The sequence below is a fragment of the Aedes aegypti genome, chromosome 2, assembly GCF_002204515.2.
Source record: "Aedes aegypti strain LVP_AGWG chromosome 2, AaegL5.0 Primary Assembly, whole genome shotgun sequence".
NCBI classification, from domain to species: Eukaryota; Metazoa; Arthropoda; class Insecta; order Diptera; family Culicidae; genus Aedes; species Aedes aegypti.
Genome location: NC_035108.1, coordinates 152,721,229 through 152,793,317, shown reverse-complemented (window position 1 = coordinate 152,793,317; position 72,089 = coordinate 152,721,229). Strand labels below are relative to the sequence as shown.

Below are 72,089 nucleotides of genomic sequence, written 5' to 3'. Positions count from 1 at the left end.
TGCATACAAATTATTCATAAAATTTGAAATATATCAAGGTACGTTCAATGTGAGTACAGTAGGAATGTAGTTTACAATCCTATAAATGATTTTCAGGTGACTTAAGTACATTTAAGTACATTCCTTGCTTAGCGCTTGCACGAGTCGGTTGACAGGTTCCCGGTCTCATCGCACGGCACAAAGTTGCAAAGTTTATTTGGCCTTTTTCTCCCACCGACCGCGTGGGTTTTTGGTCTAGTTTCGACGGTTAATAATAATCTTATTAGTGCATTTAAGTGCTTAGGCGATCGCGCTTTGCGAAGGAAGCGAACTAGTGTAACTAGTATCGTTCCACCGCAAAAAAAAAGTCATCACCACCGGCACAACGGTGATTGACTTTTTTTCCCGCACCGAGAGCAACATCGATGCAGAAGGCGATTCGGTCAGTCTGCTACCTACGGTGCTTGGACGTTCTGCTGCTATACGGATAAGTATCAATTTGTATATCTATTGAATTGCTCTACATTTCCGAACAAACAAGTTCAAGGTTGTTTTTCGCTTCACCTCTGTCTCTCTCCCGGTGCAAGTTTTGCCCGTATAGGGGAGGCTTGTACAAAATAGCCCACTGATCGGTTAAGTTTTTTTTTTTTATATATTTTTTTCTTTCTTCTTTAATTAGTATTATTATTTTTTGCCCGTATAGGGGAGGTGTGTACAAAATAGTCCACTAATTAATTAATATTTTTCAAACGTTTTTTTTTTTTTCTCCACATTTTTTATTTTTTGTTGATTTGGTTGCGGTTGGATTTATTCCCGCATGGACGATTCGGATGGAGGCGATACGCCTCCAAAAGATCTCGTTGCTCGAACGCGGTTTTACCAACCGTCTTCGGCTGGGCCTTGGGTTGTCTATTTCCGGCGCAAAAATAAGATTTTGAACGTGCTCTCGATCTCTCGAGAGCTGACGCGTAAATATCCAGGGACCGTTATTCACCAAGTGAAGCAATCCAAGCTGCGTGTAACTGCACCTAGTTACAAAGCAGCGAATGAGATTGCTCAGCATGAGGCTTTTGCTGTGGAATACTTTACCTACATTCCGGCACGAGAAGTCGAGGTGGAAGGGAAAATCATCGACGCGAGTCTGACATGTGAGGACATTAAGACTGGCAAAGGTGTTTTTGATAACCGGTCAATTCCTGATGTGGCTATACTGGATTGCAAACAATTGCAATCAGTTTCCATGGAAGGAAATAAGAAAGTTTTTTCGCCGTCAGCCTCGTTTCGAGTGACTTTTCCTGGTTCCGTCCTCCCGAAATTTGTTTGCATTGATAGTGTTTTTTACCCAGTGCGTCTTTACGTGCCGAAGGTATTCAATTGTACCAACTGCAAGCAGCTTGGCCACAGTGCTAGCTTTTGCGACAACAAGCCCCGTTGTGGCAAATGCAACCAAGCTCACTTGGAAGATGCTTGCACACAGGAAGCTGAAAAATGCAGCTACTGTAGCAAGGATCTGCATGACTTGCAAAAATGCCCGGCATACAAAAAGCGCATTCGAAATGAGAGTCGCTCAATTGTGAAGCGCTCCAAGAAGACGTATGCGGAAATGGTGAAAGCTTTGAATCCGCCTGCAAAAGAGTCTTCATCAGCCATCCCAGTTGGTAACTCTTTTCAAGAGTTGTCTTCCGATGAAGCGAACGACGACGAAACCGATGGGGGAGATTCTTCGGAGGTACACGCACCCGGTAAAAGAAAGTCTCCATCTTCTCCGGGACTGCGCCGTAAGGTATTGAAATCTTCCCTCAGAAGTTTGCCTAATTCCAAAGGAGGTGGGGCAAATTTGAAAAACCCGAAGAAACAGGTCTTTGATGCTTCCGTTCCGTGTTGCAGTAAAGATCTGCCGCCCCCGCCTCCACAGATAAAATACACTTCGAAAAGAAGCTCTAGACAAGAAAGCAAAAGAAATGCTACTGAAGTCCCTCGCTCTTCCTCGAAAACGCCCCGGGCTAAGCGAGGACTGATAACTTTTAGGGCCCTGGTGGATCGCATATGTAATGCTCTCGGAGTTTCAGACTCATTCAGAGGCATACTCGACCTTTTTCTCCCCGCAATAGAAGAATATCTCCGGGAATTGACTATCTCGTGGCCCCTCCTTGCTTCGATCATATCTTTCGATGGCTAATTCATCAAGTGAGGTACAAGATATGATCACTGTGCACATTTAAGTTTTTGCTTCACAATTCCGATTGTGATATATTTGCACTCTGTGAAACATGGCTTTCTTCTGAAGATGATCTTAACTTCTACGACTTTAACATTATACGCCAGGATCGAGATGATAATTACGGGGGTGTGCTTTTAGGGATCAAAAAGTGCCATTCATTCTACAGAATCCCCATCCCGACTCATCCAGGCATAGAAATCGTTGCTTGCCAAATAAACGTAAAGGGTAAAGATCTTTGCGTAGCTTCTGTTTATATTCCTCCAAGAGTTTCAATAAACCGCCGTCATCTTTGGAATGCAGTCTCTATGCTCTCATTCCCGGTTTTAATACTGGGTGATATGAACTCCCATGGTACTGGATGGGGCGAATCTTATGACGATTATAGAGCGGCTATTTTCTATGACTTATGCGATGATTTCAACTTGAATATTTTAAACACAGGTGAAGTGACACGTATTTCATCCGACGGCAAAGAAAGCCGCCTTGACCTGTCTTTGGGTTCAAGTTCACTATCATTCGATTGCATGTGGAAGGTTATCGATGATCCCCATGGTAGTGATCACTTGCCCATAATAACTTCTATCAGAAATAATTTTGAAAGGTCAGAACAGTCAATCCAGGTTCCTTTTGACCTCACTAGGAATATAGATTGGCAAAAATTTGCATCAGCGGTAACTTTCGGTATCGAATCATTCAACACTCTCCCACCGTTGGATGAGTATCGATTCCTATCAGAATTGATTTATAATAGTGCATTAGAATCCCAAAAGCAACGAGTTCCAAGTGCATCCTTCAAAAGACGACCAGCCACACCTGGTTGGGATGATGAATGCACTCAGTTGTATCGAGAAAAATCTAATGCCTTTAAAGCTTTTCGTAGATACGGTACCTCAGAACTTTATTTAGAGTACTCGAAGCTCGAAAAAAGACTGAAGAATCTTATTAAAGCGAAGAAGCGTAGCTATTGGCGACATTTCATCGATGGCCTCTCACGAGAAACTTCAATGACGACGCTTTGGAGAGTGGCTCGCAACATGCGAAACCGCTCATCCTCAAATGAGAGTGACGAATACTCCAATCGTTGGATATTCAACTTCGCAAAAAAGGTCTGTCCAGACTCAGTTCCAGCTCAACCGCCATTTTGGGAAACCCAGAGAGACGATGCGTTGGACAGGCCATTCACTATGCTGGAATTTTCTATGGCTCTTCTTTCATCAAACAACTCCTCTCCGGGACGCGATATGATTAAGTTCAATCTTCTTAAAAATCTCCCTGATATCGCTAAAAGACGGTTGCTTGACCTGTTCAACTTATTCATGGAGCACAACATTGTTCCATCTGAATGGAGACAGGTCAAAGTAATAGCTATTCAAAAGCCTGGGAAACCAGCGTCTGATCATAATTCGTACCGCCCGATCGCTATGTTATCATGTTTAAGGAAATTGTTAGAAAAAATGATCCTATCCCGACTCGATCACTGGGTCGAATCAAACAACATGCTTTCCAGTACTCAATTTGGCTTTCGCAAGGGCAAAGGAACAAACGATTGTCTAGCGTTGCTTTCATCAGATATTCAACTAGCTTTTGCGGACAAGGAGCAATTGGCTTCGGTTTTCTTGGATATTAAGGGCGCTTTTGATTCAGTTTCCATAGAGATATTGTCAGAAAGCCTGCACAATAGTGGACTACCTGGAATATTGAATAATTTCTTGTACAATCTGTTGTCAGAAAAACACATGAGCTTCACTCTCGGTCAACTGACAACTTCCAGAATTAGCTATATGGGTCTTCCCCAAGGCTCATGTCTAAGTCCCTTGCTTTATAATTTTTATGTTAAAGATATTGACAACTGTTTGGAAGAACCATGCACGCTTAGACAACTTGCAGATGATGCTGTGGTCTCTATGAAGGGCCCACGAGCGGAAATCTTGCAAAGACCATTGCAAAATTCCCTTGATAATCTATCCACTTGGGCTAGAAATTTAGGGATCGAGTTTGCGCCGCAAAAAACTCAACTGGTTGTATTTTCAAGGAAGCGGAATCCTGCCCAACTAAAGCTTAAGCTATTGGGAACAGACATCGACCAGTCTTTGACTTCAAAATACCTTGGGGTCTGGTTTGATTCAAAAGGCACTTGGCGAACCCATACTAGGTATTTAACGGAAAAATGCCAACAAAGGATCAATTTTCTACGAACAATTACCGGAACATGGTGGGGTGCTCACCCGGAAGACCTCATAAAACTCTATAAAACAACAATTCTCTCTGTTCTAGAGTATGGCTCTTTCTGTTTTCTCTCAGCAGCAAACAGCCACCTTATTAAATTGGAACGAATTCAATATCGTTGTTTGCGTATCGCCCTAGGTTGTATGCATTCGACTCACAATGCGAGCCTGGAGGTGCTGGCAGGGGTTTTACCACTACAGAACCGATTCTGGGAGCTCTCGCTAAGAATACTTATTAAGTGTGGGGTGAGCAACACACTCGTTATCGAAAACTTCGAAGAAATGCTCAAACTGAATACTCAGTCAAATTCATGAGAGTTTATCTCTACTACATGTCATCTGACATAAGTCTTCCATGTTATAACCCTCCACGTGTACGCTTCACCAATGACAGTTCCTCTGTTGAATACGATCTGTCCATGAAACAAGCTATTCATGGAATCCCAGATCAACTTCGATGTATAACGATTCCACGTATTTTTAACGCAAAGTACCAGAATGTCGATTTCTACAGGAGATATTTCACTGACGGGTCCCGCATCAATGGATCCACTGGCTTCGGTGTCTTCAATGAAAACTCTTCCGCCTTCCGAAAACTTCAGGAACCTTGCACGGTTTACGTTGCTGAGCTGGCAGCAATCAACTTCGCATTGGGGATGATCTCAAACATGCCCGCAGACCACTTCTTCATCTTTTCGGATAGCCTCAGTTCTATTGAGGCACTTCGATCGATGAAACATGTTAAGCATGCATCTTACTTTCTTACACAAATAAGAGAGCAGATGTGTGCACTGGTCGAAAGATCATATAAGATTACCTTTGTATGGGTCCCCTCACATTGCTTAATTTATGGCAATGAGAAGGCGGACTCTCTCGCAAAGGTGGGCGCTGAGGAAGGTGAGATTTATGATAGACAAATTTCACACGATGATTTTTTTCATTTAGTACGTCAAAGTTCTCTTCACGGTTGGCAAAGCGATTGGCTAAATGACCAATTGGGACGGTGGTTACATTCCATAATTCCTAAAGTTTCCTTGCGAGCGTGGTGGAATGGTTTGGATGTAGGTCGAGATTTCATTCGCGTGATGTCAAGACTCATGTCCAACCATTACTCGCTAGGTACACATTTGCACAGGATTAACCTCGCGCTGAGCAATGTTTGTAATAGGTGTGGTTATGGTTATGATGACATCGATCACGTAGTTTGGAAATGCCCGGATATGGACGCCTCCAGAGCGCAACTTTTGGATACCCTTGCGGCCCGAGGTAGACAACCCTATGTTCCTGTTAGAGATGTGTTGGGCACCCGCGATCTCATTTACATGGTCGCAATTTACGATTTTCTTCGCTTGTCCAGTATAAAAGTTTAATTCTCCTGTGTTCTCTTCTCCAGTTTTTTTTTTTTTTCTCTGTGTTTTGTCCCCTGTATGTTGGATTGAGGATCCTGGCCATCCGGCAGACGAATACCGGCAAGAAATTGGTACCAACGCCACTACACGTTCATCGCGATACCACGATATACCTCCCGGATGTGCTGCAGAAAACCCTAAACCCAATCCTCACCATGTCCTTCCTTCCAAAAATTGTGACCATTAACCTCGAGTTGCCACGAGTACCCTGGCTCCATCCCATACTAATCTTAGTACAAAAAAGTTAATGATTTGTAAACAATACAAAAAATGAATTTCGGCTCCGTAAAGCGTTAAACGCGATTGAGCCTCAAATAAATGAAATAGAAAAAAAAAAAAAGTACATTTAAGTAAGAATTATGCAACGTACTTATATAATTTTGGCTGAAACCTCTATATATGGGTGATTCCTTATATACATACAAATTATTTACAAAATATGAAATATATCGAGGTACGTTCAATGTGAGTACAGTGGGAATGTAGTTTACAACCCTATGAATGATTTTCAGGTGACTTAAGTACATTTAAGTAAGAATTATGCAACGTACTTATATAGTTTTGGCTGAAACCTCTATATATGGGTGATTCTTTATAAACATACAAATTATTTACAAAATATGAAATATATCGAGGTACGTTCAATGTGAGTACAGTGGGAATGTAGTTTACAATCTTATAAATGATTTTCACGTGACTTAAGTACATTTAAGTAAGAATTATGCAACCTACTTAAACAATTTTGGCTGAAACCTCTATATATGGGTGTTTCTTCATATGCATACAAATTATTCATAAAATTTGAAATATATCGAGGTACGTTCAATGTGAGTACAGTGGGAATGTAGTTTACAACCCTATGAATGATTTTCAGGTGACTTAAGTACATTTAAGTAAGAATTATGCAACGTACTTATATAATTTTGGCTGAAACATCTATAAATGGGTGTTTCTTCATATGCATACAAATTATTTACAAAATATGAAATATATCGAGGTACGTTCAATGTGAGTACAGTGGGAATGTAGTTTACAATCCTATAAATGATTTTCAGGTGACTTAAGTACATTTAAGTAAAAATTATGCAACCTACTTAAACAATTTTGGCTGAAACATCTATATATGGGTGTTTCTTCATATGCATACAAATTATTCATAAAATTTGAAATATATCAAGGTACGTTCAATGTGAGTACAGTAGGAATGTAGTTTACAATCCTATAAATGATTTTCAGGTGACTTAAGTACATTTAAGTAAGAATTATGCAACGTACTTATATAATTTTGGCTGAAACCTCTATATATGGGTGTTTTTTCATATGCATACAAATTATTTATAAAATATGAAATATATCGAGGTACGTTCAATGTGAGTACAGTAGGAATGTAGTTTACAATCCTATAAATGATTTTCAGGTGACTTAAGTACATTTAAGTAAGAATTATGCAACGTACTTATATAATTTTGGCTGAAACCTCTATATATGGGTGTTTCTTCATATGCATACAAATTATTCATAAAATTTGAAATATATCGAGGTACGTTCAATGTGAGTACAGTGGGAATGTAGTTTACAACCCTATGAATGATTTTCAGGTGACTTAAGTACATTTAAGTAAGAATTATGCAACGTACTTATATAATTTTGGCTGAAACCTCTATATATGGGTGATTCTTTATATACATACAAATTATTTACAAAAATATGAAATATATCGAGGTACGTTCAATGTGAGTACAGTGGGAATGTAGTTTACAACCCTATGAATGATTTTCAGGTGACTTAAGTACATTTAAGTAAGAATTATGCAACGTACTTATATAATTTTGGCTGAAACCTCTATATATGGGTGATTCTTTATAAACATACAAATTATTTACAAAATATGAAATATATCGAGGTACGTTCAATGTGAGTACAGTGGGAATGTAGTTTACAATCTTATAAATGATTTTCAGGTGACTTAAGTACATTTAAGTAAAATTATGCAACGTACTTATACAATATTGGCTGAAACCTCTATATATGGGTGATTCTTTATAAACATACAAATTATTTACAAAATATGAAATATATCGAGGTACGTTCAATGTGAGTACAGTGGGAATGTAGTTTACAATCTTATAAATGATTTTCAGGTGACTTAAGTACATTTAAGTAAGAATTATGCAACGTACTTATATAATTTTGGCTGAAACCTCTATATATGGGTGTTTCTTCATATGCATACAAATTATTCATAAAATTTGAAATATATCGAGGTACGTTCAATGTGAGTACAGTGGGAATGTAGTTTACAACCCTATGAATGATTTTCAGGTGACTTAAGTACATTTAAGTAAGAATTATGCAACGTACTTATATAATTTTGGCTGAAACCTCTATATATGGGTGATTCTTTATAAACATACAAATTATTTACAAAATATGAAATATATCGAGGTACGTTCAATGTGAGTACAGTGGGAATGTAGTTTACAATCTTATAAATGATTTTCAGGTGACTTAAGTACATTTAAGTAAAAATTATGCAACGTACTTATACAATATTGGCTGAAACCTCTATATATGGGTGATTCTTTATAAACATACAAATTATTTACAAAATATGAAATATATCGAGGTACGTTCAATGTGAGTACAGTGGGAATGTAGTTTACAATCTTATAAATGATTTTCAGGTGACTTAAGTACATTTAAGTAAGAATTATGCAACGTACTTATATAATTTTTGCTGAAACCTCTATATATGGGTGTTTCTTCATATGCATACAAATTATTCATAAAATTTGAAATATATCGAGGTACGTTCAATGTGAGTACAGTGGGAATGTAGTTTACAACCCTATGAATGATTTTCAGGTGACTTAAGTACATTGAAGTAAGAATTATGCAACGTACTTATATAATTTTGGCTGAAACCTCTATATATGGGTGATTCTTTATAAACATACAAATTATTTACAAAATATGAAATATATCGAGGTACGTTCAATGTGAGTACAGTGGGAATGTAGTTTACAATCTTATAAATGATTTTCAGGTGACTTAAGTACATTTAAGTAAAAATTATGCAACGTACTTATACAATATTGGCTGAAACCTCTATATATGGGTGATTCTTTATAAACATACAAATTATTTACAAAATATGAAATATATCGAGGTACGTTCAATGTGAGTACAGTGGGAATGTAGTTTACAATCTTATAAATGATTTTCAGGTGACTTAAGTACATTTAAGTAAGAATTATGCAACGTACTTATATAATTTTGGCTGAAACCTCTATATATGGGTGTTTCTTCATATGCATACAAATTATTCATAAAATTTGAAATATATCGAGGTACGTTCAATGTGAGTACAGTGGGAATGTAGTTTACAACCCTATGAATGATTTTCAGGTGACTTAAGTACATTTAAGTAAGAATTATGCAACGTACTTATATAATTTTGGCTGAAACCTCTATATATGGGTGATTCTTTATAAACATACAAATTATTTACAAAATATGAAATATATCGAGGTACGTTCAATGTGAGTACAGTGGGAATGTAGTTTACAATCTTATAAATGATTTTCAGGTGACTTAAGTACATTTAAGTAAAAATTATGCAACGTACTTATACAATATTGGCTGAAACCTCTATATATGGGTGATTCTTTATAAACATACAAATTATTTACAAAATATGAAATATATCGAGGTACGTTCAATGTGAGTACAGTGGGAATGTAGTTTACAATCTTATAAATGATTTTCAGGTGACTTAAGTACATTTAAGTAAGAATTATGCAACGTACTTATATAATTTTGGCTGAAACCTCTATATATGGGTGTTTCTTCATATGCATACAAATTATTCATAAAATTTGAAATATATCGAGGTACGTTCAATGTGAGTACAGTGGGAATGTAGTTTACAACCCTATGAATGATTTTCAGGTGACTTAAGTACATTTAAGTAAAAATTATGCAACGTACTTATACAATATTGGCTGAAACCTCTATATATGGGTGATTCTTTATAAACATACAAATTATTTACAAAATATGAAATATATCGAGGTACGTTCAATGTGAGTACAGTGGGAATGTAGTTTACAATCTTATAAATGATTTTCAGGTGACTTAAGTACATTTAAGTAAGAATTATGCAACGTACTTATATAATTTTTGCTGAAACCTCTATATATGGGTGTTTCTTCATATGCATACAAATTATTCATAAAATTTGAAATATATCGAGGTACGTTCAATGTGAGTACAGTGGGAATGTAGTTTACAACCCTATGAATGATTTTCAGGTGACTTAAGTACATTGAAGTAAGAATTATGCAACGTACTTATATAATTTTGGCTGAAACCTCTATATATGGGTGATTCTTTATAAACATACAAATTATTTACAAAATATGAAATATATCGAGGTTACGTTCAATGTGAGTACAGTGGGAATGTAGTTTACAATCTTATAAATGATTTTCAGGTGACTTAAGTACATTTAAGTAAAAATTATGCAACGTACTTATACAATATTGGCTGAAACCTCTATATATGGGTGATTCTTTATAAACATACAAATTATTTACAAAATATGAAATATATCGAGGTACGTTCAATGTGAGTACAGTGGGAATGTAGTTTACAATCTTATAAATGATTTTCAGGTGACTTAAGTACATTTAAGTAAGAATTATGCAACGTACTTATATAATTTTGGCTGAAACCTCTATATATGGGTGTTTCTTCATATGCATACAAATTATTCATAAAATTTGAAATATATCGAGGTACGTTCAATGTGAGTACAGTGGGAATGTAGTTTACAACCCTATGAATGATTTTCAGGTGACTTAAGTACATTTAAGTAAGAATTATGCAACGTACTTATATAATTTTGGCTGAAACCTCTATATATGGGTGATTCTTTATAAACATACAAATTATTTACAAAATATGAAATATATCGAGGTACGTTCAATGTGAGTACAGTGGGAATGTAGTTTACAATCTTATAAATGATTTTCAGGTGACTTAAGTACATTTAAGTAAAAATTATGCAACGTACTTATACAATATTGGCTGAAACCTCTATATATGGGTGATTCTTTATAAACATACAAATTATTTACAAAATATGAAATATATCGAGGTACGTTCAATGTGAGTACAGTGGGAATGTAGTTTACAATCTTATAAATGATTTTCAGGTGACTTAAGTACATTTAAGTAAGAATTATGCAACGTACTTATATAATTTTGGCTGAAACCTCTATATATGGGTGTTTCTTCATATGCATACAAATTATTCATAAAATTTGAAATATATCGAGGTACGTTCAATGTGAGTACAGTGGGAATGTAGTTTACAACCCTATGAATGATTTTCAGGTGACTTAAGTACATTTAAGTAAAATTATGCAACGTACTTATACAATATTGGCTGAAACCTCTATATATGGGTGATTCTTTATAAACATACAAATTATTTACAAAATATGAAATATATCGAGGTACGTTCAATGTGAGTACAGTGGGAATGTAGTTTACAATCTTATAAATGATTTTCAGGTGACTTAAGTACATTTAAGTAAGAATTATGCAACGTACTTATATAATTTTGGCTGAAACCTCTATATATGGGTGTTTCTTCATATGCATACAAATTATTCATAAAATTTGAAATATATCGAGGTACGTTCAATGTGAGTACAGTGGGAATGTAGTTTACAATCTTATAAATGATTTTCAGGTGACTTAAGTACATTTAAGTAAGAATTATGCAACGTACTTATATAATTTTGGCTGAAACCTCTATATATGGGTGATTCTTTATAAACATACAAATTATTTACAAAATATGAAATATATCGAGGTACGTTCAATGTGAGTACAGTGGGAATGTAGTTTACAATCTTATAAATGATTTTCAGGTGACTTAAGTACATTTAAGTAAAAATTATGCAACGTACTTATGCAATATTGGCTGAAACCTCTATATATGGGTGATTCTTTATATACATACAAATTATTTACAAAATATGAAATATATCGAGGTACGTTGAATGTGAGTACAGTGGGAATGTAGTTTTTTAACCTAGGAATGAGTTTCAGTTGTCTTTATTACATTTAAGTAAGAATTATGCAACGTACTTAAACAATTTTGGCTGAAACCTCTGTATATAGGTGTTTCTTCATATGCATACCAATTATTCATTAAATATGAAATATATCGAGGTACGTTCAATGTGAGTACAGTGGGAATGTAGTTTACAAACCTTGGAATGATTTTCAGATGATTTTAGTAAACTTTACTGCATTACATTAAGGCTAAGTAGCCCGTCATTCGTTTTGGCAACAATGATAACTTTTTAACTTGCATTTCAAAGTGATATGACTCAGTCTTGATAGTTTATATTGACTTGAAAATGTATCAGTGTACGCGCTAACATGCATATAGTATGCTGATACTTTTCCAGGTGTGTCAGTGCAAAACCAACTGATTTTCTTTAATTCGAAAGTATGAGCTGAATTAGCAACAATCATCAACGACGCGTACAAATTTCAATGACGGCCTACTTCGCCTTAAACTTTCCTATTATATCATAGTTGCTACTTATGTATCCCTAAGTATCATTTATTTTCTATATGTTACATATTAAACCCGTTCACATCACGGCTAATATTTGATATGTGCTTCTATGTTTAATGTTTGAGTGTTGCATACATCCAGGCAATTATATGAACACATCTTGTAGTATACATTAAGGGGTTTATTCGAAATCTCTTATATAGCGTAATAAGATAATGTTTTTTGCCATAAAGTTGTCAAATTTCAACTTAAGTATAAAGTTTTTTACATGTTTTCGGGCTAAAATTTTACAAGAAATCCGATTCTGCGCAATTATTAAACATATAAAGCGATTTGAAAAAGTTTATATAAGGAAGTATGGAAAATTTTGAGGTACGTTTAAAACCGAGGTTAGATCCGGAAGGTACGTCGTTGGTACATGCATTTTCCGAAAAAATCGGAACGGTTTGCCTAGATTTTCAAAAAATCGACCATCTATTCAGCAGGATCACCGTTTTTGATGAAAACGTGAGGTACGTTCAAAATCCCGCGAGGTACGCTATGGTACGCAGTTGGTACACGCACGATACGGTATTAGTTTTCATTTTTGTGAAAAGTATCCTGCTGGATAGATTGACATTAACTTTGATAGTTTTTTCGAAGAAAACTTGAATATTTATGAATCTTGTTTCAAAGAATTATAATTCATATTTTTTAAACAAGTACTGGCATCCTAACTATCGATTGCAGTTGATAGATTGCCAAAAGATTTATCATGAATGGATATGTAATTTTTCATATAATCGAAAGACGGTTTTCTGTTTTGGGGCAACATTTATAGAGCATTGCATACCTCTAGGCGTTTAACACTATATGGAAATTTCTGACTTAGATTACAAAAATGGTCACAGTTTGTTCAAATGGTTTTCACTAAGAGATTTGAGATTGAATTCATGTTTTACTATAACAAGGCTGTCAAGGATAAGTGACGAACTTATTATGATTTCATAAAATAAAAGTGATCGTAGAACAGATTGTTAGTGAGCGTTTTAAAAATGCTAAAATCTTATAAATTTCCAATATTTGTATATAAATCCTCAAATGTACTTGATTCCAACGAAAATAGCTTTAACATGAAGTGCCATACAAATATTCCTTATTTTTGCATTTGTTTTTCTTAACTGATCAACAGAAACTTTGTTGTTTCGTTAGTATGTTTTGGGTCTCGCACTATATATCAAAGTTACCCCGTTTTACGGTAGCAGAATGAGTTTTTCACCTTATTAGCACTCAACATGTTGAATTTCGAGGCTACCACTGAAACAGATTACGCATATTTTTATTCTTCTTATTCCTGGCGTTACGTCCCTACTGGAGTCCAGCCCGTAAATCAGCTCAATTACCAATAGAAATAGGCTATTGTATAGGAATTTTCTTTTCTAATGTGTTTTTTTGTATAACAGAATGATTTGTCGACATACATTTGAATCCAGGAGTAATGAATACATGAATTCAATGAACGTAAACCGTCTATAACTATTGATTAAAATAAACAAACATTTTTTTAATTATATTCATTTTTGTTCTTGAATGAAGTTAATAGATTGCGTGTTGGGGCAGTAGGAAGTCTTGTGGTGATATCTGTAGTTTTGAACTAAAACATTGACAAAAGTGCATTTATTTATAGAAGAAATCTCAAGTTGTTTGGCTAAAAAATTCCTTGATTTTTTGTGTTGTATCGTTTTAACTGACGCCCAACACACATGTGAAAACATAGCGAAATTAAACAGCTGAGAGGCAGGTTTTGTTTCAATTTGGACGTAATGCTAATACTCAGGAGTATCATTTTGAGATTCAAAAATTTGGCGGCTATCTTGGAATTCGACGCCATCTTGTTTTGAAGCGGTTGAATGATTTTTGTCATCTTAGCGATCATCATGTTGAATTAGAATTGAAAACATAGAATCCATTAAAAAAACAATCATACTTTTACATTCTTATCCTATCTCAGCTGTTCAATTGATTGTTCATGTCAAACAATGGTTTTTTACCAAATGAATGGAAGAATGAATGCTATTCCTGAACTTGAAGATATGCCGAAGAATCATTCTGGTACAAAATATGCATTATATAAGAAAATTCCTATTAAATTATCTCTTTTTATAACGAATTAAGCTGTGAAGCAGGCTCTGTTCTAGCAAGGACGTAACGCCAGAAAAATAAGAACAAGGAGCGTAAGCGAAAAGGTAGCCTTAAAATCCAACAAGTGCTAATCAGGTAAAAAACTCATTCTACACACTCAATCACGATTCGCTTGTTCGGTAATGTTTAATACTGGGTACGAATTGTAAATCATAAAAAATACCGAACTTTCAGCTTTTTGATTGAAAACTTCTGACGTTCAGTAATAATTTTTACTTTTTATTGAACTACAGTAGCTATCAGACCCAATTTTTCAACATTTCCGAACAGATCGATCAGTCAGTTAAAATATTTACCGACTATTCAGTATTTGATGTTTTTTACTGACTTGTCGTCAAAATCAAATCAAAACAAACTGATGCGCATGCGGGAAAGTGGGGAAAGTGTCAAATGAGAATCTCCTGCTGTAAAATCTTCCGGCGCTGGGAGACGTGGCTTTGGCAACCAAGCTTTTCCTGCACCTATTTTGCGCTTTCTCGTGGTAAGTAGTCGAAATTTAGTGAGAAACTCGAGAAACTCAACCATTTTAAGCAACCAAAAAGGCTCAGCAACTGCTTACGTTGGTAAATTCGGTTGATTTCCATACAAGAGGTAAATTCATCTGCATCTTTGAGTTTGCCTCTTGTATGTAAACCAACCAAATAATGAGTTTGTGACACTTTTTTCGATTACTTCCACTGAGATATGAGCATACCGTAGATGTTTATTCTCACGAAGAAGGCATGTCGATGTCCATGTCCATGTCGATTAGGGTTTAATTTGTATTGATTTCTAAAAAAAAAAACAGTATCCGGAGAAGCAAAGCATGAAGCAAGGGAAACTGGAAAGCCAGTAAAAACGCTCTAAAATTTTACTGACTAAGTCAGTAATTTCCATCAATCAAAACATATTTTGGTTTACTGGGTTTTTTCGGTAATCGTAAAAAATACCGAAAAAACCGTATTTCCAAAACCCAGTAAAATTTTACTGGGGTCGGAAATCTGAATTGGCTGTGTACTACTTAAAATCAAGATAATGACAAAATCCAAGATGGCCGCCAGATTCTTTCACCTAAATTTATGCTCTTATCCTTCACTCTACTCGAAGCAAACACCAACGATTGAAAACTTGTTTCTTGGTTGTACAAAAAATGATATTTGACCAAATTCAAAATAGCCACCCATTTTTTTTAAAGACTAATCAAAATATGGGCTTTTTTGCAAACTATTTAGCTGGCTGGCGTACGAGGGGTCCACCAATTTGAGAAAACCGAAAGCCCACCCTTTAGTTTTAGCATATACTAGTAGACTGGCCCTTAAACAAAAAAGTTGTAAAACTCAACGGGGCACCCCCTAGATATGAGCCTTGGGTAAGAAAAACGCTCTCTCAAAATTTCAACTCAATTGGTTGCTCCACCAGCTGGCGCATTCGATTTGAAGTTTGTATGGGATATTCGTCTCAAATACATTGAAAATTGATCCTATGTCACTGTTTCGTTCCGTATACTAATTGTTCGCGTTCAAATAAGCCCAGAATGACAAATACACTAGTTGATACCCTAATGAACATAATTGCAGAAGGTTGTATCTGGATTTAATCTCATTTTCATTACTTTTTCAGTTGTTGAAAGTTAGTCTTAGATCAGCACTCCCGTACAGACACTTATATGCATGCGACATGTGCCTCAGCTCGCCCAGCGTCGTAGGTGGCTATGATGCGTTTAGTGGCTACCTCCAAGCTATGTTGAAGAAATACAAGCAGTATTGCATGATATACTTCAGGTGGTTAAAACACCAACTTTATCAATTTTGATCATGGTACAATCTTCTACAATATTCTTCGCTATTACATCAAGTAGTGTTTTTGACATTCTGGGTCCAATTGAACGCGATCATCAATTTTTCTGAACCAAACAGTAGATGATGTGCTGTTGCTCATATGTTTGAGCTGAAAATCCCATATTAACTTCAATTCAAATGCGCCAGCTCATGGAACGACCCAAATGAGCTGAATTTTTCAGAAAGGCTTCCTCTTACCCCAAGAAATAATCCTGGGGGGTGCCCCGTGGAATCATACAACTTTATTTTTCTCCCATACTGAGCTGGGCCAGTCTAATATACTAGAGATCAGTGACACAAAATGGGAATTCTAACTATGGCAGCCTGGTTTCAGCGAGAATTGCTCCAGACTCAAACCATCCAGTGTTTTTAAAATACACATTCCAATGTCTGCAATTGGATAACTAGATGGCACATCTGGAACCCTTGAGTGCAAATCTGTTGTACCTTAGAGGAATTCCTGTGGAATTCACAAAAAATACATGGAGGTCAATCTTGATTATTTAATAGAAATTCTTGAAGAAATATCCGTTGTTTTGAAATGCTTGATAATATTTCTAGAGTATGTGTTCAGGAAAATTAATGTAATTCCTGGAAAAATTCTTGAAAAGTATCGTAAAGTAAAGTAGAAAACGAAAAAGATTACACCACGCAGTTATAGCACGTAAGTAATAAAAATGTTTTGGTTATCTGAACTGGAACGCGTGTAGCTCTAACTGGAGTACATACAGCTTGAGTGACAATTACAAAAGATATACAAGATTTATCTTGTATTATTTCGTATTATGATAATCCACATCTTTTCCATGATTACTGTTTACAAGTCTTCTCTATTTTTTTTTTTGTGAAAACAATCACATTCACAAGTTACAATCAGGCTTTTCAAATGATGTCCGGATTTAAAACCACTGACTCGTAACCCCGGACAGTCTCTTAACACATCGTAAAATACATATATCCATTATAATCTTCAATACAGTCAACTCTCCTTTACAGTTTAAAAGCGTGAATTTCACCGAGTAGCCCCTGACGGGTGCAGGAGTTTTCATAATGAGTATTGTCATCAAAGACTGGAAATGCGGGAAACAGAACATTTTTTACAGTAGTTTTAGTTTGCCCTTAGCAACGTGTATCTTATTCCAACATGGACTTTAAGGAACTAAAATTTTCCACACGCATTGAATATTTTCTATTCTAAAATTTGAGTTTATAAAACTGCTGATTGTTTAAGTCAGAACGATGTAGCCGCGACTCGACTCTAGAACACACTTGGCCAGAGTTGGGAAATGTTATGAAATTCATACTGCACTAGGCAAGCGTAGCAAATCACAGTCAACGAAGCCAATAAATCTCACGCCTATCGCTGCTGTAGGAAAAATGCCTTGAAAATAACATTACAGTAGTTTTGTCTCAAATTCCGAACAGACTCATATTTCGAACAATCGGTTTTTTTTATTTGGTTGAAATGTTTCGCTGAAATATGTCACTAAATAACATGGAAATGGTAGTCAATTTCAATTCAATTTTAACGTTTCCAATATAATTTAAACCGCGGGAGTAGTGATGATTCTTTAGTTTGAGACCAGTAGAACAAGCTCAGATAAATTTATTTATGAAATTATTTATTTGAATGCGATTTATTCGTGCTGTTCGGAATTTGAATCAAGGTGTTTGGAATATGAGACAGAATGAACACAGTGTTCGGCATTTGAATCAACATGTTGTTCCATGCTTTCACGTAAAAACAATAATAAAACTAATTAAATCAACATTATTATTGGTATATCTAACAGCTGACAGCTAGAATTTGCGAAGAAATAACAATTTTCGCAAATATTAGCCAATTTATGCCAATCAGATGCATTTGAAGTCACTGTTGGCCTTAAGTGTTCGGAATATGAGTCAAAACGGTATTTCCCTTTGCATTTCCAGCTTTCACAGCCTTCAATGACACTAGTTATTTATAAAATTCATGTACCTATCATAGGCTACTTGATGAGATTCACGATTTTAAACTACTTTAGTGATTTATGAGAAATTCAAGGCTACTACTATTACCATTTACAGCCCTGCGCTGGACCTCCTTGGCCTCCCCCAGAACAAAACCCTAGCTACAACGATGCTGGCGATTTGTCAGTTAATCACTGTGTTTAACTTACATTAGAGACGGTGCAAGGCTCGACCAATTTTTCAAACTATTTAATCTAGTGTTGAACTGTTAAGGGGAATTTCCTCATAAAGAAGAAGCATTGCCAGGAGAATATGGATATAACGTTAAGCCTCAGAGACAAAATAAACCAGAATGGAGAATTTCTCTATATTAATTGGATTAGTCAACAATAAATTTACTAAATATTCATTTTCATACAAATAATCAAGTACATTGATTGATTAGCCACAAACATACAAGGTAGTCGCACAGTCTAGAAGTTATTCATCCATAGTATCTGCAACGATTCATAAGTACAATGAGGTCACACTGATTAGTCATTGATCGTTAATAAATGTTAACAGAATCTCACGGTAACAAACCGCCACCTCCGTACGAATTCGCCGAAGCATGTGCACTGGCCGAAGAGCCTCCAAATCCTCCGAAACCTCCTCCGTAAGATTCGGATTCTGCCACGGCACTGGCGGAAGCTTCAGCTCCTCCAAATCCACCGCCGCCATACGAATTCGAGTTAGCTGCCGATTTGCTGAAGGACCCGCTAATGCCTCCGGGCCCAATGCTGAACGAAGCCGTTTGGGCTTGGGCGTTACTGCCACCGCCTCCGGCAAAACCTGCAATTTGGAAATTCCACCGAATTAATAATAAGTTGGGGCGGATTGCCAGTTGCGTAACATTTCGATACGGTTCGTGAAACAAGATACACTATGAGCAATCTGATATATGAATTTAAAGTGAACAGTTCATCATTAATAAAATATTTCAGTTTACCTGCTGCTCTTCCAAGGCCAAATGGCGCCACTGGTATGGCTGGTGCAATTGGTGCAACTGGAGCAATTCCTACAGGTACTACTGGTGCCACTGGTACATGCACAACTGGAGTGATTGGAGCTACTGGCACAGGAACCACCAACGGGAAGAATCCTGCTAATAAGTAAATTGGTTCAGTCATCAATCAACGATAATGTTGTCATAATTAACTTGTGAGTCGATCAAATCAATTATCTGGGGAATTTGATCATTGTTTAGACTTTATTTCATAATTCCCATTGTAGATAGTTGTCCCACTTCTCCATTTTCATCAGTTCGATATTTAAGTAAGTCTTTAAGCGGCCGTGAATCTCAAAAGCTTATTCTTAAGACAAACTTTTGATTTTATAATAATAAGGGAATAAAGATATTTTACATATTTGTTACACTTAGCTTGAATGCCCTCAATGTGATTTTTAGAGTTAAAATTTTGTCTAGCATGAGCCGTAGATACCAAACTTCATCTGACCAATTTATTAGAACCCCTCTCATCGGAATAACATGTTTACTTGAAGGTTTAAAATAAAGATCCTTTGGTTTATTTGGGAATATTATTAGTTGAGTTTTGGAAGTATTTGGAGAAATCTTCCATTTTTGCAAGTATGAAGAAAAAATGTCCAAACTCTTTCGCAATCTACTACAAATGACACGCAGGCTTCGTCCTTTGGCGGAGAGGCTAGTGATCCTTTATTTATTATAAAATCCACCTGAAATTATGTCGGTAAAAGTAATTTTGCATGAAGCAAAAATAAGAAATATTTTTCATATTTAATTTTTTGTCAATGCGATTTTAAGTTGTTGATTTTTTCAACTGTTTATTAGTTTGGATATGTAGCTCAAAGATCTATAACAAAACAAAATATACTTTTTAGCAATGAGGAAGTCATGTCCGTGTTACAATATTATTTTCGATGCCGAGCAAAATCAGCACTGCTGGTCTGTTGCCAAATCATTCCATTTTACTTCATTTTACTTACGCGCTCAATATTAACGAAGCGCCTTATCGTTGAATCTGATTTTAGAATCAGTATATTATAAACATAAATGAAGCAGCTTTAACATTGCTTTAATAGCTTTGATAAAGCCTAATTAATTCTGGAGAGACTCTTATTCAAGAAATTGTTTGAACTATTCATGAAAAACGGTTCTGAACTTGTTAGTTTTATAACAGTTCTACCACATGTAAAAAAATCTACTCCGACAAAACCGACAAACACTCCCCAACTAACATTCACTCATTTAACAATCACCATTATAGCAGTTTTATTCAGCATCAAGTTTAAAAACATTTCAATAATTTTCATGGCCAACCTTTGTTCAGGCGTTGTTCACACAAATTTAGAGAAACTATAAGACATGTCGTTGAATTCCAACTTTATTTTTCAGCTTTTAAAACGTTTTACAAGCATTTAGTTCAGCTTTTATACGCTGGTCCAAAAATAATTAAAAACAAATAAAAACACAAAAAATATTTTTCTAGGCGCTTCAAATGTAGTGTACACAATTATCATGATATAACAACCATATTTAAAAATCCGCTGGTTTCAAAATCGAGACCTTCCAATCGTCTGCGGTATACCTTGCCATCTGCGCCATCCTAGAAATGATGAATAAATCGTCCAATGCAAATTATAAACCTCTCATAGCTGAATATTGATCATGTTTGAGCTTCTATTCGAAATCGTCTAATTCACACATGGTACGCTAATCAACAACTGAATAAGCATATTATTCAGTTGCTGTTTAGTGCTGATCTAAGGTGAGTTCAGTTGGCTATTTTTAGCGCACAGTGAGAAAATTTATGTCAATGATGGTCAAAAATAATTTGTATTTCTTCTTCTTCCTGGCATTACGTCCCAACTGGGACAGAGCCGGCTTCTCAGCTTAGTGTTCTTATGAGCACTTCCACAGTTATTAACTGAGAGCTTTCTTTGCCAAATGATCATTTTTGCATGCGTATATCGTGTGGCAGGCACGAAGATACTCTATGCCCTGGGAATCGAGAAAATTTCCTTTTACGAAAAGATCCTCGACCGGTGGGATTCGAACCCTCGACCCTCAGCATGGTCATGCTGAATAGCTGCGCGTTTACCGCTATGGCTATCTGGGCCCCTAATTTGTATTTACACAAAGTGAAATCAGTCTGAAATGATTAAGGTGTATATGCATCGAAGCCAAATCTCAAATTTTCAAGAGCACAAATCTAGAGAACCAGACAGCGCAGCGGTTCGAGCTGAAAACCTAATTGAATGGTCACACGCTGGTGGTTACCAATCGATTAAGTTTTGAGCTTGAACGGATGTTTAGTTCTCTAGATTTGTGTTCTTGAAAATTTGAGGTTTGGCTTCGATGCATCTTCACCTTAGTCTAATGTCATAATAAATTTTAGTTTGTTCAAAACTTCAATTTGAATGATTCATAATTTAAATTGAAATTCATTTATTTTATTAATTTAATTTGTATTAATTGATTATACTATTAATTTGTATTTTTCATACACATATTATGCATTAATGATATAGTCCTCTGTATGAATATATTTAAATAATTTGAAGTTTTCTGAGGACTATGCGCCTGGATAGAAAAATGTTCGAATATCTTGACGCGTGGGATTTTTTTTTCAGAAATGGCCAAGTAAATCATTTTTCTTAGATCGCACTATTCAGTCGTGAAGAAATGCCATTTCAAATGTAGCTCGCTATAGAAATTTATTTAATCAATTCTGTCGAAAAAAATTCCACTTTTCTTGTACGGAGCAACATTCCGAGCAGGCGAAAAAAGCTTAGCAATAGCAAGTTATAATATGGATAGCTAAAAGTGATATAAATTTGATAGATATAATATATAAAAGATCTGGAAATGATATCTAAAATTAACTACACACATAGAACAAACAAAATTTTGATGTTGTTTTCAGATCTGTTATGTCAATCAAGTCCTACTAGGAACACTTAGCTCAAATGTTTGTTTTTGTTTTTCAAAATAATTCTACATTTCTGGAGGCTGACCATGTTTATTTTATGAACAGCTATTTAAAAAGTTTTGAGAGAGCTTAAGTTAAAAGCTTTCAAATGCATTCGGAACTCAACACGAATATCGTATATTTTGTGTGAAATTTAGCTATAGTGTGATCGCTTTTACAAGGCTTATTTATTGCTGAACAATGGGTTTTTGTTAGTCGTCATTTTTGCCTCTGTTCTTATAATATACTGAAGCTGATTAGGATTTTATAAGATATTTATTCAACTCTTATCCATGCTTGTGTTAAACATGTGGAAATAGCTGAAGCGCGACGCAAATAAAACGTTAGTTCGTCTTCTTAATATCCTTTTACACATATACATTTGTTTAGTGGAATATTGGCTGTTTAATTGGGGGAAACATGTCTTGTTCAGCTCATCTGTAAGACAATCTTGACTAGTCGAATGAGAATCTTTTGAAACCTTTAATAAGTGGTGATTCAACTTTTGTTCATTCAAATGCATAACGTTGAACATTCATTGACCTAAGTTTGTATTAAAAAAATCACCTTCTCAGCTCTTTATAGAGCAACATTTTTATTCAGCTGTCATTACCATTATTGAACAATAATTAAACATGCATGCTTGTTTGTGGCTCTGAATTGTTAGTTGGGTCATGCTCATGTGGATACGAGTAACAGACACTGAAGAAGGTTACAAGTGGTAGTCGAAATACGCGTATCTGTCAAAGATAAGCAATTGAGATTGAGATTCTGCTCAGGGAATTCGAACACATTAAAAAGAGTTATCTGACCTACTTAACTTATCTTTATAAACATTCATACCAGTCCTTCTTTTTCATCCATTTTGATTCCATAAGGCTTCAAAGTTGAAACATTTTGCAAGTTACTCCGTATGATGGTTATATTCATATTGTACGTTTTTATTGTTTCAGTCGAACATATATCAATTTTACAAATTTCAACATTTATTGAGAAATTGAAACTTTAATGCTGCCTTGTCACTAGATAATGTTTACGTTTCACGAATTATTTGTGAAACAAATTTAGATATCAGCTAATTATTGTGTTAATGTCGAGAACAATCATCAATGTTCAATTCCAAGCCCCGTTGATTGCCAAATTGGCAAGTCTTTATATTGCTATGTGTAAAGACGCTAATGTGTTCAACTTATTTTTTATGTATTCTTAGTTTTTGTCAGGATGAAACTTTCTTGGATGCCTGATCTCTGTCTCGTTTAATTGATTGTGCATACCTTTTCTCAAAGCTGTTAATTGTAGTTCCCGACGTCCAACATTGAGGGTTGAGTATTTCCAATCATGAAGCACAATTCACCGATGAATGAATAAAATTAGCAATGATTATTATTTGAATGTTTATCACTATTTCAATACGAATTATCACCTTTTCGGAAAGCTTCTCATCCATCAGCAGTTTTGTATGGTTCACATGGAAAGAAATTCACAAGATTAAAACACATGTTCGATATTCTTCCGTTTAACTCAGTGCTCTTCAAAATACCTTTGGGTCGTAGACCTATCGCCGGATATAAAATTTGAGGGTCGGCCAAAGCACCCACCAGCAATGTCATCAGGACCACTAATATCTTCATGATCACCTCTTTATACTAAATTCCTCAAATATTCGCAATACCACTTAGCGCTCTTCACGTTCTCCTAGGTCAAGTATCACACAATGCAAACAATAGCTCACAAAACTTCTCCAACTCACATTGACGACGCAACGAACGACACTACGGCACTCGGTGGACTATTTCAAAACGCTAATCAAATGATGGTTTTATCGTCAAGACCCAGCATCCGTGCTGAAAACACAAGGACCACAACGATCCATCGCGACGAGAAAAAGGTTCGTCGTCCAAGAAAACGATCGTCGCGACGATCTTCGTCAATGAGAAATTATGTTCACGGTTGACTGCCGCCGCGAGTATGATGCAGTGACAGGTTTCTCAATCAATTCCACTCAAGGATCTTTTCAATCTTTTAATATTGCTTTAGTGTCCATGTTAAATGCACTTAAAATTGTTAAAAAATGAACTTTTAATGGAATATAGTAAACACACATTGCTTAAAACTTAAATCTTGAATTTTTGATCGCCTTCGGTAAGTTTTCATATAGGGTAGAAGCACCGGTTTTGGCCATATACCAGTTGTAGCCATAGTGGCTTCAGGATTCCCTGAATGTATTATTTATTTACAAGCAGGCTCCAAAAGGCAAAACATCATTCTACGAACCAAACTCCTTTGTTCTACGATCAGATTTAATTTACGAACCCCTGATTAAGATCGTAAATTAACAGTGTGTTTAGCTGAATCAATTGAATGTAATTTTAAAACAAAAAAATCGGCATGCCTCAAATTTCGACAGATGGAAGCCAAAAAAAAACTTTCTATCTGCTGCTTTTTTCAAAATAATCTGCATCTGTTTTTAATTTTCTTGTCTGTGGTTCTATTTCAAATGCCTTGTATATAAAAAAATAGGCAATAATTTTTATAGGAAACGTTGAGAATCACTGATTCCGATTGACCAAAAGTGAACGAACGACATCTTATTGGTGCTGGTTCGACGGTGATGAATTTTGGCTGTTTTCTGGTGAAACGATGTGTACGACACTTTTCACACGTTTCGATCGAGCAAGTTCGGAACCTTGAAATTTACTAATCGAGGGTACACATAGGGCGAAGCCGAGAGCGTGTGTTCTTATGTGCTTTCATGTTCATATGTTGTGATGGTGAGTCAACTCTTAGGCTTCGGGTTGATTTTACCCCAAGCTCAACCGGCGGTGACATAGGTTAGCAAATATCTATACATGGGAAATACCGGAGATCTTGACAATGAGGATAGAATCTAATGATTTCATTTTTTCATGATAGTAAAGAAGTAGAGATAGTGAACATAAGATTTTGAAACATTTAGAGGATAGGCGAGGTGAAAAAAAGTTGATGTCCTTGTAGTCGATAATATGTTTTAAGAAGTATAGTCAAACGGGGTAACTTTGGACAAAATTTCTGCAGAGCGTCTTGAAGTTTCTTATATTGTATGTTTTATATAATTATCGGTAGGTATGTGAGTTAACATTTGTTGGGGTAACATTAATATTCAATTAAGTAGGTGACTTGTGATTTTCCATGCAGGGTTGGTGAACCCTGTTAGTTCCCTATGGTTGCGCTAGTGGCTTTTAAGGCCGTTCGCTAGAAATCGTTGAAGTAAACATATACTTGACTTGAAGATCAGGAGCTATTGATCTAAGTACCATTGAATCAAAGCTCCATTTTGTCCAAAATTCGAATGAAATAGGGGGAGATTTCCCAGTACCGGACACCTAAACCGCTAATTCTTATTTAAAAACTATTGATTCCATGTCATCATGGTGTCCTTTTCTGATAAATATTATCATTTTCATAGCGGTCACAAATAAATTTTAAAATATAAATATACTTTATAGACCGATAGGTCTTAGTCAGATGGCAGCTAAGAAAAAAAATATGAATATGAATTTTGCCATCGCATTTTGAAGATACGTTTTAGTACCAAAGTGACCAATCATATAAGGAGGTCCCCATAACCGGGCACAATCTGGAAATGCCTCGAATTATATTAATTTGTACATCACTGAATGTATTTAATCCAGGATTATCCATTACTAATCCAATGCATTTGCAACACTTACTAGAGTAATTGGAGTTTTATTTAGTCTGCAAGACGTCCTACAAGAACCTCTTCTATTAGAGTGGTTCAAAAAAATCATTTTTGTTCCACACCACTCATTCGATTCTAGATCAGATTCTGAATGTCCTCCCAAAATTTGAGCTTTTTTGGATGAAAACTGAGACTGCACAAGCCCTTCAAAGTTTATATGGGAATTACTATGAGAAAAGCAACCAATTCATTCAATCGCTCATAGTATTTGCCCATGTGCTCTTGGGGCTTAGAACTACGTTGATACTGTGAGATACATTCATCAGCTACAACTTTGTCGAAGACCGTTTTCAAATCGCACGGCTCAGTAATTAGTTATTGATTTATATCCAGTCACAAATTATTCAGCAGTGCTCATTTAACTTCTGAACAGGCAACATTGCTGCACCTGGCGCGAAAGATAGCACGCAAACATCATGGCTACTATGTTTTACTGCATGTATCCAGTGATGCCTGCAGAACAGCCCAATAATTATAGCCAAATTTTTACAACTCATTCAAAAATCAATAACTAATTACTGGGGCATCCGATTTAAAAACGGTCTTCGGCAAAGTTGTAGCTGATTATTGTATCTCACACTATCAACATAGTTCTAATTCCCAAGAGCATGTGGGCAAACACTTTGAGCGATTGGATGAACTGGTTGCTTTTCCCATAGTAATTCCCATATAAACTTTAAAGGGCTTGTGCAGTCTCAGTTTTCATCCAAATGTGCTCAACTTTTGGGAGGACATTCAGAATTTGATCTAGAATCGAATGAGCGGTGTGGAGCAAAAACGATTTTTTGAACCACTCTACTCTTCTATATATGTATTATGAAAAATAACACATTTTGCGTGTTGTTCTGAATTTTCATTCTTCCAATTTTCATTGATTTGAGACTAGTAGCACGGGTACCCACTTTCCCGGACATGTACTACGTACAAAAACTTTTGGGTAGGCCAGTCAAAGGATTGTGCTGCTCACGATTCTACAAAAAAAAAACAATATCAGCATCAGCAATCGGGTTACGCGTGAGCGTTCTTTTTACCGGGCAGTGCGTGGCGAAAGCCCGAGCAATCATAGTTTTTTTTTCTCGGGTCGCGCGTGCATTTATATAACCGAGTGCTTTTATATAGCCGAGCAAACGAGTGAAGCTGAACGTGGATTGTAGCAGTTCAGTCAAGGATGACGTATCAATTGGTGAGCTCGTTTCGTGCTTTCATTTCTTATCTATAAAATATGGAGGACTGCACATTTAATTGTTACATCGGTGTAACGTAAATATTATTTTTCAGCAAACTATGAATGGTTCGTCACTGTGAGTATTGGCATAGACTCTTATTCATAAATTATTTATGTTTTACTTTTTTTAAAACCCCTATCTTTTAATTTTTATTTTTGTAATTAAAAACAAACTTGTTTTGTTAATTTGCTTACCGGCATATCGGTCTATTTTGCTCGAAGTAAGAGAGAGCATGGAGAAGAAAACAATGAATACTAGATGAATAGGTACCGTAAGGGAACGGTGAGAGAATTTGGATTAGATGTTGAAGAGGGCATACCATATAAAACAGTATTACTTGAAACGTCCTTCCTTGTGGCTAACGTCCCCTTTGGAAACAGCTTGGCAAGTTGTTAGAATAACACTACCAGGACAGCCTGGTCTGGCCTTGTATTTTTTTCGAGTTATGGAGAAAAAGACAAATAATTGTTTTGGTAGAATTTGACTCTTCCATAGTATCTATCTTCTGAGTGTATTTTTTCTAGCGAGTGTAACATTGGAATGCCGCTTACAAATACTAGTCCGTCGAACTGTTTGGCAAATTGTTGAAAATAAGTTAGTCTTAGTTCCATTGAGGCACTCCCGGGTGATGAAACCTGTTAAGCATGCACCTTATTTCTTTTAAAAATAAGAGAGCAGATGTGTGCCGAATACCGACAATAAAATGCTACCAATTTCGGCTCCGCAGAGTTTTAAACGCATTTGAGCCTCAAATTAACAAAGTAGTAAAAAAAGTCTCTATTTTGAATGAAAGGTACTTTAGGGACCTATTTTAACCACCTAGTTTGTTTTTATTTGTTTCAATTTACTCTTTCAATAAACCTCAATATTCAAATTAAGGCGAAGTAGTCCGTCATTCTCTTTAGCAGCAATGATGACTTTGCTGCGTGCAATTTCAAAGTGATAAAACTCATTCTTGATAGTTTATATTGACTTGAAAAAGTATCACAGTATGTGCCAACATACATAAAGTATGCTGATACTTTTTCAGCTGTGTCAGTGCAAAACCAACTGATTTTCTTTGATTCGAAATCGTGAGATGAATTAGCATCAATCATCAACGGTGCATACAAATTTCAATGACGGCCTTCTTTGCCTTGAGCAATTATTTTATTCATTTCTCGATCTCATAAACACTATTAGGCATTTCACGGCGAAATTCTCTCTCTTTCGCTCTTCAACAAAACTTGAAAACAATGGTGCCAGTACCTGTCAACTTTGACAGGTACTGGCACCGTTGTTTTTAGATTTCCCTAAGGAGGGAAAGAGAGCGATTTTCTGGCGGCCAAAAATATGTTTTCCATCTCCTGTCGTATTTATAAGTTTTGTGATACAAATTAGATGTTTTATTTTCAAAAACAAGTTTTTGAGACTCATTTTTGAATAGGGCCTAAGGCGAAATAATAAGTTTTGTCACTAATGATGCATGTAAGCCATTTATGCGATTTACGTTGGGCAAACCATTATAAATATTAGAACTGACATAGAAATGATGATATGAATGATTTACCGATATTCAGTTATCCTCTGAATTATTTTTCAGCTGATTTAGTTGTTGAAAATATTGGAAAAAATCAAAAAGCTCTAAATTAAAAAAGTGCAAATTTGTGCAGCTAAATTCTTCACGATCCTTTAGTTTACATCTCAAAGTACCCTTGGTAATAAATTTTAGCCTGGGACAACTTGGGACAAAAAAGTATGGGATGTGTAATGTTTCGATAAAAAATCTTTTTTTTTTCAGTGCACTGCCCACATTTTTCCGACCTAAAGTACAATTTTTTATTTCATTTTATTTTTTTCTAAGAAAGCTTTTTGAATAGGCTTTCAGACAGTGTATAAAGATCTGTATAAAATATTACGATTATGCAGTATATTGTATTCAACGTGTACCTTGTGTTTGCACTGAGTTTTTATTTTTCCCAAAAAAATCTAACTTTGACATACTGTATCAATCAATCAACTTTGACATACTGTATCAATCAATCTTGCCCTGATATTTAAGGAATATCTTAAAAGAAGTGTTTACTATGGAATCATGTACAAGAAAAACTTATCAGAACAAGTCATTTATTGGCCACCTGATCGCCCATAGTGAAATGATGGTGTTCATGGGTGCATATTTTTAATAAATACTGAAATGAACCCTGATTATTTGTACCACACATATGTATCATTAAAAAGTTTATCAAACAACTCCCATGCAATCTTCAAAAGTCTATATATAATTTCACAAAAGTTTATGCAACAGCATTTTTTTTCCAGATTCTGTCCAATGTACTTCAAGAAATTTTGTGAGAAAATCCAGCGGAATACCATCCCGAGTTTCGATTTTTTTCGATTATCTTAGCAAATTAGCTAGGGAATCTTTTACAACTTCCTCACGAGTCCAGGAGCTTTTGCAGATATCCTTGTTCATAAGGGTGTTCAAAAAAGCATGGTGTTGCTTTGTAGCCGCGGACGCTAACCACTCAGATATGGAAGGCCCCTTATGTAAATGCTGAAAAACAATTTCAAAGAAAATCCCTAGAAATTTATGGGAAGTTATTAATTGAATTTTAGAAGACGTTTTGATCGGGAAGCTTGGAGGATGTCCTAGAAAAATCGGTTGATGAAACACTGGATAAAATTTTGAAGGAGTTAGGACTTTCTTGAAAACTTTGTTGAAGAATTTTTGGAGGAATTATGATGGCTTCAGAAATAATCTTTGGAGAAATTCCATTTCGGTAGTTTGCTTTGAAAAAAATCCAGGTAGAATTCTTGAAGTACATATTCTAAACAAAATTCTTGGTCAAATTTCTTGGAAAAAAAGTAACTAAATGAAGTACGTTAGAAATTTTCGGAGTAATATCTGAACATTTAAGCAATTACCTAAATACATTTCTTATGATATTCTCAGAGAAAATCATGGAAAAACACACACAGTAATACTTGTCATAAGTCACGAACTATTCTCAAAAAAAGTCTAAGGTCTTTGAGAAATGTCCGACACTTATAACCGTCACTTATACCTCTTTGCGTTTGGACTTTTAGAATATAGTTACATTCATTTTCCAGTTCAGGGATAAAATTTTTCTTATAAGCTAATTTCACTGTGTAAAAAAATTGCCAACGTTCGTCCTACCCATAGTTTCGAACGTGGACACGCCTACTGGTGCATAAATCAAAAAGATATCATACAATAAATATAGCTGTCCAAAACTGGGGGACAGGAGGTCCTAGACCAAAGTTGTAGTTTGACCATATTTAGTTTAAACACAGGCAAACAGACGCAACACTTAGAACAAATTTCTTCAAAATCCATCGCCCAGTTTACACCATCATCATCTGGTGAGCATGTTGCACGAAACAGTGTTTCGTGCAACAAGACCGGCAGATGGCGGTAGTGAGAAACGTCAAACGTGAAAAAAACGATGCGTGCGCCTCTGGTTGTGAGATTTGTAACATAGCGAATTTGGAATGATCGGTAAATGAGTGGTCGATGTAAATTTCGTCAGTGTTACGTCTGTTTGTCTGTGGTTTAAACATGGAACAAAATTCATACGTTCAAATTGTGATTGTTTTTCACTACGCTTGCGCTTTCCATACTAAAAAAAAAGAAAACAGTACGTTAAACTTTAAGGTAATATGTTAACTTTTCATCGGTTTTCAACAAGGGACTGACACGGCTGTCATCTTGCATACATTTCGGCTCCTCCTCACATCTTTTTGGTTCAGTCAACTTTCCCTAACTCGATATTTAAGGGACCATCGAGTTAGGGAGGTATCGAGTTGTAGAACACAAAACCAGTGCAACTGCGATCCAAGGGACCATCGAGTTAGCCATGAAAACCAACTTTTACTATGGTTCTCTAACTTGATTTCGAGATACGGAATCTCGAGTAAGGGAGAGTTAACTGTACTTCGCGTTTTGGTACCCACTTTCTGGTCGGTTTGCCCTTCCCTTGCTCCTGATTTTCGAGTATATGGCTCATACGGTGCTAGTGCTAGATTCTGGCAATTAAACATACCGCATTGAATCGTCGTATCCAGCTTTTTACGAGCGCTTATGGCCGCCACAGAGAAGCTCGCTTTCTTGTAGGGACTAGGTGATCTGACATTTGGCTTGGGTCGTTTGATAGCACATCGATAAGATCGATCATAAACTTAGTCAATTAGCTGTCAATTAGCTGTCAAACGACCCAACCCAAATGTCAGATCGTTTGATCCCTGCCAGAAAGCGAGCCTGATTGCGGCGGCCACTTTTAATACTTTACTACGCAAATATTCCTCTCCATAATAGATTTTTATAATACACCATCTTCATAGGACCATGATTTCTAGATTTTTCGATGCTGGAGACGGAGATGGGACAGCTGTGCCGGTCTCAGGAAACGCGTAGGTTCTATCAGAAGCTCAACGCATCCCGCAACGGCTTCGTGCCGCGAGCTGAGATGTGCAGGGATAAGGATGGGAGCATTCTGACGGACGAGCGTGAGGTGATCAAAAGGTGGAAGCAGCACTTCGACGAGCACCTGAATGGTGCTGAGAGAACAGGCAATGAAGGACGGAACAACGGAGGAAATGCCTTCGTCAGTACTGCGGAAGATGGAAACCAACCAGCTCCCACTTTGAGGGAGGTTAAGGATGCCATTCACCAGCTGAAGAACAATAAAGCTGCTGGTAAGGATGGTATCGGAGATGAACTCATAAAGATGGATCCGGAAAGGCTGGCCATTTGTCTGCACCGACTTATACGCACAATCTGAGAAACAGAAAAGCTACCGGAGGAGTGGAAGGAAGGGGTAATCTGCCCCATCTACAAGAAAGGCGACAAGTTAGATTGTGAGAACTTTCGAGCGATCACCATTCTGAATGCGGCCCACAAAGTATTATCCCAGATCATCTTCCGTCGTCTGTCACCTGTAGTAAACGAGTTCGTGGGAAGTTATCAACCCGGCTTCGTTGACGGCCGATCGACAACGGACCAGATCTTTACTGTACGGCAAATCCTCCAAAAATGTCGCAAATACCAGGTCTCAACGCATCACCTTTTCATCGATTTCAAGGCGGCATACGACAGTATCGACCGCGTAGAGCTATAGAAAATCATGGACGAGAACAGCTTTCCCGGGAAGCTCACGAGACTGATAGGAGCGACGATGGAAGGTGTGCAAAATTGTGTGAAGGTTTCAGGCGAACAATCCAGATCGTTTGGATCCCACTGGGGACTACGACAAGGTGATGGACTTTCGTGCCTGTTGTTCAATATTGCGCTAGAAGGTGTTATGCGGAGAGCCGGGCTTAACAGCCGGGGTACGATTTTTACGAGATCCAGTCAATTTGTTTGCTTCGCGGATGATATGGACATCGTCGGCCAAACATTTGAAAAGGTGGCAGACCTGTACACCCGCCTGAAACGCGAGGCAGCAAAAGTTGGACTGGTGGTGAATGCGGCCAAGACATCCTTGCTGACGGCTGACAATAACGTTAGCCGTGAAATACGGAGGCGCATCATCAGTGGAAGTCGGGTCTACTATGGCCTCCAGAAGAAGCTGCGGTCAAAAAAGATTCACGCCCGCACCAAATGGGCTTATTCACAAATTTCATAACGCTGAAGGGGGTGGGTGGGTGTTCTCACGATGTTACGGCTCATACAAAATTTGTAGAATATTCATACAAAAAGCGTTACGAAGGGGTGGGTGGGTGTCAAAAATGGTCAATTTCAGCGTTATGAAATAAATGAATGAGCCCAATGTACCATGTACAAAACGCTCATAGGGCCGGTAGTCCTCTACGGGCATGAAACGTGGACGATGCTCGAGGAGGACCTGCAAGCACTTGGAGTCTTCGAACGATCTTCGGCGGTGTGCAGGAGAACGGTGTGTGGCGGCGAAGGATGAACCACGAGCTCGCCCAACTCTACGGCGAACCCAGTATCCAGAAGGAGGCCAAAGCTGGAAGGATACGATGGGCAGGACATGTTGCAAGAATGCCGGACAGCAACCCTGCAAAGATGGTATTCGCTTCGGATCCGGTTGGTACAAGAAGGCGTGGAGCGCATCGAGCTAGGTGGGCGGAACAAGTGCGTATCGATTTGGCGAGCGTGGGGCAGAACCGAGGATGGAGAGATGCGGCCACGAACCGAGTATTGTGGCGTGAAATTGTTGATTCAGTGTTATCTGTGTAGATGTTAACTAAATAAATAAATACCTAAATAATAATTTGTCGATGCTGTCCGGTATTGGGTGCTGTCCGGTACTGGGGGATCTTCCCATAAAATTGATTAAAATTTAAGCTCCCTTGCAAATTTGCTATGTTACAAATCTCACAACAAGAGGCGCGTGCATAGTTTTTCTTCGTGGTTGTCGTTTCTCACTACCGCCATCTGCAGATCTTGCTGCACGAAACAGTGTTTTGTGGAACAAGCTCACCAAATGATGATGGTGTAAACTGGGCGATGGATTTTGATGAAATTTGTTCTAAGTGTTACGTCTGTTTGTCTGTGATAGCACTACTGAGATAAGCTAAAGTGACCGGACGTTCCGGATTATCCGAGACAGAACAATTTTCAACTTTAAGCTAAGTATGTTGTTTCGCTCAAGAAAAGTGAAAATTTTTGCCGAAGAAATGGTCAAGAAATTTTTTACAGTGAGCTCCATTTGAAATGACATTTCTTTTCAACTGCATACTGCGATCAAAGAAAAATGCTTTTCTTGATCATTTCTTGCAAGAAATTTCCCACGCATCGAGATAAGCGATTTTCTGTTGAAGTGCATACTTCCCGGATAAAAACGTATCATTCAGTGAATGGAATAAACCATTAATATACAATATAACGTATTGGATACAATATAGCATATTGTAATTGAATGTCGAAGCAACATCATTCTTGTTTGAATATAAAATTCAAATACAATATAATATATTGTAACAGAACACTGTATTGTTTTTTTTATTGGTTTTATACCTTATAATTTTTGTCAAATTCCTATTTTCGCGTATAACAACCGTTGTTTTTTTCTGTGTAGCTTGGCTTAAAGAAGTAATCAAAACAAGTTCGAAAAGCAAGAAATGTTGGTGAAAAATATTCAAAAAGTAAAAATAAGTAGTTTTGTAGAAGTCACTTGACATTAGCTGTAACGACGAATGCAACCATGGTAAATATCTTTACTTCTATGGGAGTTAACATTATTTTGCTACTGTCGGCACCAATATCCGCTAAGTTGGGGGACAATCCATACAAAATACAAATTCTATACTTTTCACCACTAATAAATACAGTTCTTTGAATTGTTTTTCTATTGTACAACAATACACGAATTGCTAATCAAGACAATACATGAACAATATATCGCATTGTATTTTCGAAATGTATGTATGAGAAAATATCTATATTTGTATTGTTACGATACTTAACCACCCATACATTATATTGCAAAAATCTCATATACCATACAGTGAACCGTTCAAAACAATATATTGTAGTGTAATTGTATTGTCATTTTACAATATACTGTATTGTATTTCCAATATATTGAGTAGTACTGTTACAATACGTTATATTGTGTTTGTGTTGTATTTTTTATCCGGGTTCCCATTACTGTGCACTGTCAATACTTTTTATTTCAATTAACTTACACACTCAGTTTTGATTACCGAAGTCGGTAATTTTTTACTGGGTTTTTGAACAGCAGAGTTAACTCGGTAATCTCTTTTAATACCGAAAACTCCGCAAATTCAAAAGCTCCTGTCAATTTCAATATGCCGATTTAGTCAGTAATCCTTTTTTTTATTTTACTGATTTACTCGGTAATTTAAGTTTTTGTTTACTTTCGATTTACTGATCTTTACAGTACTATAGTAAAGATTCGGTTACTCCTTTATTATTGTTTCATAACCCCTACATATTCATGCATATCTATCATTTTCCTTCATTCTCTTTCCCATCTCCATCATTTTAGATAATTGCATTTTGGATGAGTTGTTGTCTTTAAAAGAAAGTTGAATATTTTTGACGCATTTTCTGTTCTCAGCCTTTTCAACTTGCACAGTAGGATCGGTCACCAATGTTGTTGAACTTGCTGTAGCTCCCCGAAAATCCGCAACATCAAGTGCATTTCCAACCTCCATCTGCTGTAGAAACCGCATATCAACACAAAACAGCAGTTCGATCAAATTCCACAATGTCTAAACCAGGAATTGTTCGTTGGAGGAAATACTTACTTATCAGCAACCGAAACGCAATTATTGAAAATGAAAAATGGATATTTTCTACCAATTAGGAGACAAATCACCATCGTCATGAAGGTCGAATGAAGCATATTTTCGTTTGACAGTTGACTCAATGCTTCTATCATGTTTTCTGGAAATCTCAGTAAAAATATTTATTACTGAAGATTCGGTACTTACTCTTTACTGACTTTTAATTATTACTGAACTTTTACCGTAAATTTCAAATTTTGCAGTAATTCAGTACTTTCAATTACCGACTTCAGTTCAAACAAGACAACCATAACTGAACGTCAGTAGTTTCGAATAAGTTAACGAAATATCGGTATTTTTTGTTAGTTTGCGGTGTGAACTCCGTAATATAAATTACCGAACAGAGAAACCGCGATTAAGTGTGTAGTATATAGTACATGTCTTAGATTGAATATGAAAGTAAGTTGCACAACAAATATAGGCAGCGCTTCATTGGGGATGAGATCTAACAAGCGTCCTGGATTTTTTCCGGGACACATCTGGTCACATTAAGATGAGCTGCTCTTTTTATTGAACTAAATAATAAAGGGGCCTTCCTAGCCGAGTGGTTAGCGTCCGCGGCTACAAAGCAAAGCCGTGCTGAAGGTGTCTGGGTTCGATTCCCGGTCGGTCCAGGATCTTTTCGTAATGGAAGTATCCTTGACTTTTCTGGGCATAGAGCATCATCGTACCTGCCACACGATATACGAATGCAAAAATGGCAACTAAGGCAAAGAAAGCTCTCAGTTAATAACTGTGGAAGTGCTCATAAGACTAAGCTGAGTCCGGCTCTGGTTCGGTCCCAGTGGGGACGTTAATGCCAAAAAGGAGAAGAATGGAAGAACAAAGAATATTATTATTGCGAATCTTTACTTTAATCCGCAGACTGTCCAACAAGTTGCGCGCCGGTGGCCCATGCGCCGAGTTGTGCGCCAGCCAACTTATAATCCATTCCTTAGGGAAAAATATGAAAGTTTTGTAAAAATACGATTTTGAATTGTGTTTTGCCTACGCTGTTAAGCTTGTGCTGTTATAAGAACAAACATTAGAAAAAAATGCTACTTCTGGGACAAGCGATCTTAAATACAAAAATATAATTTTTAGGTCTTATTTATTTTCATTTGGTCTCTAAACCGTAGACCAAACCAATACTTTTTTTTCACGAGACGCGGTATCTGAGAAAAGTGAAAATGGATTTGTTCACGTTGCTTGACTTAAAAAGATTGGATTGGATTTTTTTTTTCAGTGCAATGCTCTTACTTTTCACCGCAGCTCTCGGTTCGTGATGGACTGTCAACAAAACTGACAGTTCTCTTCAGTTATGTCATCGACGTGCAGTTTTGTTTACATGTGCGTGCTAAGAAGTCCATTTAGCGATCTGTGATCGAACTAAAGAAATTTAATCAAGTTTTAGCTAAAATGAACTCATTTAATAAACTAAAACCCCTTGCCAGTAGTGTCGGCTTGATTTCCCGTAATTATGCATTCAAATCGGACTTGAAAATTAAGTGGGTTCGGCCGGAGAAAATTCCATGCTACAAGCCGCAAAAGAGTGGCGATTTGCTGCCGATGCGACCGATTGCCGGTTCGGAACTGCTGAAGGATTTCCGGATGTCCAAGGAGCTGGAAAGGTGAGCAGTGATTTGGGATTTCTTACTTTGATATTGAAGATAATTTGGTTTTTAACATAACAGTGCGGATGACACGGTTAAGGCAATGTTCTCCCTGGATCATAACCGCAGACGGGAAATGCTGGAAAACTTTAAGGAGGAAATGGTGAAACGAGTTCAGCGGCATGAACTGGATTACGGCTCGATTGAAGCCAAGTGTAAGTACACATGTAGAGTAATGAAGCCTATTTTTATATTATAAGAAAACACAGCAAATATCTTAAGTTACAAACCCAAATTTGTTCATTTGGACCCCCAGATGCTACTGTAAAAGTTTGAGCGGAGTCCCAAAGAATTTATTCCAAAAAAATTGAAGCGAAAGATTTTTACAGGACGAATAATGACGCAAGTTGTAAAACTCATCTATGGTTTATTTCAGGATTTATTCTAAATTTGTTTCTGGGATTTTTCCTGGAAATCTAACAATTGATTCATCAATAAGTTTCTCCAGAAAGAAGTTAGTGATGTTAGTTATGGGATTCGAACCCAGGTCCTCGGCGTGAGAGGCGTTTTGTTCTAACCACTACACCAGGTCCGTCCCCAATATCCCATATTCTGACAATCAGGCGGTGCAGAGAGGCGGCCAACCTCTCCGGGCTCATTTTGATGAGTTCAGCTCCAATACCATCCTTACCAGCTGCCTTGTTGTTCTTGAGCTGGTTGATGGCATCCTTAACTTCCCTAAATGTGGGAACAGGTTGGTTTCCTTCATCCGCCGTGCTGACGAAATCACTTCCTCCGCAGTCGTGACCCTCTGCGCCTGTGTTCTCCGTGCCATTCAGGTGTTCATCGTAGTGCTGCTTCCACCTTTCAATCACCTCACGTCCGTCCGTCAAGATGCTTCCGTCCTTATCCCTACACATTTCGGCTCGCGGCACGAAGCCTTTTCGGGATGCGTTAGTCTTCTCGTAGAACTTTCGCGTTTCTTGTGAACGATGCAGCTACTGCATTTCTTCACATTCCGTTTCTTCCAGGCGGCGCTTTTAGTCCCAGAATAGGCGGGTTTGCTGCTTTCGTTTCCTTTTATATCGCTCCACGTTTTGTCGCGTTCCTTGCTGCAGCATAGCAACCCGCGCTGCATCCTTCTCCTCCAAAACCTGCCTGCATTCTTCGTCGAACCAATCTTTACATGTCCTCCTTTCCGTACCCGACCTTACATGTCCCCTTCACGTACCCGACGATGTTCTCGACTGCGTTTTTGATGGCTGCTTTTATGTTGCTCCAGCAGTCCTCAAGAGGGTCTTCGTCTAGCTCGCCCTCTTCCGGCAACGTTACCTCGAGATGCTGCGCGTCAAAATTCATCCGAATTCCTCAACAAATAGGTACACCTTGTCGTTAGCGAACTATTCAGAACGTTTAACAATGCATTGCAACATACAGTCATCCCTCCAGGAGTCGATGTTCCATTACTCGATATCTACTCACACCATACTACCGTTTTGATTCATATTACGGACAGCTTCAAATTCCGGACACTCTCGTTTGTATGGGAAACATTTCACACGAAATGTTTCAATTTTCGCCGTCCTAAAGTTCTCATTTTCGAGGCTCGTTTTATTAGGTTTTTTCCATAAATATCATTGCAAATTTAAAATGCCCAACTACCTTAGACGTCTCTCAAGTGGTTGAACGATTTCAATTGATGATTCGACTGTTCCATTAATGATTATCATGAGCTGTCCGTAATCCGAATCAAAGCGTCCGGAATATGAGGCAAAAGTGAGGGAGCGTCCGGAATAAGAATCATGAAAAGACCACACGTTTTGATTTATTTAAAATTATTCAAGTTGCGGACGCGTATTCTTTACCCACCATCCGAAAGTTAAGGGCTTCCGACGCTCGATAACGCTAAAAAATCATACAGAATGATTTATTTTGTATGGTCCAAGCTGGGTTATACTTCACTGAGGCCTTAAGTGTCCGTAATATGAATCAAAACGGTACTTAAAAACATAAAATCATGGTTACTATGATGGTCCCTTCAAACAGCTTTCCAAAGAATAGCTGTTCCATGACTCGATATTTCCATGAGTTGATGGTCACTTCAATATCGACTCATGGAGGTTTGACTGTATTTTAAACAAAATACATTTTCAAAAAAATCTTTTAAAATATGTTTATTTTGCTAAAAAATCTACTTCAATCATCTACTTTAATTATTATATCAGAAAATCAGCCATAAATTAAGCAATATAGTTTAGGAACATTGTCTGTAATTCAAACAGAACAATTGTATTGGAGTATTTCTAGAATAATTCGAGGGGGAATGCTACTGAGAAAATTCCAATTATCTGTAAAATTTTGTAAACTTCCTCGAACAAGTTCATTCAGCATTCCTGTAGAATTTGGTAGAATAATGTCTTGAAAATACTCAATTTAAATTACTCGAGAAACCTTTAGAGAAATCTTGCTAAGACAATGCTTGAAGATGTTCTCAATGGAATGCCTGGTTTGGTGTAAATTCCGCATTGCTTTTCTGGAAGAATTTCTAAATTTGTCACATCCCGATAAGGTTATCAGGAATCCTTATTCAGGATTAATTTTCAAAAGAATATATTGAGGGATTACTGAAGATATCCGAATGAAAAAAAACTGGACAAATTGTTTGAGATACAAACAACTAAAACATTGAGATGATTCTTTAAAAAATATAATTCCTAAAGTGTATGTATGGGTGGAATATGCGATCAAGTGCGAGAGGGAATGCATGAAGAAATTTCCTTACAATTATGTAGAAGAGTTCTTGAAGATGGGATCTCTGGTATAGTAATTCTATCAGGAAACTCTACAAACTTCCCAATATGTGCCTTACTTAAATTTCTGAAACAATAAATTTTTCCTCGTATTGAAAACGAAAGTTTTGTCAAGATTCCAGAGATGAATTCTTGGAGGGAAATTCTTTGTGAAACATGTGTAGAGATTTCATAGGCATTCTCCGATGGAATCAAGCATGAATTTCTGAAAAAAAAAATGATAGAAAAAAAACTTAAGATATTTCTGAGGACTCCATGGAAAAATTCGAGCTACTGCTATGAACGATTTCTGGGATACATTACTGCAAAAAAAAAAAAAAATACAAAAGATGCAAAATAAACATAAATTTCAGAAGATTTTCCAGGCTAAAATGTGGAGTTATCTTCAATCGGATTCCTTGACAAATTTTTCGAGGAATCCTTGGATGAATTCACTTCAATATAAGTATCCTAAGCCTAACCTATAAGCTTGGCTAAAACCTTTTAAGTTTTATATCAGGTTTTTGACAAATCCCTTGCAAGATCCATTACATCCATTACTATCAAATGATGTTTGGAAGAAGTCTGAAATTATAGTCGAACTCTAAGAGTTATTAAACGTAATTTTACATAAACATTAATTCTGTAGTCCATCTAGAAGTTCAAACAAATCACTTATGTAACAAACAAGCTGATTTTGATTTTTTTCTCAGTCGCAATGAAGAAATTTGGGAGTTGTAACTTAAGATTTTTGTAGTTTGATCATTATGGGTAACTCTAATGTAGGCTAATCATTAAAGTTTTTTTTATATCTATTCAATCAACTTTCATTTTAGTGGGTCTGATGACTGCGCAAATTAGAAGCCTCCAGGAAGTGATGGAAAAATTCCCTCGACAATCGGCTGCTAAGGTCCATCTGAAGGAACTAATCGATAAGAGGAAGCGTTTTCTGAGATATTTGAGACGTTGGGACTACAGGAGATTTGAGTACATACTTGAAAAATTAGACCTGGTGTACAAGCCGTATCCTACGTAAGTTTTTCTCTGACGTGCTGTGACAAAGCATCAAATCTAAAACTTCTGAATCTTTATTTTTAGGCACTTTCATTGGATTACCCGAAAGGATTCTCTTCGTAAGCTGACCGACATTCACTGCGACGACATAAAGAACACTCGTCTGCAAAACTATCGCCAGCTGCTGGAATCTCAACAGTTGGACTTCCTCGCGAAGAAGCTAGAAAACTTGGAATTCATTCGGAAGGAGCAGATCGAGTGCAAAGTTCCCGTCACGGTCAGTGTGGAACAAATTCAGGCGGTGAAAAAGCAATACGAAGAGCTGAAGGAAAAGCGAAAACTGATGGAAGAAAAAACGCAAGAGGAAGAATGAATATGATTGTTATAAAAACTGGTTTATTTCTTGTATAAAATAAAATAAAATTAGTTTCTAGTAGAGTATTAAATTGTATAATTGTTTTTTGATTAAGTACTTTTGCATTTTCAACCTACAGTTTAAAAATGTCTTTTGCGATTGCGGATGTATGTAGATTGACAAAATTTTCAAGAGCGAATTGCCAGATGCATTCTATATGAACAAATATTTTAATATATAAAAATATTCGAAAGCTTAAAACATAATTTACTTAACAAAGTCCAGATATTAGCATTACAAACTGGTCATGGCCGGTGGACGAGCATACGCCTTGGGAATGAATCCGTACTTCCTCGTTTTGGGAGCATACGCCCATAGCCAGCCGTCAACAGTTTGGTTGTTCAGGTCGGCGTAGATCCAGTCGCCTCGTCGAACCGAAAGATCGTCTGGTGCTTGTGCCTGTTGAATATATGGGTGTTATGTATTACAGTATTTCTAATATTCACTTATCGCATTTGTGGCTAGCTAGCCTTGAACAACTAGGTATCGAAAATATAGACATTTAATTTCGGGTCAAGGATCTCTTCGGATTGATAGTTTTCTTGGCTTGGATATAAAGTGCTTACCAACATTAAATGTCATTGTCCTTCCCATGGTACAGTGGGCAAAATCCGTCCCATTATCACGCTTATTTCGTGTCACTGGATTCAAAAGCTGTGAAGTTGCCATTTTAATGCGTTGAACTCCAGCGAATCAAATGGCGGTTATTTTAATCACCGCACGCCACTACTATTAAATTTTTTTACTAGGTTTCGCACGCCCACGCCTAATCGGATTCGCGATAAGGGAATCTGGAGTAATATGCACCCTTGAGGCAAAACGACCCATCGTACTCTTTAAGGCTATTTGCGAAGTAATTAGGAACAACTTTTCATCAAGTACTGATGATAAGTATCCCCAAAATATGATTTCACATGGAAAATTCCACGGAAAATGTCTCAATTTTTCCAAAATATTCATAGAAACCTCAAAAAGTCGTTTTGCCCCGGGGGTGCATATTACTCCAGACACCCTTATAATTCGATAATCGTATTGTACACCGAACAAGTGTCCATCATCCGCCCACGCAAGAGCAAGCGACGCGATCAATAGATCAAACACTACTAACGATCCGCGGCGCTTTTTCATTTCACTACTCGACCGACGCGCAACATGTTTGATCCTGCCCTCATCGCCCGCCCCCGCAGGAGCAAGCGTCAAGGTTGAAGGATCAAACAGAACTCTATAAGTCTTAACGATAATTTTGAGTACAAAAACATTTATATATGGTGAAAAAACGGATGCGATATTCGACGGTCAAATCCGGGTCAATATGACCCGAACACCTTGAACGTAACTTTTTTTGAACACCTTATGAAGGTTAATCTATATTGCGAGGTAATTTTTGTTGAACATGAAAAACCAAGGGTGTTGTACAAAGCAGCTAGTGCGCAATAAAGTTTTGTTTGGCAAATATCTCAGGACCCTGACCACTTAAACAAATTGGCGTCTTCGACAAAGTTGTTCAGTAGCTCAAGGTTTATTTGAGCCAAGAAATTCTAGGTTTTGCCACCAGGCAGCGCTAGTGAGCTTGGAACTTTTGTTTTGCGTATATCTTAAGATCCTGGCAACTTAGAAGGATGTCACCTTTAGCAAAGTTGTTCAGTACCTCAAAGCTATCATTATTTGAGTCAAGAAATTCGAAAAAAAAAAACTAAACCGGGCAGCCTACGCACGAACCTTCGTGGATATCTCAGAAACCTGACCACTTAAAAAGATGGCGTCTTAGACAGATTTGTTCAGTAGCTCAAATGATACCTTGATTTAGGCTTGCAGATTGACTAAAATAATTATAGGCCTTAAGGTGATTATGAAAGGAAGCCGAATTTCGAATTTTCAAGTGCACAAGACTGGATAATCTAACAACAGTTGGCGTTGAAAATCAATCACATTACTTGCTTGCCGGGATAAATTTTCTACGCGAAGCGCTGTTTGGTTCTCAAGTGTTCAAGTGTTCTTGAAATTTTGAAGTGTGGCTTCGTTCTATAATCATCTTAAGCAGCTAAACAACTTTGCCGAAGGCGCCATCTTTCCAAGTGGTAAGGATCTTGAGATATCTGCGAAACGAAAGTTTCATGCTTACTACACACTTAAGGGACGAATGACCTTCGGGTTAATGTCCCTCTCAAACAACAACAACTACATACTTAATCACGATTTGCTTGTTCGGTGATTTTTATACTGGGTATGAATTTTAAATCATAAAAAATACCGAACTTTCAGCTTTTTGATTGAAAACTTCTGAAGTTCAGTAAAAATTTTTACTTTTTACTGAACTAGGGTAGCTGTCAGACCCAATTTTGCAACATTACCGAACAGACTGAAAAGTCAGTAAAAACAATTACTTCTTCTTCTTCTTAACTCTGGTCGCGACTGACAAACTGTCTGTCGCGCTGTGAAGGGCTAGTGTCATTGACTATATGCCCTGCTCCTGGGTTGTTGTCCGTTAGTGGTGTCAGATATTCAATCTACACTCATTTACAAATCGACAAATCTCCTTCAGTAGATCTTCGTTTTTTGTTTTGAACATCTCTATTAAATTTCGGTATCGGCCGTCAAACGAGTAAGTTGCGCGGATGTGTCCATATCGAACACAGTGTAGAATGCAGTGTTCTGCAGTTTCTTGTTCGTCACATATTTCACAGAGGTTGTTCTCAGCAATCTTCATCTTTGCAAGCCAATAGCGAGAATAATCGTGCCCTGCCATCAGCCTGTTTAGTAAACGGATCTCTCGGTTGTCGAAACATCTTCCATAGAACCAAGGTTTACTTTCGATTTGTTCTTGCAGCTGGTAAAATTTCTGTCCTTTTTCTTCGGCGTACGATTGGTACCAGGTATTAGCAGCATTTCTCGCCTCATGTTTCATCTTCCAGGAAGCATCTTTATCGAACAGCTTATTGGTCATATTGATCGCCGTCTCTTCAGTACCGTGCTTGGCTAGGAGGTCAGCCACATCGTTTCCTTCCAAGTTAATATGACTTGGTACCCATTGTATGCTGGCGTTCCACCGAGTGGCCTTCTCTAGAATATCCTGCATGACGTCAATCCTGCTGTCTTCCGCCTGCGCTTCCAGCAGCATCAGGCATGCCGATTTGGAATCGGTGAGTACAACGTAATCATGAGCCTCGTTTTGATCGATGATTGTGAGTGCTGTTTGAATGGCTATCACCTCTGCAGATGTAACGCTGGTTTCGTTTTGTAGTTTATAGCAGTACCTCGTTTTCATTTTTTCATCGAAGATTCCTATACCACAGACGTTCCTGTCTTTGGAAGCATCTGTATATATTTTAGGACGATTTCTGTATTTCCCATTAATGGTATACAAAGCTAACTGTTTCATTTGTATTGAGCTACAGTTTCTTTTGGCCATGGTCATGCCTTCCAGTTCGACACCGATGTCTACATTGGTCTGTTGCCCTTCCGTTCTAATCATGAGTGCATCGAAAGTATCTCGATGCTTCAGATAGACATTTTCCATGTATGAAAGCCGATCTTGTTCTTCACTTCCTTCCAAATTCTGTAGCTGTTTGGCGACGACATTGTTGTCCACCATGCACCTGATTATCTCCCTCGAAGTTAAGTACTCTTGACGATACTGGATCGGTTGTTGAGCTGACAGTGCCAGTAGTGTGTTTATCGGAGTTGTCCTCGTACAACCCGTGACTTTCCGAAGACATTGATTATTTGCAATAATGATTTTGTTCTTATTTGTTTTTGCTGCGTTGTGTGTAACAGTTCCACCATATTCAAACACGCTTCTTATCAGTGCTTGATAAACTGATATCAGCGATTGTGGGTGTCCTCCATATCGAATTCCACTTATCACCTTAAGCATGTTAAGCCTATCGTGTATTTTCACTGTAATTTCTCGAAGATGTGGACCAAAACTAAGGGATCTGTCGAACTGTACTCCAAGGTATCGATGTACACGAACTGTTTCTATAGTTGTTCCATCGATTTTGATGTCGACTTTTTTATCGCTGCAGATGAATATCATCGCTTTCGTCTTGTTAGGGTTGATCTTAAGACTCAGTTCCTTGGCATTAATCGAGAAAGCATCCAAGTATCTCTGTCCACGTTGATTCACTTCCTGTAGATTCTTTCCTTTGATAATGATCCCAAAATCGTCCGCATATTGAACCAAAATCACTCCTTCTTCCTTGATATCGTGTAGCTGACTTGTGTAGACGTTGAACAAGGTTGGGGACATGACGTCACCCTGGGGAAGCCCATCGCTAATCTGTCTCGTAATCACTTTTTCATTTACCCTCATGTTTATTTGTCGATTGCGGAGGAATTCAGTAACCCAACTGCTGATTTCTTGCGGAATGCCTTTAGCAACCATTGTTTCTTCGAGTTTTTCAGTTTTAACCGTATTAAAGGCATTCGACAGATCGACAAATATTGCGGCAACGACCAAGTTTTCACGCTTAGCTCCTTTAATCGCATTGACCACAAAGGATAGACATGTTGTAGTTGACACACCTTTTTTAAAGCCAAATGACTTGTCTGGTATCAGCTTATGTTTCGTCAAGTATTTTTGCATTTCGTCTAATACAGCTGTGTTTATCACCTTTGTCACCGTTGGTACGAGCGATATCGGTCTTTTCCCCTGAATGGTGTGCTGTGGTTTCCCTGGCTTTGGAATTGCCACCACCGTGATTATCTTCATTGGATTTGGTAGATACAAATTCCTCCACATACTATTGAGGTCCTTTATTATGTTCCGGACTACTCCTGGCTGTAGTCTTCGTAACATTTCATAGGTTACCTTGTCGTGTCCTGGTGCTGTATTCTTCTTTCGGTTCAAAATATCGTTCCATTTTTCCTGGTTGATGATATCGTATGCAGGTATTATTCCGTACCCCCTGGGTACCTCACTTCATGTGGACCAAAGTGTTGATCCAGGAATTCATTTGCTAGCCCTTCGTCTTCATGTACGATATTGTTCTCCCTTTTGCGTCCGTTTTTCCCAGTCAGCCGGTTTATTCTATTCCACAGTTCCTTGGATGACATAAATGGTGATATTTGTTGCGGGAGTTCCTCTATCTTCTTCTTCATTTCCTCTCGTTTACGTTTCTGGAACCATGCCGCCTTCTTTTTTAGAATCAGCAAATTTTCCAACGTTGACATCCTGTTAAAGTTTCTTCTTGCGTCTCTTTTCTCCAACCACGCCTGTTCTACCGTTTCGCACCACCAGAACTTAGGTGTGTGTGTATTTTTAGTTCTGCTGCTTTTTTGTATTTTATTTACCGCATTTTGTAGATCGTTTATTGTTGTTATTGATTCTTCATTCAGCTTTGCTATTCCTTCATTGATTTTTTTGTTATTGTAAATGTATTCCTCTTTGTGCTCTACATTCTCCAAGCGGATTTCTATGGCAATATGGTGTCCTCCTCCAATACCATGACCCATTGTTTGCCACGTAAGCTCCGTCAGAAGGGGGGGTGAACATAATGTCAGGTCTATTGCTGATGGTTGCTTGTTCAGTTCTATCGGTATAAATGTACTTGATCCATCATTCATTAGGACGACGTCACTAGTAGCTATTAGGTCGGACATTATAGTTCCTTTTCTATCGTTCGTTTTGTTTCCCCATATTTGGTGATGTGCGTTCCAGTCTCCACCGACTAGAACCCTTCGTTCATTCCTCAAACTGTCGAATATCTTCGTGACGTCTTCTTCGAATGCTTCACCAGTCAGGGCAGGACTGAAATAGACCGACACTATGACTAAATTTAGTTTTAACACTTTAACTGCTACTGCCTGGGTGTGTTTGTTTAGCGCTGGGAGTGATATTGGTTGGTATCCATAATCATTCCGGATATAGACGGCCGCGCCTCCATAGCCATCTTCTCTTGAGCACAAAATTCGATGATATTTTGATATGCTGTATTTGTTGGTATCTTCTAGATCTAACGCGGTCCAGGTTTCAGATAACATCGCTACAACGAAGTTTCCTTCTCTAAGCACTCGGGAAATTTCTTCTTTATTTTTATACACTGATTGTATGTTGCATTGTAAAATTTTTAGACACTTCTCCATTTTCTGTTTAATTTGTATTTCTCTCTTTCTTCGTTTCAAAAAATTTCCCCCCTTTTTTCACTTATCTTACTCTTTTTCTTCTTATCTTCTTTTCTCACTTATTCTCTTCTTTTTCTCACTTATTTCCTTTTTTCTCACTTATTTTCTTCTTTTCTTCTACCTTTCATCAAACTTTTCCTTTTCTTACTTCTTTTTTTTTAATATTATTTTTCACTTTTCACTTCTAGTTCTTAAATAATTACTGATTCCAAATCGATATGTTCTTTCGACCAGTTTTTAAGCCTATCTGCCATTGGGCTATCTTTTCCTTCACGGACAATGAACTCCGTGTAGAACTTCATAAGCACACTGTTGATATGCTGTTTGGCTTCTTGCTGGGCATTTTCCTTTTCTTTTTGGACTATTTGGTTCCACTTTTCCGTTTCGGTGGTTTTCTGTGTGTTGTTGAGCCCCACTCCTGGTGTGGTGGGAAGTTGATACTGCTGCACTATTTGTTTACGTATGGCTCCAGTTTTTGTGCCGAACCCCTCGTTTTGTCGCGCTCGTTTAACTAGTCTACTGTAATCTTCCTCGTCCTTCTCGTTGGTTGTTGTATTCTTTGACTGTTGGTGTCCTGCGTTTGACGTCATCCGTTTATCGTCCTCATTTGATCTGGATCGCTGTCTCGACCGCTGCGGTTTTTGACTTCTCGTGACTGTGTTAGCAAAGGAGTTACTAATCGATGGAAACTCATCCTGTCTGCTGAGTGGTTCATAGTAATTGGAAATTTTCGCGGGTAGCAACCGCCGTGCTTCCAGCTGAGTTAGATTTTTCTTTGCCATGATAGATTTTAGTGCTTTCTGTCGCTGTGTTTCGTCACAAATCGTTGCACCGGATCGGTGGTCTGTCGACTTGCAGTAAATGCACTTTTGTTGTTCTTGGCAGTTGGCATACTCTTCATTTAGTTCGTGTGTTTGTCCGCAGTTCCTACACCTCTCTCTTCCTCGGCAGTTTTCGGTTCGATGTCCGTATCGCAGGCACTTCGTACAGAAAATAAGCTTTTGTGCAAACGGGTAAACTCTTGTTGGACAGCAAAATACCTTAACACTATCAGGCAGTTCTTTTGCTCGGAAGGTCACACTCACCCTGAGGCTCAGTACTTTGTTTCCGTCCGCGTACCGGTGTATCAGAAGGCCGGCTCCAAAGGCACGTTCCCCACCAGTTGGGAGATTTGTGCCATCGCCATATTTGAGCCTATTTCATCATCTACCCGATGGGAGAGGAAAGGGAAGGGAAAGATGGGAGGAAATAGGAGTGGGTCCCTTGAAGAGGGAAGATCGCATAAGCGAAATGAGAGCATGTAGCTCCATACCACAATGGGTTCGAACAGCGCCCTAAAAAGGGCACTGCAAAACGCATGAGCGTAAAGAGAGCCTATAGCTCATTACCACAGCGGGTTAAGAATAACAGGATGTCCTGAAGATTCAGGCTTCTGTATTCAGTTTCACTTAATAAGTGTTTACCAAGTAATTGGAATCGCATTTGCGCAAAAACTGGACAGTTACATATCAGGTGATACGAAGTTCCATAATCGGAGTCACAACTATCACACACAAATGAGTCAGCACGCTGAATATTTGCCATGTGATAGTTGAGTCGGCAGTGGCCTGTCAACGCTCTGACCAAGAGACTGCAATTCTGCTTTGACAGATTTGTTAAATACTTCGCCACCTTTGGAGATGGCTCAGTAATATACAATTTTGTTTGACGACACGACTCCAAACTATTCCAATATTGCTTGTGCTGAGTTGCCGCCCAAGAGTTTATCTGAAGCCTCACCCAGCACTTCGAAATTGGAATAGCCGGCTCAGGGCCAATGAAGTCATGCGATGCTCCATCGCGAGCTAGCTCATCAGCCAATTCATTTCCAGCGATGGAAGAATGGCCAGGTACCCATACAAGGTTTACAGAGTTGACTGAATTCAGTTCCTCAATTTGAGTTCGACATGCGATAACAAGCTTCGACCTTGAGTTGGCCGAAGCGAGAGCTTTTATAGCAGCCTGACTATCTGAACAGAAGTATATGACTTTACCCATTACGCGCTGTTGAAGTGCTGATTGCACTCCACACATAAGAGCAAATATTTCCGCCTGAAAAACGGTGCAGTTTCTACCAAGTGAGTAAAACTGATTCAGCCTTAGCTCACGAGAATATACTCCTGCACCAGCTCTACCTTCAAGAAGGGAGCCATCAGTGTAACATACTATATTGTTTGATATACTTCTTTCCAAATAGCCAGACGTCCACTCTTCCCGTGAAGGGAATTGTGTGGTAAATGTCCTGTAAGGAAAGTTACAAGCAATTGTGAGATCACTTGGAGCAAGGACAATTTTGTCCCAATTCACCAAAAGTGGAAACAACGAAGTGTGTGTAGATCTACGATTCACTGGATTTTTCTCCAGTAGATCCAGTACCCATAAACGGTAAGAGCAAGAAAGTGCTTCTTGTTTAAGATATATGTGTAGTGGCGCAACGTCGAAAAGGGCCTCGAGCGCTGCTGTGGGAGTTGTAGAGAACGCACCAGACATCGCCATCAAGCACATCCTTTGGAGATGGCCCAATTTTGATTGGATTGTTCTCACTTCGCCCTTTTGCCACCACACAAGACATCCATATGCCAATATTGGTCGAACAACTGTTGTGTAAATCCATTTGATATATTTGGGTTTGAGGCCCCAAGTTTTACCAAAGGTTCGCCGGCATTGACCGAAGGCCATACAAGCTTTTTTGACTCTGAAATCAATGTGAGCTGTCCATAAAAGTTTGGAATCTAGAATGACTCCGACATACTTTACTTGATCAGTCACATTAATCTCAGTGCCAAAAAGACGTAAAGGTCGAATTCCATCGCGGTTTCGTCTTTCCGAAAAAAGAACAATAGATGTTTTATTCGGGTTAACCGAAAGGCCATATTGGCGACACCAACTCTCGACTACCTGAAGAGCACTTTGCATCAGGTCGAATAGGGTGCTTATGCACATACCAACTATCAGAGCTAGATAGTCGTCGGCAAATCCATAAGTTGGAAAACCGCAATTATTGAGTTGCCTCAATAGCGTATCTGCTACGAGATTCCACAAAAGTGGTGACAAGACTCCCCCTTGGGGGCATCCGCAAACACTCAATTTTCGAATCGCTGCTTGACGCAATGTCGAGAAGAGATGTCGGTTTTTGAGCATTTGATGAATCCAATTGGTAATCATTGTAGGTAGCCCATGGTTTCGTGCGGCTTCCAATATGGCTTCGAAAGACACGTTATCAAAGGCACCCTCAATATCCAAGAAAACACCCAAGCACGATTGCTTCTGAGCGAATGCTTTCTCGATATCGTATACAACTTTGTGTAAAAGAGTCACAGTGGACTTTCCAGATTGGTAAGCATGTTGATTCACATGAAGAGGCATGTTTGCCAAATAAACATCACGGATGTGATGATCGATAATGCGTTCCAGACATTTCAGAAGAAAAGAGGTCAGACTGATTGGTCTAAAACTCTTCGCTTCCTCATACGACGCACGTCCTCCTTTTGGGATAAACTTTACAGTAATATCACGCCAGGATTTGGGAATGTACCCGGTAGCAAAACTGCTTACAAGTAGCTTTTTCAAAACATGTTTGATAGACTCAAATCCCTTTTGGAGCAGAACAGGATAAATCCCATCCGCTCCTGGAGATTTGAAAGGAGCAAAACTGTTAAGTGCCCATTGAATCGATTCAGTAGTTACGATACTGCGAGCCGAGGCCAGAGACTCGTAACTACATGAAAAGACATTTGGTTCATCCGTAGATGCTATGTCCACACATCCGGGGAAGTGTGTATTGAATAAACATTCTAAAACTTCTTCATCGGAAGAAGTAAAGTCACCATTAGGTAAGCGAATTTCGTTCACTTGGAAATCCTTAGATTTTGCAAGAATTTTGTTCAACCGACTGACTTCACTCAAACTGGAAACATTTGTACAAAGGTTGTTCCAGCCGGATCGTTCAGCAGAACGAAGAGCCTTCTTGTAAGCCTTGCGAGCTGACTTGAACGACTCTGATCCAGCTGAACGGCGTCTGTTCCAACTCCTTCTACATTGTTTCCTGAGTCTAGTCAGATCGGAATTCCACCATGGGGTCCCTCTTGTAGTCTTTACAGACCGCAGAGGACATGCTTCTTCAAAAGCTTCCATAATGTAGGATGTTGTAGTATCAACGGCATCATCCAGATCACTTGGATTTTCAATGGACGGAGAATATCCATGAAATTTGGTCGCAACCAATTCAATGTAGAGTTCCCAGTTTGTTGACCGGGGATTCCTAAAACGCAAAGTCTGCGCAGTTACATTTGAATGTTCAAAGAAGATGTAGCGATGATCAGATAATGATTCCTCATCGGATACATGCCAATTCGTCAACTCGTGACTGATTCTATTCGAGCAGAGCGTTATGTCTAACACTTCTTCTCTATTAGAAACCATGAAGGTTGGGCGATTGCCTATGTTAAGTAATCCAAGGTCTGTACTACTTAAGTATTCCATCAGACTGGAGCCTCTCAAATTGATATCCGAGCTGCCCCAGATGATGTGATGAGCATTGGCATCACTGCCCACAATCAGCGGAAGGCCTTTTGTTACGCAGTGTACGACAACTCGTTTGAAGTCATCCGTTGGGGATGGTTCATCATGTGGTAAATATACCGAACAATAGACGTATTTCCTGTTGAGGTCACCAACAGAAACAACGATTGTGACAGCACATACATCTCTGGTAGTTAACTCAGAAATGAGTGTAGCAACGATTGCTTTATTAACGAGCACGCATGCGCGGGGCATGGAGCGCGAGTTTGCCATTTCAAGCTTGCTAAAAGTAGCAAAAACTGGGTCCACAAGGTTACCTAGATAGAAGTTCCCTCTACGAAAGTAGGGTTCTTGAACTAGCGCCACTTGGGCTGCACCATTTTGCATGAGTCTGCAAAGATTGATCGTTGCTGTTCTTTTATGCTGAAGATTGATCTGAGCTAACCTAACCGTAGCCACTACCCAAACTAGGCAGGATTAAGCTTTTTGCAATCTCAGCACGAAAAAGACCAGCAACGAAAAAACCAGATCGGTATCTATTTAAAGTCGCCAAAGGCGAAAGAGCACAGAATACACTGTGTAAAACGCATAATGCGAATCCATATAGGTGATAATTTAAATTAAATGTCAACATATTCATAATCCCACCCTTATTAAGCCTCAAGATAGAGACTGAAGAAGGGCAGCCGATTATCTCGGAGAAACACAAGGTCACCTGCACCATTGCTCCGGGTAGCACAGGAAGGACTCAATACTGTGGAGGGCGCCCTGGTACCCCACAGGCTCCGTTTGCGGTTAGGTTTTATTTAGACCCCCCTAACCATTCATTCTTAGGCACGGTACGCATCACACCATAAATTAGGGGTCACCTGTGAGGTGGACTTTTACCACCGGAACAGGCAATCCGTAGTGTAAATTCTTAGCCAGTTGAAACAACCACTACCGACACTACACGGCTATCTAGGCTGCTCGGGAAAAGGAGGTTAATATTGATGATTAACTCCTGAAGTGCCCAAGCAGCCATCGAGACCGCTGCGGTTTTTGACTTCTCGTGACTGTGTTAGCAAAGGAGTTACTAATCGATGGAAACTCATCCTGTCTGCTGAGTGGTTCATAGTAATTGGAAATTTTCGCGGGTAGCAACCGCCGTGCTTCCAGCTGAGTTAGATTTTTCTTTGCCATGATAGATTTTAGTGCTTTCTGTCGCTGTGTTTCGTCACAAATCGTTGCACCGGATCGGTGGTCTGTCGACTTGCAGTAAATGCACTTTTGTTGTTCTTGGCAGTTGGCATACTCTTCATTTAGTTCGTGTGTTTGTCCGCAGTTCCTACACCTCTCTCTTCCTCGGCAGTTTTCGGTTCGATGTCCGTATCGCAGGCACTTCGTACAGAAAATAAGCTTTTGTGCAAACGGGTAAACTCTTGTTGGACAGCAAAATACCTTAACACTATCAGGCAGTTCTTTTGCTCGGAAGGTCACACTCACCCTGAGGCTCAGTACTTTGTTTCCGTCCGCGTACCGGTGTAGTCGCTTAACACTCATCACTGGAACCTTTGACTGGATGTCATCTTGAATTTCTTGCTCCGTTAGATCGATCGGGATACCAGTAATGACACCCGTGATACTGACGACGTGACGGGGTACATATGCTCGGTATGCACTGGTGCTGTTGTTGATTTCGGTCACTAGTTGGTTTGCTTTTTCGGGATTCGTTAGTATGGCGATCACTTTGTGTTTTCCTGCGTACTGCAATTCCTGGATGTATGTGTGTATTCCTTGTATTTTCCTCAGGTATGAGCCGAGGGTGTACTTGTTGATAGATGCCTTTCCATTGGTGTTGTTTTTGAGTTCGATGAATACTCTGTATGGGCCAACGTCACTTCTGACATATGTGTAGCTGATTTTCGCGTTGTTATTTTCATCTTGTTGCCCCTTAAGTTCTGCAGTTTTCCCATTTTGAGGTTGGGTTTGTTCGTTTTGCATTTCCATATTCCAATCCTTGCTCCCACCACCTTTGTCCGGTGGCTCGCCGCCGGAGGCCATCTTGTATTCTACCGCACTTTTCTTTTTCTCTTCTTCTTCTCTTTTTCTGATTCTTGCTTCTTTTAAAATGGCGAACTCCTTTCGGCAATTCGCCTTGGCGTCCTCTCGCCTTTTAACTTTCACTGTTTCCCCTTAATAAATCACAATTTTGGCTCAATATTCACTAATTAAATGCTATTATTGCACCGCAGATGTAATTGCTTTCTCAATGCACGATAACTTTTTACAAAATTTTCGAGAAACTTCCACCAATTGCACGGTACACGTGTCTACCGACCGACGCTTTAGACTCGAAAGCGAAAAACAATTACCGACTATTCAGTAGTTGATGTTTTTAATGACTTTTCGTCAAAATAAAATCAAACCAAACTGATGCGCATGCAGGAATGTGTCAAATGAGAATCTCCTGCTGTAGAATCATCCGGCGCCAGGAGACACAATTTTAGATGAATGACCACTCTGGCTAATTGTGACCGAAAATAAAACCTGAAGTTTTAAGACACGAATGTCAATTTGGACATATTGAGATGTAAAATTTGTGAAAAATAATGGAATCGTTCTGGTGAGCTTCGATCCCACGACCCCCAATACGCTAGACTGGGCGCGTTAATCAACTACGCCACAGAACGGGTTACGATTCTACAGCGTCGTCGGACAACCTGAAACCTGAGGACCTGAGTGGACATTAACTTATGAGATGGATCACGTGCTCAGAAAACTAGGAAAATTGAGCCGTCACATGTCTTGTTTCAAAATCTGAAATGTCTCACAATAGAGATAACACCAATGGTCATTCCTGGGGTTTTTTGGTGGTAACAATTATCCAGAGTGGTCGTTCACTTATAATTGAAGTAGAAGAGTCACAGGTATTATAAATCATGAAGAATGAGCCATCAGCATGCCTAGTTTCGGTACAACAACTTAAATATCAGTACGGGTATCTAAGGTGTAATTCTTGGGTTATTTTGGTAGTAAAGAAGAACCAAAGAGGTAATGTATCTAAAATTGAACTAGAAAAGTCACAGGTATTCAAAATCATGAAGGATGAGCCGTCGCATGCCTAGTGTTGGTACAAAAACTGAAATGTCTCACATTACGGGTGGTTTTGGGGTTCAAATCTGGTAATTTCATCGAATTGTCAACATTGGCCACCTCTCGGGACATCAAGTGCTCCGGTGGGAATCGAACCCACGACTCCCTATTTGCTATATGGGTTTCTTTTCGCAGTCGTGTACATGTAAACTTCAAAACGTCAAAACCTTTAATTCTTTGTTTTTTTTTTGTTTAAATTTGTGTCCGTTTTTTTCTAGAAATATGTCAACGAAGATGAGCTTCTCTAAAGATGCTTTGCATGTTGTTTGAAAATCTTGGAGAGTTTCATACGTAATTCTAAATATAATTTAGCACAAGATTTTTGAAAAATTCATGGTGAGATCTTTTCGCATTTTTTATAACATTGTTCGTCGATTTGTTTTGTGAGTTGTGTTTGATCCTACGACCTTGACGCTTGCTCCTGCGGGGCGGAGATGAGGGCAGGATCAAACATGTCGGGCGTCGGTAGCGTGGAAAAAGTGAAAAAAGTGCCACTATCCGTGAGTAGTGTTTGATCTATTGATTGCGTCGCTTGCTCTCGCGTGGGCGAGTGTAAGCACTAGTTCAGCGCGTGATGCGATTATCGAATTATATCGCGAATCCAGTTAGGCGTGATTATATCATGGATCGCATCACCAAACACTGGTGACTCCAAAATCCCTACCTTGTCCCACTAACCCTATATCTTTTCCATGACAACTGTGGAGATGCAGAGATATACTCGGTCTCTAGTGAAGTAGCTGGTAAAATGGGAGGAATTCGATTTCAAGGGTTAAAGAGTTTTTATAAGAAACACGTCTAGTTCGGTTGGTTGTCACTAAACTTCTGATCATTGTATATTTCTCCTATTTGGTACAGATCTGAATATCACCTTTATTCTCTTTTCTCTCTTCCTACTTTCTCGCTTTCTCAGAGCGAGTTCTCAAGCGTTTGTTAGCGTTACCACATCTAGTAACAACGGTTGTCTAACTAACATTCCTTCCCTTCCCCCGATGACGTGGCCGGCGCCGTTATTGACTTTTAAATTTGAGCTCTTGATTTGTGCACATTAAAGAATGGTAAGCTAATCCCAAGCCCCATTAATTCCCTGTGCAACTTCGATGGTTCTGGTCAATCACGGAGTAGCAACTACGAATTGTACGGTCATCTATGCTCATGCTCATGCTCATGCTCATTGTTCATCGATTTGTTTTGTAGAAAACCTTTTTCATATTCGTGGAAACTTTATTACTTCTTCTTCTTCTTTCTGGCGTTACGTCCCAACTGGGACAAAGCCGGCTTCTCAGATTAATGTTCTTATTAGTTCTCTTTTTTATTTTCGACTTTTGCAGTCAGCTATTTTTACTGTTAGGGGAAAGGTATTCAATATCGGCAGATAAAGATATGTTTGCCAAATTAAGTGTAATTGTGGTAACATTGTGCTAAAAGATTATGTAGCCAGCGGGACTTGAACCCACAATTTCCATTCTGTACACGGACGCATTACCAATTATACTACAGCTACGCTACGGTAAACTGAAGTATTTGGCTAATGACCTTTGTAGCATCCCCAAGCCCCACAATCTTGCTAGTCCAATATACCACACTTATCCCTCACCATATCTCTATCTGCCGGCATTGAATACAGTCGGTGTGAGAAAACGCAACACTATTGTACCTACATCCCCATATGATCGCACGGGTTGTCGATTCGGCTGAGGAATAGGTACGTGGTTGCTGCCGTACACACTGACCAACGACGGCTGTGATACATCCGTATCAAAGGGGTTTACTCTTCTCTTTTTTATTTTCGACTTTTGCAGTCAGCTATTTTTACTGTTCTTATTAGTGTGGTAACCGACATTACGCACATACTATACACCACAATTAGCACTTACACAGTTATTAACTGAGAGCTTTCTTTGCCGATTGACCATTTTTGCATGTGTATATCGTGTGGCAGATACGAAGATACTTCTATGCCCTGGGAATCGAGAAAATTTCTTTTACAAAAAGATCCTCGACCAGCGGGATTCGAACCCACGACCCTCAGCATGGTCATGCTGAATAGCTGCGCGTTTACCGCTGGGCCAAATTTATTACCGGGTAGAGTAAGGTGGGGCAAAAGTTCGACCTTAGTGGTATAATCAATGTTTCCAGGAAAACAATAGCAGTTAAAACAAAACAAATACCATACATTGAACCTTCAATACATTGGCTATAATTTTGCTGAACAAACTTGTGTCAAAATATTTACCCATTTTTAGTTATAACAGTTTCAAAATTGATTGTCTTATTCGAACTTTTGCCTCACCAGTGGGGCAAGAGTTCGAATCTAGTATGGGGCAAAAGTTCGCTGGCTAAAACACAAAATATCGATCCTTTTATGACTGGCATACTTTACACCAGCCGTAAACTTAAGTTTGACGAAAAATTCGAATCTAAATTCGAACACTAAATTTTCATCAAAAAATTGCCCAAAACCGGGTTAATTGTAATATACTCAAGAATAGCAGTTTTTCGCAAAACTAAGTGGAAATGTAAAATTTTTGGTGGCAATTTTCACACGATCAGACAAATTTAACTAAATTTGAAGATAATATGTGGATTTTAGGCAACTTGCAATTTTTTCCGTGATTTTATACATGGGTCGAACTTTTACCCCGCTGATTCGAACTTTTGCCCCACTATGGGCCAAAAATTGTTTTCAAGCATTTATGCAAATACTAATACACCTCAAAGCAACCTTATAATAGGCCTAGAAACGCCCCTACATAAAATATTGAAGAAGATTTTATCTTAAATTGGTTCCATGCATCGAAAGTTTGACCAAAAATTACAATATTCACGTCGAAAAACAACAAATAGCCATATCTTTTCCAAATCTCAATCGATTTTTATGATATTTGGATTGAAAGTCTCTTACTTGAATACCATTCGAACCACCATGACATTTATAAGATTTGTTTTGAATTGAGCTAGAAATCTTAAAAAGAAACTTTTACCCGGAACGGAGCGCAGAATCAAAACAAAACAGTGAAAGAGGTAATCAGAAACACGTTCCTAGGGTGACTAGATATTCAAATTAAAAATGAACCCCGATGGTTTGCATGAGGTACCGTTCAAATTAGCGGGGGTGCACGGTACTGTTTGATTACATTGAGTATGTCGAAGATCTTCAACGGAAACATCTTTCAGAAAAGAGTTCAGGACAATAACATATTTTGCAGAAATATTTAACAATATTTCGATACCAATTTCAAGCATCCCTTATTGGATACTTAAAAGATTTTTTCGGGAAACTAATAGTAAAATATAAAAGTATATATGCCAATATGACCTTATATAAAACGAGTTATTTATCTATATAAATAAAAATGGAATGGTGTTTGTATGTCACGAAATGGCTCACGAACGGGGCAACGGATTTGGATGATTCTTTTTCATTTTGTTCGTCAAGGGTTCCGACGTGTTTGTGTGTATAAAAGTTCCAGGATGTTCACCGGGAAAGTAGGAAAAACGGGACTGAACGGAGCTGTAATTTTGTATGGGACGATTCATAGCGGTTTTCAACAGCCTACTTGATGACAAGACGAAGTTTGCCGGGACCACTAGTTTTGAATAAACAACAATTTGTTGTTATACACTCTTTGAAAGTTATTTTCTAGAGGCCGCGGAATGTTTGTATGACCTCAAAAAGGGCCACAGATATGAAAAGGTTGAGAACCACTGATTTAAAGGAAACGTTTAATTTCATTTAAAAAATGGGAGAACAGGGGCAAATGAGGTACATGCTGTGTATGAAATTGGCGCCATTCGATTCCCCGGAGTTTATCTATATAAATAAAAATGGAATTATGTTTGTATGTCACGAAATGGCTTACGAACGGGTCAACGGAGTTGAATGATTCCTTCTCCGTTTTGTTCGTCAAGGGTTCCGACGTGTTTGTGTGTATAAAAATCCCAGGATATTCACCGGCAAGGTTGGAAAAACGAGAGTACCCGGAACTGTCATTTTGTGTGGGACGATTCATAGCGTTTTTCAACAGCCTACTTGATGGCAAGACGAAGTTTGCCGGGACCACTAGTTTTGTATAAAAATAGCTCCTTCACACCTTTTATATCCAGCTACACGAAAGAAGTGCAATTATGAGTCGCATTTTGCCAACTGTGCATGGTTTCGAAATTGCACGCACCTCTGATATATCTAGATTTTCGGTAGATATCAATAAATAGTAACTGAATTACCTTATAGTCGTATAGCATAACAAGCTCCGTCCCATGATACCTCAGATCATCAGAACCTATTCCGGGTTGTTGCGGTTGTTGTTGTTGCTGCTGCTGCTGCTGAGTAGCGTTCAATCCTCCATTTCCAGTCAAGTTGTTCACGCCACCATTCATTTGTGGTATGCTTGGGTTCGTATCACTTGCTCCCACGTTTCCATTTGTGTTCGGAGGATTTCCGTTGGCAAGATTTTGCTTCGCTTGGCCTTGCAGAATGTTCTCCGCAGGGTACACGAATCCAGAAGGAATGAATCCTTCCTGACCATCACTTCGCACTATCCAGAACCATTCTGGATCTTCGCGATTTAGAACCGTTACAAATTCACCCCGCTCGACAGAGACATCGTTCTCGTCCCGGGCAATGAATGTGTATAATACAATATAGCGACCACTGGGGTCCTTTGAGAATGGCAAGAAATCAGGCTCAGAACTAAGACTCGCCTGCGAGTGTTTCAATGAGTTGGTCAATCCAACCAAACCGGATGTGCTGTCGTCAATTACATCGATGTTTATATCCGGTATACCATCAGTTAGGTCATTGTTTGCTAGCCCAACGGACACATCACGTGGCAGTTTCTTTTTGATGGCCAAATCCGCTAGCTGCGTGTTGAATGGAGCACAGTAGGAGTGCGGTATGAAGCCCTCCTGTCGGGTATCCTGTCCAATTACGTACACCCAATCGTTCTCCCTATACAGAATGTTCACAATTTGTCCTCGTTTGACTTCCAATTCGTCGTCTACGCAGGGCGTAAAGTCGTGCAGGACAACCATTTTGCTATCCGGCGATAGGCCGTGTTCCTTTTCGATGCCCACTCGAACCAGCGTTTCGATGCTGGCCGACCCGGTGATGCGACCCATTCCATGGTTCAAACCCAAGCTGCTCGATAGGTCCTTGTCGATGTCGCTTCCTATGGCTGGAGAGTGAGAAAAAATATGATAATCATTTATTCACATAATTTAGATAATCATTTAGCTGTGTCAGACGGTCAAAAACCGCTATTAGCCCTTAGAAGGTTTGGACGACTTTGTTGCACTATTTTGCTCATTTGTAGCACTATATGCTAATTTTACCGGTTTTGTGCAGGGGATTAGTTGCACCTCGAAATACATCCACAATGATTTTGGATACTGGTGGCCAATCCTATTAGTTGGAAATGTAGTGTACACCTCCTATTCCACTAGTGATTGTTGGTAAAATTTCAATTTATTTCGAATATTTTTATGTTTACGTATATAATAACATTCATTGAATATAGTATGTGTGAAGTTCTACGATCTCAGGTGGAACATTTTGAACCAAAAAAACTACTTGATCATTTAATATGTTCAAATAAAGGAGCTTGGAGCTCTCAGTATGCGACTCCGGAGATCCAACCTCATCCAATGTTGATTTCCGTACAGTATGTAATTTACATAATCACATATACTCGACAAAAATGTTTTAGTTCGAATTAAAAACAAGTTTTATCATAAAAAAATATGTAGTTGAGAAATATCAAACAACAGTGTTTCAGCAAGTCAAAAAGTATTTTTGGATGTAGTTTATGTTTTATTCAGATATCCTTTTTAATTTTGGAATTTAAATTTATATTTCAATGCAAACCTTAAGCAATTTCTCGCCATAATAAATTTTAAATCCAACTGATTCGTAACGGTTAAATAGTTTGATAACTATGCCGGAACTATGGTTTAGTGACAAAATTTTACTTCTAGATTTTGGAAGAATAATGTTTTACTTTTCAATTACTTCATTTCTGATTAGAATCCTGGAAGGATTCTAATGATAATCCTTGAAAGTATATATTGAATCCTCTCTGGATTCTCATAATAATTATCTCTGAATTTTTATTAGAACCATTTTTTATGGGATTCTTATCAGAATATTACCAGAATATCACCTAAATCTCAACAGTTCAATCGTCATGCTGTTGTATTTTGTACAACACTAGTGAAAAAAGGCTCGCTTTTCGCAAACTACGCGACGACTGGAAGGTTATAAAAAGAATAAGACACTGCCTTCAGCCAATTTAACAGCACAGACTGTTACTTAACAGTAGAAAACGGACAAGCATGCCAATCGCGAAAACGGACAAGCATGACAATCGCGCAACCGAGAAACTTTCCTGACGAAAAGTTTTATTGGGTGCAGCGCAGTGAATCAATAGGGTCCTAAAGCCCTGTCCCAATTTTGGTGCCAAACGCTTAAGTTTAGGCCAAAAACACATGTTTACTTAATTTATTAATGTTTTTCGTTTGTTCAAGTCCAAGGAACATTTTTTTTTGTTTTTTTTAGATTTTGTCGCATTCCTTGGCCTAAACTCAAATTTTGGGTGTATTTTGTTTTCCATGTCTCTTTCGAAATGTCAGATGGGAACGACCCCAGTGCTAAATTAAAACCCCCGTGGTGTTTTTGTCAACTAAGCGAATGTCAAACATGATCTAAATTGTTTTTTTAAATTAAGTTTTAAATATGATATAGCCGTTATTTGAGCAGGAAAAATTGCTGAAATAGTTGCAATAACATGCTCTTTCGTGTTATTAAATAAAAACAAGATTTCATCAAACATTTTAGGACCCAATTGTAAATTGCATCGCAGCGGGAATCGAACTCACGCCCCATTGTACGACACGCTTAACAACCTGACGAAACTCACCGCGCGGAAATTTACAAAGCTTCTCATCAGATTCTTTTCAGTGTTCTTAACAGAATTCTTAAAGAACTCCTTTCAGATTTCTTATAAAAATCTACTTATGATTCTCAACAGTATCTTCCCAGTGTGCTCATCAAAATCCTTTCAAATTTTTCATCAGAATCTTTCCAAGATTCTCCTCAGATTTGTTTCAGAATTCTCATCACAATCTTCTCAGGATTATCATCAGAATTATTTCCGTATTCTCAGGATTTTCATCAGAATCCTCAGAATCTTTCTAGGACTATCATCAGAATCCTTTCAGGATTATCCAGGTTGGAAAAAAGGTCCTTGTTACTTTCGTAGAAATCATAAGTGTTAGGTGTGTTCTGTCTTGTGTCGCGTCATGTGGCTGTGACATAGTTCTTACGTTTGCACAAAACTAAAAATTAATACTGAAATGGTCTTCTCAAATCAAACGCAGCGTTCGTTCAAATTTACTGTAATTCGGGGTAACATTGATCGCCATAACCCTCCTCGTGAAAATTTCGTATCAACATTTATCGATGAAATAATTTCAATGCATGAATGGCGCTTCTCCCTTCTGTTCATGAGCTAATTAACGTTGAGGTTTTTGCGAAAATCAAGTTGTGCTAATGAGTAAATTTTTCAACTTTTTTAAACATTGATTTTCAGGATTATGGATGGCATGATTAAAGAATCGTGTCTCACATGAGTTCTGAGAACGATATGAGCAAAAGAATTGCGGTTGTTACTAAAAATAACATCGCCGAATACAATTCTGTTGTCAACACTTTTATTAATATGTTCAGTTAAGCATAATTCACAAATTACAATAGAATGCAGATTTTCCTAAGGACATAGCCTACCTTTACGCATATTATTATATTTCTATTATTATATTATTTAACAGAAGTAATGTCGATCGTACTTATCACGATATACATAAATTTCATATTTTGCATAAATTTGTATTGATTTTTATTTGTTGTGATTTTGCTTCATATTGCAGCAAATCAGTGATATTTGTAAATTTTTAATCCAATTAAAACACCTTAAAGAAAACTTCCAAAGAATTCACGATTCTTCCACGAACTTTTCAGATATTCAACCATGTGCTTTAGGAGATTCCTCTGCGAATTTCCACGAGGATTTCTTCATGATTTATTTCTGTAATTTTTCAGTGCTTTTTCCAAGAACCTTTTTAACAGTTTTTACTGAGTTTAACGGGATCAGTAGCTTTTATTCAACAGATTATTTCTGAAGTTTCTTTAGCTTATTCTGATCTGAAATAATTTTGAACATTTCTTCAAGAATTGATTAAAAAATCACTGCAAAAATTATCCAGGATTTCCTAAAAAACAAACATTCAATTAATTTTCCAGGTAGTACTCCAAGGATTCCTCCTAATACTCCACAAGATTTTTATAAGCAAATGAACAGGATTTAATTAGGAAAATTATCTTACCGATTACTCAAAAAAGATCTTCGCAGATCCATTTGCATTTTTCCACAGAACATTCTGAAAACGTTTCTTTAGATTTCTCCAAAAACCAATTTGATGTTGCTCCCCTTATTCCTTCAAAACTGTCTCGAGAATAATCCTTCACAATTCCTTCCAAGGATGCTGAACGTTTCGTTGGCACCTCATACACTCCATGTTTTCTAGTTAATAGATGTCTAATGATGATTTTGAACTATTACATTTTTATTAGACACTGTTTTTCATGGAAATATTCACACTTTTTGAAGGTGTAAGCCATACACACGCAGAAAATTCTTGCATGATTGACATAACTTTTCCGATAGTTGTTTTAACATGCCGGGATACAATTGTTACAAACATATTTTCGGTGTTTCTAAACTGACAGTATGGTTTGCCCAATCGATTTTGCGTTTGTTTCTGTCTTCCATCACATAATTATTTCAATTATATTATTGTTGAATTAGCTTTCCGCACATTTTTACTTTGAAACGTTATGAGCTGTACCGCGAAAAACCGCTGTTTACCAACAAGCGATGTTGGAGTAGATGTAAGTTAATGCGCTCTCACTCTCAAGATAGTGGTTTGAATTCCTGCTCCCATTTTTATTTACATTTTGTCGCATTTTTGCAATGTCGATAAAGAAGATTCGTGCCGGTTTTGACAACACAACATCAACAATAATACCATTGTCATGATTGTATATTAATATTGAGTCAATCATATCTATGGTTGATTCAATTATTTTGTGTAGTTGAACCAATCATACCAAATAGTTAAACCAGCCATAGATATTGTTGAATCAATTTTAATGTATGTTTGACTGAAATTCAATGTGAAATATGATTGATCTAACAGCAAATATGATTGACTGGACAATTCTTATTTCTCCGTGCAGTTGAAAATGTCGGTGCTAAACAATCCACTGGTGCCATGCCTACATGTCTACTTTGAGTATTTAAAATGTTGTGTAAGCTTAAGTATGAACTACTGTACTAATTTTTGATATCATACAGCACAGCAAGTATAGTTTTTTGCTTATGAACCGTTTATTCACAAATAATGTGCTTATTTCAAGGGAAATTGCCTACATTCAGGCGTATTGGGCAGATTTTAAAAGTTTAATTTTGCATTAAATTAGTCAAATACTCGAGTTGTAAAAATTTTAACATCATTTCTAGATTCTGGGTCTCCTAAATTTATTAGATAGGGAAATTCTTCATTCTTAAACCTGCTTTGTTATGTGGTGATCAATTTCGGCCCAGTGTGTCATTTTAATTTTCTCATTTTTATAAAACTAGTTTCAATATATGTTAAATATTATTTCATGAAAATCGATTACATAAACTGATAAAGAATAATGAAGTTCTGATTTTGTCGAAATTTATTTGACAAAATTTGAATTCCGAAGGATAACACAACAAAAAGTCGTAAAATAGTGATCAATTTGCCCCCGGTACGACGGTGGTCCTCATTGCCTAATATGTATACCGAAATTTTCATACAGATGTGATTTCAATGCTGAACATCGTGCTTAAAATAAAAAAAATCAAGAGATCCCATTTCGGGATGAAATTGTCAGAACGAATATTGTTAAGTTTGAAAACAATTTTACCTAATTAATTTAGGCTCCCTTCCGAAGAAATAAACATTCTTTGAAATAAAAAAAACTTAACAATATACCATTCAACAGTAGTTGAGACAAACAACATTTATTTACTTGCATTGTTTTTTCCTGCTCTATTAGTAAGAAATGAAATCATGTGACACGGTGATCAGTTTCACCCGAATTTACGGCACCTAAGAATAAAAATATAAAATCAAACATTTACATAAAGGTTATTGCGGAATGCTTTCAACTGTTGTACCAAAACTTTTTCGCGAAAATACTCTATAATTTCCCAAGTAATTTGGTTGAGGATTACTTCAGAGAATTATTGTTTCTCCTAGGATGTCTTAGTAGGATTCTTCCGAAAAATTCACCAGTTATTCATATTTTCCAGAAATTTTATATTCTTAAAAAGGCACTAGCGATTCTGTTGGGATTTTTAACAGATTCATCAAAGGATTTTGCAATTCATTCTTTAACTTCTCAAACAAATTCTTCAAAAATTCTATTAGGTTCTAGAAAACTACCCACTCTCCATTTTTGGTTCAAAACGACTCCATGAATACCTTTTTTTTTAGGGATTTCGTTGCAAATTACTTTACGAATCACTCCATACTCATATCTAATTTGTATTGGATTTCTAGAGTAAAATATAAAAAAGTTCTGGAAAAACTTTTTAATAAATTTGTTGGATAATGTAAGCTTCAATTGGAAACTTTTTAACGATATTATCATAAAAAAGCTTAAGTGGTTTTATAGGATTTACTACAACAAATCTTGTTCTTTTTTCTTCGTCTTTTCTAATGGACAATTATTGGCGTTAAAACGGATTTATTCTTTACTTAAGATATTTGTTTTTATGCATTTTTTCAAACTCCTACAATTAATATTTGTTTTCTTTAGTTTCAGTTGTTCTTGTTTATTGAGTATGAAAAAAAATCGTCGAAGTTTCTCTACCAAGTGTCATGCTGAAGAAAGTGAAACAATAAAATGATGAATCAGGATAAAACAACAGATGGACAACGAAAGATAAATTATCATTTATAATCTTTTCTCTAGTGGTGAAAGATTACTGGAAAATTAAACCGTCTCTAATGAATAAAAAAAAAAAACAATTTCTGGAGAAGTTCGATCAAAATATTCTTCAGAAATTTTCCTTTAAATCTAGCAGAATTCCTTCCTTGACTTCTGCAAAAGAGCCTTTAGGAAGTCCGCCCTGGAATTGTACTAGAAATCGATCCCAGAATATTGGATAAAAGTACTTACTTTTGGTGGTTGTCAACAAATTTCCTCTGGAGATTCGAAGACAAGAGACAATTCAAAAACACTTTTTGTAGATAATTCTTGTATAGTCAAGGGATTTTAAGCAGAATTACGATAAAAAACAAAAGCAAAAAAATGTTGGAAACATTTTTGAAGAACCATTCCATTAAGATTCGCAAAAGAATTTGTATTTATTTTTTGGGTACATTATTTGTGTCGAAATATTCCAGTACAAGATCTGACCGTATCATTGAATTTTTGAAGGAATTCCGAGAAAAAACTTTTAAGAACTTTTGTTTAGTTGGATCCGGAAACATATTCCGGAATCGATTTGCGGATATAAAGTAAGCATAAAAGTAATGCCTGTCATGTAGGAGGAATTAATTGGAAAACAAAACTGAAAACCAAATGAAGTTGAAAATATGAATAAAAATCCATAATTATAATATTTATTTTACGGCTAATTTCCAGGAGGTTTGAAGAAAAAGTTCAGAAGCCATCTCTTAATATTCATTGAGAAATTTGATTATATTTAAATTCATCATCATAAGGGAATCATCATCACCGGACATGTAGAGCAGAGGATCCTCCAAGAACATGGGAAATAATAATGCAGTGAATATGCTGCTTTATGCTAAAACATTTAAAGCAAAATTGTTTCCAGAATGTTGACGCTTTTTTGTACCATTTTTTTGCAACGGAGATGTCGACAACTTTGCGCTTATTGCTCAAAACAAGCAGGTTCTAGCGGTAACCAATTGATCGACAGCCAGACGATTTTCTCGTGATTCACCGCAGTGATGCATTTAAAACTGAACGCGAGCCAAAAGTGAGCTGAACGCGTTCTTATTTTTGACGAGAACCTAGTAGACATTGAACTCTCGTGCACGATTCTGTACCTGCACATGAAGTTCACTTCAAAATGCACATTGAAGTTAAAAACCAAAAAAAAAAAATTATATCAGAACATAATGAATTCCTATCATTACAAATATATGGAACCTTAAATGTTTTTCAATATCTTTGCAAAACTTCCGCATTGAAATATGTCGTGTATCTGTCATGACGATAGTTTTCATTTCGCGTTCAATTTTCAGCTCGCACGGGTTCAAATTTTTGAACTGCTCAATGTTCAAGCCTACTTGGTCCCTCGTTCAAAGGCTCGAACTGGAACGCAATCTGAACGCATTCAAATGCAACACTGATTCACCGAATCGCCGCCTATAATGTGTACCGTAAACCGGGGGCAAATTGATCACTGGGGTGAATTTGATCAGGTCGGTACCGAATTGCATTTCCATTCAATGATGCTTAATGCTTCGTTGCCATCACAGACATTCCATGTTTTCTAGTTTAAATATGTCTAATGATGATTTTAAGCTATTTCATTTTTATTAAGGTCAGTTTTGCATAGAAATATTCACAGTTTTTGAAAGTGTAAGCATTACTGTTGGAAATGTCGGTACTAAACAATCCATTGGTGCTAAACCAGCATGTAAACTTTGAGTGTTAAAAATGTTGTGTAAGCTTCAGTGTGAACTGCTGAACTCATTTTTGAAATCGTACAGCATTACAAAAATAGTTTTTTGCTCATAAAACCGTTTATTGTTGACTAACGTGCTTATTTCAAGGAAAATTGCATACATTTAGGCGTTTTATGCAGATTTAGAAAGTTTAATTTTGCAATAAAGTGATGATATACACGAGTTGTAAGAATTTTGACATCATTTTCAGATTCAGGAGACCCTAATTTTGTAGATAGGAAAATTTTACATTCTAAAATATGCTTTATTATATAGTGATCAATTTCGCCCCAATGTGTCATTTTCAATTTTTGATATTCTAACTAATTTTATGAAATGTTAAATTTAATTTCATAAGAAATTGATTACACCAACTGATAGAGATCAATGAAGTACTGATTTTACCGAAATAAATTTGACAATTTTTGCATTCCAAAGGAAAACATAACAAAAAGTTGTAAAATAATGATCAATTTGCCCCCGGATTACGGTACTACAAGCGAGTTTTCCACGCAATTGTTGTTCAAAATTAAAGCACTTAACTACTGAAGAGTTTTTCTTTGGTCAATAAAGAGTCGCTTGAATTGATTAAGAAGATTTTCTTCACTTTAGAGTAACGTCAATTGTTTTTTTACTTGTTTTTAATTATGAATTGTGGTTTTACGGCCAACCAGCCGAGTGGAAGTTTAACAACTACCGAAAAGCTAAACATTACATATAATTTGCAATTGGATTAGATGGACAAATTGATGTGAAGATTTGCGAAATAGTTACACGTCTTCTCAGTGAGAATCGAACTCACGACTCCCCGATCTCTAGTTGGGGCGCGTTACCACTACGCCATGAGAGGACTCATGAACGCAGAAGTTAACCTGAATTCGATTTCAGCTCAATAATCACGTGGTCCTTTTTCGCAAAGTGCACCTCTTTCGGAAGAATTAGATACTCATTTAAACACAACGCTTTCTATTCTGTTTTTGTTTTATTTACATTACATATTAACTGCAGAAAATATAAAATAATAAAGAACGCCTCTCGATATGATTTCTAATACCTTCGAATTACATTTTTCGAAATCGCAGAGTTAGATTTACAACACTCGTAATTATCCAGCAAGGCTTGCTTGGATAAATGGTCAACTCGTGCTGTAGAATCATACCGTAAATTCGGGTGAAATTGATCACCGTGTTAAACGATTCTATTTCTTCCTAATCGAGCACAACTATCAATGTAACCTGCAGTGAATGAACGTTGTTTGTCGTAAATCTTGTCGAATTGTTTGTCGTGAAGTTTTTTGCGTTCAATAACGTTTAGCTATTTCTATGAAAATAATATAAAATTTCAAAATCATGTAAAGTGCTGATGAACACCCATAAACTTCTAGTTCTAAACAAGGATTTGAACAGAATATAAACCTGAAAGTTTGTGAGGATGCTTAAGATATATCCCCAAATCAGATGTTATCACCCAAATTCGTACCAATTTGTTCATTTGGTTGAAATAATTGAATTCCGGTTGGTTATCAGGAAATTTCGAAGAAAATTGCATAAATTTAGGCGTTTTCCGCGTAATTCTTTAAATTCAATTATTCATTATACATAATTGCATTGACAAGTGATTAATTCTAATTTCCACCCCGAAATGAGAACCCCGGATTTTTTGTTTTAGTGATGACATCTGCTAGAGAACTACGATACATGAGCCAATTAGGCTCGTAATTGTTTTCCTGCATTCAGTTGTTTGGAATTGTCAACATTATAGGAAACACACAAAAAAAAAAACCGTGAAAAATGATAAATTTCACACGAAATCACAGTAATTCAGCTACTTGTTGCGTAAACTACTATTTTCTATATGGCGATCGGATGCCCACTTTGATGCTCTTGAAATGACGTAAATTATTCTTTAAATTCTATTAATTTACCTTTGATTTTTTTTTTTAACAATTTCAAAGTTAATCTCGAATAGTTTGCAACTGAACTCTAGTTGCCTTCTGCACACTATGCATATATTCTATGTCTTCTTAAGACACTCCCAGCTCAGCCTTGAAACTTTTCTGGTTAACTTAGTAAAAGTGCAGCTATAAAGTAAAACAGTGCAGAAGGTGACTGGGTTCTATTTCCGATCCAGTTGAAGATCTTTTTTGGTTGTGCATTTTCTTGACTACCCTCAGCATAAAGTATTATGGTGCACGCTATGTCTGAACCAGACGATTATAAAAATCGAATGTACATCGGATTTTTTCTCGCTAGAGATCAGTATTTGGTCCATAGTTTCATAATCGGAAGGTTTTAAAATATTCCATCGGTGAAATTTGGATTTTTTCCACTTTTTAGCTATTTTTCATACTAAAACCCACGAAAACCCCTTTTTCGATGCATTTTAGCCCATACAAAATGTATGGAAAAAATTTCACCGATAGAATATTTTAAAACCTTCCGATTATGAAACTATGGACCAAAAACTGATCTCTAGCGAGAAAAAATCTGATGTACATTCGATTTTTATAATCGTCTGGTTCAGACATAGCGTGTGGTGTCCATTAGTTTTGAGCAAAACTTTTAATCTTAAACATTTATACTATTCATGAAAAATATACTGAGGAGAATTATTTGTTCCATAGGGGGCGTAATGCAAAGAACAAGAAAATGATTTCATTTTCGATACACACTAGAGTGGTTCTTGACCGTCTTACGTACTTTTTAACGCCATACTTCTAATATGCATATAACAATTACAAAATCTTTTTGCCATTATTTCAATTTACTTTCAAAACGAACCCGTTTAAAAATTAAAAAAATCTGCTCTTTTAAGTGACGGCCTGAAAGCAAAACCCAGTCAAAAACTCCCCATCTTCCCATATTATTTTTGTTTCTTTATTGACATTTGGATATAAACCTTCAATGTCTTTGAACAACCTTTGTTATTTTGAAAAACAGCTTAACATTTTACAAAACTCTATTTCTGTGATAAGGATTGTAAGAACGGCATTGGTGATTAAATTTTCAATCTTAATGTTGATGTTGATTTCAAATTCCTTGAAATAATGACTCTAAATATTTGGATAACAATTGTTCTACCGTTAGTCAATAAAACTCGTTGTTCGAGTAGATTGTAATTTTCTTCAAATAGAACATGGTTTTTCGAAAGGCATTTCTTCTTCCTGTTCCAAGTTGTCTGTCCTTGGGCAAAACAAAATATATGATTTCTTGGTCGTAAGGTATTTCGAACAGATTGGTGACGATGGCAAGCAAACCAATCAAAAAACACCTACTGAACACAGATCGCGATAGAACCGTTCAACATATTCCCAGCATGTATTGCTAGGGTTCGTCGCTTAACAGAAGATCGTTGCATATCAACAGGTAATTATGTCAGTGACCTGCTATATTGAATGGAATTCTTCCGCTGCCAGTGATGTGCTGTTTGTCTCTTTGATGGTGATCTTCTTACATTTCTTCTTCTTCATGTCGTCTCCTTCGAAGATGGCAAAGACACGCAGAGGGTCCCGCATTTTACTTACGTTTTTTCTTCTTTCCCCGTCTTATCCGAACGGGGCACAGGAACGCCATGGCTTACGATGGGCACTACGCGTTCCGGTTCATTTTGGTGGGTATTTCAACAAGCGGATGACGACATTAACCGATTAAAATCACGATTTCCTGGTCTGCACGGAGCAGAGATAGAAAGGAATTTTATTTTTACGAGACTGCTTTTGCTTATACGTCACTTGCGCCTTGAGGAATTCCTAGCACTGTCAAGTTTCTTATGACAGACATCGTCTTATTGGAATTATATGGATGCGCTTATTTGAGGTCACATAAGACCCCTTGAGGTTTGGGTCTGAGCTAAGCAAGGTCTGTAGATCTTGTTTTCTCCAAAAAGCTGTATTCTCATTTGTTCTTCTAGGAAATTTAAATATTGTTTTCTTTTAATGTCATATCCTTTACCACTGTTTATATTATTGAACTCCTCCACTTATTTTTTTTTATTTTAGGAAAATGAGAAATACTTTGGTAGAATAATTTATCAAATGTTAAATAGTCTAAAAT

General features: G+C 37.5%; 3 protein-coding genes across 5 annotated transcripts; 1 reads left to right on the top strand and 2 right to left on the bottom strand.

Annotated features, from left to right (window-relative positions):
• Nucleotides 1-18,773: 18,773 nt before the first annotated feature.
• LOC110676127 (keratin, type I cytoskeletal 10-like) lies at nt 18,774-24,256 on the bottom strand. 3 transcript variants are annotated; one of them, XM_021842781.1, is made up of 6 exons: nt 23,913-24,255; nt 23,796-23,807; nt 23,647-23,658; nt 19,372-19,527; nt 18,956-19,214; nt 18,774-18,880 (listed from the first exon to the last, which is right to left on the bottom strand). In XM_021842781.1, exons 1-6 carry the CDS (start codon nt 24,001-24,003, stop codon nt 18,868-18,870), a joined length of 543 nt encoding a protein of 180 aa, XP_021698473.1. In that variant the 5' UTR covers nt 24,004-24,255; the 3' UTR covers nt 18,774-18,867. The 3 variants fall into 3 exon arrangements, with proteins under 3 accessions (XP_021698473.1, XP_021698474.1, XP_021698475.1); XM_021842782.1 differs by having other exon boundaries at nt 19,372-19,524; nt 23,913-24,254; XM_021842783.1 differs by lacking the exon at nt 23,647-23,658 and having other exon boundaries at nt 19,372-19,524; nt 23,913-24,256.
• Nucleotides 24,257-36,924: 12,668 nt separating this feature from the next.
• LOC5565346 (28S ribosomal protein S15, mitochondrial) lies at nt 36,925-41,463 on the top strand. Its single transcript, XM_001649639.2, has 4 exons — nt 36,925-37,227; nt 37,291-37,424; nt 40,835-41,030; nt 41,097-41,463. Exons 1-4 carry the CDS (start codon nt 37,016-37,018, stop codon nt 41,383-41,385), a joined length of 831 nt encoding a protein of 276 aa, XP_001649689.1. The 5' UTR covers nt 36,925-37,015; the 3' UTR covers nt 41,386-41,463.
• Nucleotides 41,464-41,481: 18 nt separating this feature from the next.
• Nucleotides 41,482-71,798, bottom strand: LOC5569616 (SH3 domain-containing protein Dlish). The gene is made up of 3 exons (XM_021842780.1): nt 71,561-71,798; nt 59,473-60,422; nt 41,482-41,826 (listed from the first exon to the last, which is right to left on the bottom strand). The coding sequence occupies exons 1-3, from the start codon at nt 71,607-71,609 to the stop codon at nt 41,662-41,664; spliced, it is 1,164 nt and encodes a 387-aa protein (XP_021698472.1). The 5' UTR covers nt 71,610-71,798; the 3' UTR covers nt 41,482-41,661.
• Between the last annotated feature and the right edge of the window lie 291 nt (nt 71,799-72,089).

What these genes read in the sequence shown, in the direction of transcription:
- LOC110676127 (XM_021842781.1), bottom strand. Translation starts at nt 24,003, where the DNA reads ATGAAGATATTAGTGGTCCTGATGACATTGCTGGTGGGTGCTTTGGCC. An exon ending in TGGCCTTGGAAGAGCAGCAG is followed by an intron (nt 19,215 to 19,371) that starts GTAAACTGAAAT and finishes TCCAAATTGCAG; the next exon opens with GTTTTGCCGGAGGCGGTGGC.
- LOC5565346 (XM_001649639.2), top strand. Translation starts at nt 37,016, where the DNA reads ATGAACTCATTTAATAAACTAAAACCCCTTGCCAGTAGTGTCGGCTTG. An exon ending in CGGCTCGATTGAAGCCAAGT is followed by an intron (nt 37,425 to 40,834) that starts GTAAGTACACAT and finishes CTTTCATTTTAG; the next exon opens with TGGGTCTGATGACTGCGCAA. An exon ending in GTGTACAAGCCGTATCCTAC is followed by an intron (nt 41,031 to 41,096) that starts GTAAGTTTTTCT and finishes CTTTATTTTTAG; the next exon opens with GCACTTTCATTGGATTACCC.
- LOC5569616 (XM_021842780.1), bottom strand. Translation starts at nt 71,609, where the DNA reads ATGGCGTTCCTGTGCCCCGTTCGGATAAGACGGGGAAAGAAGAAAAAA. An exon ending in ACGGGGAAAGAAGAAAAAAC is followed by an intron (nt 60,423 to 71,560) that starts GTAAGTAAAATG and finishes CTCACTCTCCAG; the next exon opens with CCATAGGAAGCGACATCGAC. An exon ending in TTATGCTATACGACTATAAG is followed by an intron (nt 41,827 to 59,472) that starts GTAATTCAGTTA and finishes TATATTCAACAG; the next exon opens with GCACAAGCACCAGACGATCT.